Source organism: Pinus tabuliformis, chromosome 9, assembly GCF_031772625.1.
Source record: "Pinus tabuliformis cultivar Carrire ecotype Pingquan chromosome 9, CPIR1, whole genome shotgun sequence".
Lineage (NCBI taxonomy): Eukaryota > Viridiplantae > Streptophyta > Pinopsida > Pinales > Pinaceae > Pinus > Pinus tabuliformis.
This window is the reverse complement of record NC_142307.1, coordinates 1178147367-1178219455: the sequence shown is the minus strand read 5'-3', so window position 1 is coordinate 1178219455 and position 72089 is coordinate 1178147367.

Here is a 72089-nt window from a genome sequence, read left to right as displayed (position 1 = left end):
CCGCAGACAAAGCGATGCGGGTGCGCTGTTCCAAGGAATGATGACCATTAATACCACTATTCATGACAAGAGGGTTTTATTATGGCAAAAGGGAGTGGGCAGTGGGCAATGAAGAGCAACAGCATGACCCATAGATGAAATGATCAGCCACAGATTTCACATGGGAAGGTTACATGAGCAGGAATGAGTGGCTATCCGAGCAGTTGAAGTTCGCATGGCTTATAAATCACCATGGACAATCTGCTGGGTAGCCCACGCTTCAGAAATACAGATGGAGTTGTTCATCATCTTTGCACCAGGCATGCACCCAAAGGTAGTAATCTGGCCGAGGAAGGAGCAGGACTCTCTAAGGAGTCCGGTATTGACAGCTACGGGTATCCCGCAGGCTATAGCATCTTTAATAGGGGATATATCGGAAAAAAGTGAATGCGAAGTAGAATTGGTCCGGATGCCATCACTTGCCTAGGGGCAGGATGGCGCTCTACAATAGAACAGTAGAAGGATGGACAGACGGCACCCATGGGTGGAGATGTAGTCAATAAGTCACCTCTGATGGTTCCCAATGATTGGGATCATGCGGACAGCACCCAGGGTCTTGCAAAATTGCAACACAACTTGTAGTGGACGGTGCGAAGAGAAGATACGATGGTTGGAAATGGCTACGGTGGTACCAGGAGGTCTCGTATGCAGCTCCCTCACTTGCACTAAAATCCTCAGAGGGGGTGTTTTGTGTTAACCGAGCAAAGCAGAATGAGTATCATCGGTTGCGAGATGTGGTAGAAACACTAAAGCAGGAGACGAATGAAGCATTGCAGGAGACAAACCAGGAGTAGCCGGATGACAAGAACCACTCAATGGGAGGTGAACCGCGATGCCAAGGCAGAGTGTCTAGCCACGCCAGCAAGTGACTCAGGACGAGTCACGATGATTGTGTTGGGGGACTATTGGGTAGCGCAAACCCCGCAGAACGAGTATGGGGTGCAAAGCCTGGAATTATGGGTAATATTAGGGTAAAAGACTCCGCATAAATCATGGAGCATGAACTATAGTAGGTTGAGTCAAAGGGTAGTTCGTCCAAAAATAATGTAAAGAAATAGTAATAGAGTCGGCCGTTGGAGGGATCGTGGGCCAAGGGAAAGTATAAATAGAGCGGGGCTCTACGAGGGAAAGTAGTTCTTTTCAAATATGGAATGTAATGGGTCCTTAAAGGCAATAGCTTGAAAGCGTCTGTAAGTCTAAGTCGAGGGAGTAGAGTAGAAGGTAGAGGCTCTGTCATTGTGTGCATAGAGGCCTGGAAAGTTTGCAACTGTGTGCGTGAATCCCTGCAGTTGAGTGCGTAGGGTGGATCTGGATGTATTGTTGAAGATTGATAATAAAGATAATTTTCTTCTAAATTCTGTGTCGATTGCGACTTTACTCTTTTATGATAAATGAACTATTATGATTTATGCATTTGCTACGGTTGAATACATGTGAACTGGGTTAATCTTGATGTTCGAAGTAACCAAAAGTAATAAATGTTTGCTTAAAGACTATTTTAACTAGATCAAACCAATAATAAGTGATTCAATCTATAATAAGCATGATAAGAGTATTCTGATCTGCGTGGATCTAGCATAGTGCAAGGCTGCAGAACAGCGTGCGAGCCCCAAACCACATCCAAGACATCCCCGGGGTGCGGAAACCTGGTTCCAGCACCCTCCCCTACTACCTCGAGTGAGACCTTAGTCTGTGCTTCGCGCGCTGTTGCCGAAAGGGCCGGTACCTGCAGGATTTGTTTGGCTAAATAATTCTTCCGAACCTAGGTCAAGCCCATATAAGCCAACATATAGTCCATTGATTTCACCTCCGCTAGGTGGCAAGGAAGAAATATCGAAGGTTTCTTTGTAAAGTCTTATTTAGCTAATAAGACAAGGATTCCCGTGAATACCACCTCCACCCATACCACCTCCAACCTCACCACCATCGCCTCCAACTTCATCCGTCCCACCTCCACCTCCACCACAGTTCAGTATGGAAAATACAGTGAAGTTTCCCTTGTTCAAAGGCTTGGAAAATGAGGACCCAGAGCAATTATGGTTCATTGTAAGGGCTGTATGGGAAGCTCAAGGTGTTACAGATGATCATATAAAGAAGTAAACACTAGTTATCACTCTGCAAGATCGGGCGCTAACCTGGTATATTAAGTACTCTAATGATAACCCGAATGCTAGAGTGGTAGACATCCAGACAGCACTGAATAAAGAATTCAATAGGCCTAAATCTGAGGCGCAGTCGATTGTGGGATTCAAAGAAATCTTGATGCAACCAAGCGAGACGCCTTGGGAACTCAATCAAAGGTTGAAATGTACAATCCACGAAACCAACATGAACCTAACAGACGGACAACATCGTGAGTGGTTTGTTGCTTCGCTCCTGCCACACCTAAGGGCTGCATTGTCACAGTAGAATATAACCACTTAGGCGGAGGCCTTGGAGATTTTCATGAGACTACATGAAACTCTGATGCAAGATCAAAATCTAGGAGTTCAGCAGATCCATGCACAGTTGAAAAATCTGTGCCTTGAGATGCAAAGTCTGAAGCAAGACAGGATGGTTTGACCAGAGGTGCGCGAGGAGATATGGTGCTTAAAATGCAGGAGTCAGGGGCATGACAAGGACCATTGCCTGATATTTGCGAACTATATTGCAGGAGGGGGACCGATGCCTTTAAGGCCAGAAGCTCAAGTAGGACCTAGCATAGGGCCTGCCTTATTGTGCACTATCTATCAGGTAACCAGAAAACATGCCACGGATAACTGTCACTTGCTACAGAAGTTTGTACAAACACAACAATAGCTATTCTGCAACTTTTGTAGGTCAGTAGGGCATGATGAGCATACTTGCAGGAGCTATGAATTGATGATGGATAGAACTCCCACCTTTAGGGTTCAGACCAAAACGTGGCCCCCTAACTAGAGCATAGGGATGGCGCGGATAGGATTTCAGGGGTGTGGAAGAGTCTGAGGTTGAGGAGGACCTGGTAGAGGTCGAGGACAATTGATTTGCTACAATAGCGGAGGGCCAGGACATTATGCACATGATTGCACTAACACAACATGTCCATCATGCAAGTATTTCACATTGTTTGATCATGAAATGGAAGATTGTCCTACATTGATAGCTAGGATACGTGACAAAGGGGTGCTACCACCTCTGCCGACTCAGAACCTGCAGATGATGAGGTATAAGCCATGCGAAGAGGATCCAAATGTAAATATAGTGCTCAAAAGAGGAACCGTGAAAGGAGATGGCAAGGGGAAACAGATAAAAGACAGTACATGGGTTCGCAAAGCTTTGATGAAGGAGGATGAGTTCGATTTGGAGTGTGCACGTGAAACCTTCATGGAAGCTAAGAAGATCTTTGCTGAGGCCTCCACCTTAGGAAGCAAGAATAAGCCTGAGCAGGAGATGGACCCCTCTATGGTCACAACTTTCCTGGGGACCTGTATGAAGTTACTACGTGATAGTAAGGCTATGAAAGGGTTACAAGAGCTCATCAATAGATGCATTGGAACCGCGTCGGGTGAGCCGCACATAGCACGAAATATTGGCAAGCATAAAACAAGGACGGGACGAGAGATGAGATTGGTCGCGCAGATAGGAGTGTATGAAATGGATCAGGTTATTTTGGACCTGGGGTCAGACACAAATGTCCTACCAAAGCAGACTTGGGAACAGATGGGGATACCCGCGCTGCAATGGTCTCCGATTTAGCTAAGGATAGAAAATCAGCAGAAGATCATCCCCATGGGGTGGCTACAAAGGTTAACTATGGATATTGAGGGAACCAGCGCACTGGCTAATTTTGAAGTAATAGAGATAGTGGACGATAGAAATCCCTATCTTATGCTCCTAGGAATTGATTGGGCCACTGATATGAATGGGGTAATCAATCTGAAGAAGCAGAAGATTATCTTTGAGAAGAAATCGCTACGCGTAATAGAAACTCTAGATCCTGCTAAGGGATTGTGCTATACGGAACCAGTCCATGATTATGAGAGCAACAACGATTTGGACTGTATCTATAATATAACAGCACGAGATCAATATTGGGTGAATCCCACTGTAGACGCACGAATTACATGGGATCACAAGATTTCTTGCACTTCGGACTCCAATAAAGAGTTAGAGTGCTAGCAGAACCGGTTACATGAAGTGACTAAGCTGAACTGCAACATGATGACCCAATCGTTGCACTATGTGTCCTCAGAGGTAAGAAATATACCTACTTATGATGGCCTAAATGAGGTAGATATCGTTGTGGATGCATTTGAAAAGGAGGTACCAAAAAAGCAGCGCTTCCAGGCGTTAGACTGGGCCCTGAGCGCTACGCTCGCAAGATGGTGAGGTACACACAATGGAAGCTTTGATGATTGGTGTGAATGAAGGAGAATGATGAGAACTCACTTTGGGAAGCCGAAGATGCGAATGATAGACAAGTATGATGGGTAGGATGACCCACGCATGCATTTGGCCAAATGGGCCCAGGCTTATGGAGAAAAGCCCTAAACTGAATGGGTGCACTTGTTATGTCATACCTTGAATGTTGTCTCAATGAATTGGTACAGTAGAAACCAAGCTCCACCATGGGACAGGCGAATGGGATATCATGCGCAAGGGATTCATGATGACATTCAATTTTGAGGATGGGTTTGACAGTATTGATGAAGCACTACAAGAAGTGAAAGCAATAATATTTAGGATACCATAGGATCCTTTAGGCTTGATTTAGCCTGAATGGGCTACTCAGCTAAGTCACGCGCTAGAATGTTATAATGTAACTGCTAAAGAAGAGGACGAGGATCCGTGAAAGATTAACATTGCATAAACAGAAGGTCAACGTGAGGTTCAAGGACCATATATTGAGAACCATGATATAACCGCATCATTGAAAACAAAACAAGTAAACATTGGTACGGAGGCAAAACCCAAATTCACAAATATTGGAGACTACTGGGATGACACGATGGTGCATAAGGTCATTAAATTGCTCCGTGAATACCAGGATTTATTCCCTACCAGGTTAACGAATCTGAAAGGGATAACCGAGAACCTAGGGATGATGAAAATCACATTGAAACTCGACGTGAAGCCAGTTAAGAAAAGGCCTTACTGTCTCAATTCGAAATATAAGGAAAATGTATGCTTAGACCTAGACAAGATGCTCGCAGCAAGCATCATTGAGTCGGTGGAAGAATCTGACTGGGTAAGTCCAATGGTGGTATAGGAAAAGAAGCAGAAGGATGAAATAAGGATATGCATGGATCTCAGAAAGTTGAATGATGCTTGTGTACATGATCCTTTCTCGACTCTGTTCAGTGATGAAGTGTTGGACAATGTAGGTGGCTAGGAAGCATATTCCTTCATTGATGGGTTCTCTGGGTACCACCAAATCAAAATCATGTCATAAGACAGGAGTAAGACAACCTTTGCAACTGAGTGGGGTTGTTTTCAAAAAACTGTGATGCTATTTGGATTGAAGAATGCACCCGCGATCTTCTCACACATAGTTGTTGCTGCGTTCAAGGAATCTATTCATAAGTTCCTGGAGGTATATTTTGATGACTAGACTATGTTTTGGCTGGTTAAACGCCATGTAGCATGGTTGCGCCTGATGTTGGATAACTGTCAAAGATACCAGATTGAGTTCAATCTCAAGAAGTGTTTGTTTCGTGTTCCTTTTGGGAACTTGTTGGGGCATGTGGTTTGCAGACAGGGACTGATGGTAGACCCCGCAAAGATCACGGTGATACTAAACTTGGAACCGCCGAGGAGTGTGAAACAGTTGCGCGCTACCTTGGGACATACGGGATATTACAGAAAGTTTATCAAAGGCTATGCCCAAATCACGTGCCTATGGAGAAATTTTTGAAGAAGGATGTCACATTTTGTTGGAACGATGACTGTAAGAAGAGCTTGGATATATTGAAAGAAAAGATGGTCACTGCACTGATTCTAGTCTTCCCAGATTAAAAGAAAGAGTTTCATGTACATGTCAACGCATCATGTATATAATTGGGAGCAGTAATCACAGGCTAGCGGAGAAGGCTTGGATCATCCTATCGCGTTCGCAAGCCAAAGGTTATCCAAAGTGGAGAAGAACTATTCTACCACTGAGCATGAAGGGATAGCTATGGTGTATGCACTCCAGAAGTATAGGCACTACTTACTGGAAGGTCATTTTAAGATGTATACAAATCACTCTGCACTGAAGTACCTAGTCAATAAGCCTATGTTGGGGGGAGAATCTGCAGGTGGCTCTTATTGTTCTAGGAGTATGATTTTGAAGTTATTGTGAAGAATGGACAACTAAATGTGAGGCCAAACCATATGTCGTGCATCGAAATAGGGGAAGAACCCACTAACTTGGAAGAAGGATTTCCTGACACGCATCTATTTGCAGTGTGTGTCGCGGATGGTCATTTTGAGGATATAGTACATTTCCTAACGAAAGGTACTGCACCGGAAGGATACACTATCCAGCAAAAAAAGGAATTACTGGTGCACGTGGCAGATTTCTCTGTCATTGTTGGGCATCTATACAAGATGGGGACTGCTAAGATATTGCGATGGTATGTAGCTGAGTTCGAGAGAAGCAGAATCCTCCCGGACGCTCATGGGGGTGTCGTGGGAGGAAATTATGTCGGGAGAACGGCCGCGTAGAAGATTCAACACGCAGGGTTATGGTGGTCAACCCTCCATCAGGACTCAAAAGCATATTGCAAGGTGTGTGACGTGTGTCAAAGGATTGGAAAGCCATCGTGGGGGGATGAGATTCCTTTGAATCCACAAATGACATTGAAACCCTTTGAGAAGTGGGTGATAGATTTTGTAGGACCCATTCAACCATAAGGAAAAATAGGAGCAAGGTACATTATCACCGCGATGGAGTATTTGACTCGTTGGGCGGAAGAGTGGCCATGAAGGATTGCACAGGCGTGAGTGCTGCGAAGTTCCTACTTGAGCATGCACTGATGTGATTTGGTTGTCCAAAGATCTTGATGAGTGATCATGGTACGCACTTCCTGAATGAGATGATCAACGCGTTGATGGAGGAATTTCAGGTATACCACCAAAATAGCACACCTTATCACCCACAAGCTAATGAGATGGTGGAAGCATTCAACAAATTGCTCAAAAACACACTGACCAAGGTTTGTAATTCTTAGTGAAGTGATTGTGACTTGTGCATACTTGCAGTATTATGGGCTTATCGAATGACATGCAAGAAGTTGACTGGACAAACCCCCTTTAGGCTTGTCTATGGGGTTGAAGTGGTAATGCCTATGGAATACATCATTCGTATTCTGCGCATAGCAGCACTCACAGGTATGAGGGATCACGGAGCCCTGGAGGAGAGGCTCGTACAGCTGGATGAGCTCGAAGAGGAGAGATTTTTGGCTTGATTTCACTAGCAGGTCCAAAAGAAGCGCAAAAAGGCATGGCATGATCGACACATTAAGTTATGCACATTTAAGGTAAATGACCAAGTTTTGCTATATGATAGTAAGTTTGATAAATTTCCAGGGAAATTCCAGATGCACTCGTTAGGGCCTTATGTCATTAAGGAAATTATCGATGGAGGAGTGGTACAGCTGGTCAAATTAAATGGAGAACCCTTCCCAAGAAAGGTGAATGGCAACCGCTTGAAGCCATACACCGATGGTCCATCCATGTGTCTAAATGAAGGTAGCACAGTCTTAGCTCTCCAGGTATCTAAAAGGAGGCGCGAGACTATAAACTACACTGCCTTAGTTGGGGAGCTGCACTATTGGAAGATGGTGCGAAGCAAGGAAGTGTCACTAGGTCCGCAGCAGCGCGGAGGGAGTTGTGCTACCCACAGAGAAATTGCATAGGTTGGCTAGAAAGTGACTGTTACAGTCACTGTTCATGAAAAGACGGCAGAAGTGAGGCCAAATGGAGTGGGCGGCTGGCATTTAAGATGAAATTTATGGCTTAGATCCTTGAAAATCTATCGTCAATTCGGCATTAATGAACTGATTTTGGAGGGAATGGTCGGATTTGAATTCAAAATGCCCTATAAATTACAAGTGGCTGTCCAGCGAGAAACACTTGGCATTTTGAGAATTGAGTTGTTGAGCTCTGAGGCGCATATGAATCATGACCAATACGAGCTTATGATAGCTACCGGGGTATTTGAGACTTTTCCAATGGACACATAGGAATTCTTGCATAAGATCATGTATGCGCCCCCAGAGGTTTTAAATACCAAGCAAGTAGTAGAGGAGTCAGTATAGGAAATGGATATAGAAGCGGAAGTAGTTGCTCCAGAAATGGCCGAAGTATTAGCAAAGGTACCTAAATCCCTGAGAACACCGAGACTGAAGCCAACCTCAACTAAGGAGACTATGAAGGACAAGAATGACAGGCAACCTACCATACTAGTGTGTGCATTGCCAAGGATAAACCCACCAAAGCCCACTGCATAGGAGAAAGGCAAGGATATAAACCTAGAAGCCGAGGAGGAAGATATCGAAGACATCCCGCTAGACGATGAGGATGTGGGAATGGAAATAGAGTTTGAAGCCCAAGGTGCAGACCATATTATATGATTGCCAAAGTATGTCCCTCCACACAAACCTAAGTACAAGGTCCCAAAGGAAATTGATGAGAGTAAGACTCCCCTGCAAACCCCTCTACTACCGGATGAAATTGTTTTCGATGGTCCGTGTTTGGCATGGGTGTCGATACTGAAGCTAGAAGACTGGGACTTGGCATACCACGAAAATTTCCCACACCTAGCGATAGAGTAGCTAATGCATCGAATCATAGACACGAATACGGGGATGACCGCATTGGAGTTGCAAAAGTGGCTAGGGGAGTACAAAAGGTAGGGTTGCTCAACTTGCTCTAGGTGTCACACTATAACCGCACCTTAGTGACAGTTTTGGTCATCAAGAAGTTGTTGTGCTTGGTGCGTGATGGGTGTCTATGGTTGGAGGAGATAATACCCATCATAGATATGTTGATTCACCACATAACGCACCTGTCGTATACAAGTGAGAATCCGGTAATGATCTTCAGTGGCAAGGGTGGAAAGCAGGCTCTAGCAAAATCAATGAAGGAGAAATTCAAGATGGTGAAGAAGTCATGTGGGTACGCTATCTCCAACATCTACGACCCCGTTGTGAAGGTAGCAACACAGATCCTTGTAGGGAAGGTGATGTGGAAGTATCGTGTCGATGAGGTGTCGGTGTCTGTCATTGCGCTGGCACAACAGTGTGCAGAAGGAGTCAAGTTTAACTGGTTGAACTACCTTCATGGAGAGTTCCTGGTGAACTGTCGTGAAGCATAAGAGTAAAGCAAGACATTCCACTACATGTGGCTCTTGCTGTCGATTGTGTTGGTAGTGTGGGAGCTACTAGAGGACAGTCAGTTCCCTTCGGTCATGCCAAAGCTCCCTGAAGCAGCAATGTATGCTTCATTGTGGATGACCAAGGACACACAGTGAGTTTGGGATAGCAAGATCTTATGGGTCCTTATGGAAATGAATATTAGGATGGCAATCAATTGCAAGCTGCGATTGTCGCCCATGATGTATGCTAACCTGCAAAGTTATTCCGAGTTCAAAGCTGATTTCCATCGAGTATCTATCAGGGTGTGGAAGGACCCTGTGCAGAAGTGGTACAACTTGCTGGTACAGTGCTTGATCAATGGCTGGAGGAGTGGCGCACTACCATGAACTGAGCAGTGGGTGGAAGCAAGTCCACTGCAAAGAAGAAGAAGGAGGAGGCCAAGCTGAGGATGACACAGTTGGTCAAGAAGAGGAAAAAGGAGGCCACTGAAAAGGCCTAGGCAGAGTAGGCAAGAAAAGAGGCTGGAAAATAGATAGGTGGCACAGAGAAGGGCACTGACAAAGGCGTGCAGTTGCCTTCACCTAAGACTGAAGAGGAAGACATAGAATAGCACGGCGTGGACCCTCAGGAGACGTATGCCCACATTAAGCGCCCAAGAGAGCTAGAGAAGGGAGGGCCCTATTAGCTCTGTTATACAAAAGGATTAAAGCTAGATTAAAAACACTCTCAAAGTCTGCAAATACACTTAAAATCATGCCAAAGAATCCATTGTTGCTGTTGAAATCTTCAAATTTTGATTAAAAGAATTCCACCGATCGAAATGGTTGCAAAAGAAAAGCCCTTGGGAAGGCGGAAATACACTATTGGGAGGCAAATAACACTCCAAAGCAGTCAAAAAATCAAAATCACAGGCTTAACATTCAAATTCGCTACAGCCGTTGGATCTGGCCGATCAACGGTCCAGATCACATCGGCGGGTCGCAATCGCCGAAGGCAGGCAGCGGCAGCGATGTGGGACACCGCCGATCAGCGATCGCTGATGATCGGATCGTCGGATCGAAATGGAGGACTTACAAAGAGGTCGGGGCCTTTATACTTGCGATATGCGATTGCGATCGCATCGCATCGGCATATCGTTATCGGCGTTTTCAAAGGGATGGGGCCTTTCGCACACATATGTTTGCGATGCAATAACTGGACCCGATGGTTATATAATGCTCTGCTGTATATTTTTTCAGTTCCGCCAGCGACCATTTTCCCGTGTTTTCAATGTTTTCCAAGCTTAAGTCAAAATCCATTGCATCGGTGGATGTCGCATCGGCAGGTCGCAAATCGGCATTTCGCTATCGGTAAAACCAAAAGGGCACGGCCTTCGCTTAAGATATGCTTGCGACCCGATGAGTTGGACCCGATGGCACTATAAGTGATTTTTTATAAAATTTCAGGTTCGCGCTCAGGCCATTTTCAATGTATTTTTGTGTGTTTTCAATGTATAAAGGAAATACAAAGGAAACCTTGGCGAGTGCCGATAGCGATGAAGCCCAGACTCGAAAGGGCTCGGGAAGTGAAATATATATATTTTCAGGTCTGGCAGAGGCAATTCTTCGTGTTTTTCAGTGTTTTTATGTATTTCCAAGTATAAGGAAAAGCAAGGGATCGGAGGCGTCGGCCCATATCGCATCGGCCTAGATTGCGTCGGCATATCGCAATCGGGGAAACCAAGGGTGCTCAACACTTTCATATATGCGCGCTATGCGATGAAACCTGGACCCGATGGGTTTCCGAAACAAAATTATTTAATATTTGAAGTCCGGGAGGAGGCATTTTTCATGATTTTGCAGCGTTTTTGCATGTATTTGCAAATAGAAGGAAACAGAGGATCGGCTAGCTATCATGTGTGATTGCGACCCAAACGGCGGACCTGATAGATGATTGAATCAGGCCTGAGGACTTTTAAAGTCCAAATGAAGTAGTGATGGGCGGCAATGAGCAGTTTGGTAGCGTTTCACTGTTTATAACCAAAACAGTCATGATTGAGCCATTTTAATGTTCAACGACTGCAATTAACCAATAGTATGGCTGAGAAGGAAACAGGACACCGCCGATCAGTTCAGAGCATTCAATGGTTATGGGTTTCACCCATATTTCACTCCACCTACCCAAGGAGGACCGCAGAGCACCAGAGAGGGTCAAATCCATTTAAAACACAGTCAGATTTGTATCAGAGGCCCATTTCTAAGTGTAAATGTGGTTGGTGACCATTTATTGACTCCTCCACGCATGTTTAGCAGAGATATTTTGTAATGTAACACCATATATACCCAGAACAGAGATGTAATCAGGTTGATGAGTGTTTGATGAATGATAGTTTGTTGTAGCCTTTAACTTCTGGAGACTGTAAATACTATGAGACCTACAGGTTCTGGTCTTGATTTCCAACTAATACAAGCTTCTTTTGGTGTCACTTGCTCACCTCTCACTTCTTTTATGTTCCAGGCTGTGCTTGCTTTGCACTTATTTGATGTGCTGTAAATGTTTAACATCAAAGGGGTTGTCATCCCACCTCTGTGTTATAATTTAGTGGTTCATTGAAATTGTTTGCAGATTGTTGTTGTTTAAATACCAGAGAGTTGTCATCTTGTCTGTGTATTAAATAACAGTTTTACAGATTTTCTAACTGGTTGCAGCTGGCCATCACAGGATCCTGTGAATCTGCTGGTGTAATTAGTCTTCTCCATCATCACCTATACCTTAAACTTTGAGTAATTGGTAGTTAAAAGCCTTGTAGTTTGGGGGTCTTCACCCATGTCTGGGGATAATCATAGTAGGAGTGGTTATCTGGCTTGAATGTGTAGCATATCTTCCATTTATCCATCATTTTATCCAACATAATTGTTGAATTTGTAATGTTCCTGAGCATCACCGATTTACAACCTAGGTGAGTTTCTTGGGGTGATAACATTAATTGGCGTCGTTGCCGGGGAGAGGAGAATCGGAGCTCAAGCTTCCCTAGGAGAACGACATAGTTTCAAGCTTTGATGACAGACAAGGTTTGAACACAGACGTTGGTTGTAATCATCTGTCTGGCGACTCCATTGGTGGAAGACCATCCTTTGGCGACTCCACATTGAAGTTCTGGCTCAGTTTGTGAGGCATACTCAAAGAAATCCTCAGAAATCTCCAGCTGAACCATTGCATGACCCTGAGAGAATTGTTAAATCGAAGAAATCATCACAGAAAGGGGCATCAGGATCAGGTAAGCCTAAAAACTCTGATTTATCTCTGAAAGATGAATTCATAGCTGAAGAATTACAGCTTGAAGTCTTAGAGCCCAGCACTGTTAATAAAGAAATTCCTTCAGAGATTAGTTCAGCCCCTTGTGCAGTTAGTTCCCCTTTGAATCTCAGTCCAAGGAAAGCTTCCCATATTGTCCAAAACATCCCAATATCTCTGCCATCCATCGCATTATTTCCTGCTGCTTCATCTATTAGTATTCTTCCACATATTCCAAACATGGCAGGACAGCAAGCACCTACTAGGATTGAGAGGATTGTTGCTGCTAGATATGGACCTTTGGTATTGCCTGTGCCTCTAAATCCTATTCTTGTGGGAGAATATCAAAAATATATGCCTAAATTTACTGGAACAGAGGGAGTGACAGTAGAAGAACATCTTGAAGCCTTTTACAGTTATGCTGATAATTTAGATATAAATGAGAATGATGTATGGATGAGAGTTTTTGTCCAAAGCCTTGATGGAGAGGCTAGGAAGTGGTTTAGAGAATTACCCCAAAGATCTATAATAGATATTGAAGCATTAGATGATGCATTTTTGAAGCAATGGGGAGGTAAGAAGGACTTGTTGTATTATCATACAAAGTATGGAAACTTGAAAAGAGAAAAGGGTGAGTCTTTGCCTGACTTCAATAAAAGATTTAATAAAATGTATAGTAAAATACCAGCTGAGGTAAAGCCTACTCCCACCACCGCCAAACTCACATATGCCAATGCTTTTGATCCTGATTTTTGCTTATTGTTGAGAGAAATATGATGTGCTACTTTGGGTGATATGCAAAAAGCAGCCCTGGAGGTAGAATCCAATATTATAGCAGCAGAGAAGTTAAAAAGTCAAATTGATAGAAGAAAGCTGAGAGGGAGGCTTCTTCTTCCCATGCTTCAACCTCAGAGCCTAAGTTAGACAAAATGACTAAGATGATAGAGTCATTGGCTGCTGAAATTTCTAAGCTAAAGGTTGAGCAGACTTCAGGGAAAACAAGGCAGCAAAACACATTTGCTCCAAGAAATCCAAACCTATTCAAGAAAGCAAATGAGCAATTACAAATTATGCAAAGGGGTGAAGAAATAAAAGAAGATCATAAAGTTAAAGCTCCCTTTCAAAATTTATTCATGGAGGGGGAAAAATTTGAAGAAGATGAGGATGAAATTCACTGCTTGGAAGATAAAGGCAGCGCTGCATTTTTAACATTGGCCGAATATGAAGAGTCATTGTTGTAAGAGAAAAACAGTCAGAGGTGGAACAGTGGTGCTATTCTGCAATCTAGTGAGCAGCAGCAAAAATATAATCTAAGATCCAATGCAAAGAATGTCAAAGAAAATGTTTCACAAGAAGCAGTTTCTCAAACAGCGCCACAGAATAGTAGGCAGAGAAGACCAGCAGCTAATCTTCTCACCCTCAAAGCTCGAGTTCAAGAGGTAAAAACTGCTGATAAAGTATTCTCTTCTTTTAGTTTTGAGTCAAAAGTTCAGAAATTGAAAATATCCATGCCTCTGGCTGAGTTGGTGAAGAGTGAATTATTTAGAAAACCCATCCTTGAGGCCCTTGAACTAGAATCTAAACAAACCTCCATTGACTCTATCAATTTGCAAGATGACAAGCCTGCTATTGTGCTTAGCCCCATGATTGAACCTGCTGATAATAGTTCTCCATCTTTCTATGTTTCATTAACTGTCCATGATAAAATCCTCCACAATTGCCTGCTAGACACAGGGGCCAACCACAATCTAATGCCTAAAACTGTCATGGAAGAGTTAGGCCTTGATATCACTAGACCCTATCATGATTTGTTTTCTTTTGATTCAAGGAAGGTAAAATGCCTTGGATTAATTAAGGATCTGGCCATTACCTTAACCCAACTGCCCATGAAAAGTATGATGATGGATATAGTGGTGGCCGATGTCCCTCCGAAGTTTGGTATGCTGTTGTCTAGAGGGTGGATTAAGAGACTAGGTGGGACATTACAGAATGATCTATCTTATGCAATTGTCCCAGTGTTTGGAGGAGAAAGCAGGAGGTTATATAGAGAAGCACAGCTGACATATATCATTAGTGATGAGAAGAATCCTACAAATCATCCCATATATGCAGTGGACACTGATTTTGGAGCATGCATTCTCCAAATAGAAGAATCTTAGAAGGTTGCATTGCAGATCAGGAAACCAACAGCTCAGGCCGAGCATGATATAGGAAGTCAGATTTGGGAGATGTTCTTTGATGGAGCTTGTACCAAGGAGACTGCAGGAGCAGGGGTGGTGCTAGTATCTCCACAAAAAGAAAGAGTTCAATTGTCTCTAAAGCTGGTTTTTCAGGTGACAAACAACATAGCAGAATATGAAGCACTGCTGTTGGGCCTTCATGCAACCAAAGACAGAGGAATAAAAAATCTGAAGGTATTTGGAGATGCTGACCTGATAATTCAGCAAGTAAATAAAACATTCCAAGCAAAGCATCCGAGGTTGAGCGCATATAGAGATGAGGTATGGAGAGTCAAAGAGTTCTTTGAATTTTTTTGCATTTCATACATTCCTAGAGCCCAAAATCAGCTTGCTGACTCCCTTGCTGTTTCAGCTAGTTTGTTCATCCCTCCATCGCCTCCCAAACTAGTTTATGAGGTACAAATGAAGTATAGACCCTCCTTGCCTGATAATGTCCACCATTGGAAGGTTTTTGATGACGATGATGAGTTAAATAGGTTCCTTCAAGTCATTGATGAGTTCTCTGAAATGCAAATTGATCAAAATAATGATGCTTTGGTAGAAGATCCCAAGTCCCAGTTTATAAATAAGATTGGTAAGAATAGCATAGTCCAGCTTCCTAGTAACCATATTCCTAAGGGTCTAATTCCTCTTGAGAGATTGTTTGATCACAATGATGTGCCTTACAAAGCTACCCAAAAAGAAGATCAATCTGCAGTTTGTAAGCATGATATAGGAAGTCCAGGTCAGCCCAAATTTATAAATCTGTCTACTAATCTATCTGCTGATCAGAATGCCGAATACTGCAAGTTAATGAGGCAATTTGCTGATGTGTTCGCTTGGGAGTACAGTGATCTGAAAACATATGACAAGAATATAATTCAGCATAAAATTCCGCTTGAGAAAGACACTATTCCTTTCAAACAGAAGCTGAGACCAATGAATCCTATGCTCCTTCCTCTGGTTGAGAAAGAAATTAAAAAGTTGTTGGCTGCTAAGATTATAGTGCCTCTCAGATATTCTAAATGGGTGGCCAATCTGGTTGTTGTGAGGAAGAAGAATGGAGAAATCAGACTATGTGTTGATTTCAGGAATCTAAATAAATGTTCCAAAAAGGATAATTATCCTCTGCCAAAAATGGAGCATTTGTTGCAACAAGTCTCAGGTGCCAAAGTAATGTCTTTTATAGATGGATTTTCAGGCTTTAATCAAATTGTCGTGCACCTAAATGATAAAGAAAAGACTACATTTACCACTCCTTGGGGCACATTCATGTATGCAAAAATGCCTTTTGGGCTGATGAATGCTAAGCCACCTTTCAGAGAGCTATGGATATAGCTTTTGTGGGAGAGAAGGAAAATTTTATGCTAATCTACCTTGATGACATAACAGTTTATTCCAGCAGCCATCATGATCATTTACAGCATTTGAAAAGAGTGTTTTTGAAGTGCAGGAGGTTTTGAATTTCAGTCAATCCCAAAAAATCCCAATTTGCTTTGGAAGAAGGTAAGTTGTTGGGACATGTAGTGTCTACTGCAGGTGTTCAAATTGACCCAGAAAGAGTCAAAGCAATTCAAGCTTTGACTCTCCCAAGATCAAAGAAAGACATACAGTCTTTTCTGGGCAAAATTAACTTTGTAAGCAGGTTCATTCCGAATTTTGCAGAGCTAGTCAAGCACGTAACCTCCATGCTCAAAAAGGGAACAGAGGTAAAATGGACCGATGCAGCAAGAAAATCTTTTGAGTCCATTAAGAAAGCTATTATGGAAGCTCCCACGTTAATAAGTCCTAATTATAGCAAGGAGTTTCACCTGTTTTGATTTACCTCTAAGGATACCATAGCAGTTGTTCTGTTGCAGCAAGATGAAGAAGGTCCAGAGCATCCAGTGGCTTTTTTCAGCAGGAATTTGAGGGATGCTGAACTAAGGTATCATATTATTGAAAAGCAGGCATATGCTCTTATCAAATCTTTGAAATCTTTTAAAGTGTATATCTTGCATTCCAAGATAATTGCATACGTGCCTTCTTCTGCAATAAAGAATGTCTTAACGCAACGTGATGCTGATGGAAAAAGAGAAAAATGGATTGCAAAAATGATAGAATTTAACATAGAGCTGAAGCCCACCAAGCTGGTAAGAGGTTAGGGGCTTGCCAAGTTATTGGCTGAAGAAAATTGCAGGTCTTTGGACATCGATTTCTTGTTCACTATGGCAGAAAATGGTCAAACAGAAGAAGATGAAACAGCTGAATCACAGAGAAAACAGTCAGTGGCCGAGAATCTAGCTTCATGCAACTGGTATGCTGTTATAATTAATTTCCTTCTAAAGTTATAAGTCCCTTAAGAATTTTCTCAAAGTCAAGCAAGAACTTCAAAGCTCAAGGCAACAAAATATTGCATCAATAATAACTTGCTCTACTGGAGGGATCCATCTGGAGTGCTTTTAAGGTGCCTGGACAAAGAACAGTCAGTAGATGTTATGCAGCAATTCCATAACAGCATGTGTGGAGGGCATCATTATTGGAGAACTGCAGCCCATAAGATTCTCAGAGCTGGGTATTATTGGCCCTCTTTATTTTCTGATGCATTTGTTTTTGTTAAATCTTGTGACAAGTGCCAAAGATTTGAAGGTAAGGAGCAGTTAAAATCCCTGCCCCTAAAGCCAATAATTGCAAAAGGACCTTTTCAGCAGTGGGGCTTAGATTTCATTGGTGAAATCAACCCACACTCCAGTGGCCAGCACAAGTGGATATTAGTTGCCACTGATTATTTTACAAAATGGATTGAAGCAATCCCTACAAGGAAAGTTGATCATAATGTGGTCATCAAATTTTTAACAGAAAACATTTTCGGCAGATTTGGTTGCCCACATAAGCTAATAACAGATAACGCAGCAGCCTTTAGGGAAAAAGATTTGGTGGAAATGTGTGATTTAATGGGCATTAAACTTGTTCATTCTACCTCCTATTACCCTCAAAGGAATGGTCTAGCAGAATCCTCTAATAAAAGTCTGATCAGGATAATTAAGAAGTTGTTAGAGGATAATAAGAAGAATTGGGATGCCAAGCTCAAGTATGCACTTTGGGCAGACAGGGTTACCATCAAGAAATCTACAGGCAGTTCTCCTTTCAAGCTGGTGTATGGTACATATGCTATTTTTCCAATTAAACTTACCCACCCTGTGGCAAAGTTGCTCCAAATAGCGCAGGATGAAGAAGATGATATGGCAAATAGAATCACTGATTTAACAGAATTGTATCAGATTAGAGAGCAGTTGATTGAAAAAGCTACAGCACATCAGAAAAAGATCAAGGAAGTCTTTGACAAGAAGGAAAAAAGAAATAATTTGCAGGTTGGGGATTTGGTTCTGAAATGGGATGCATTTAAAGAAAAGAAGGGCAATCATGGGAAATTTGATGCACTCTGGACAGGCCCTTTCATCATTTCACAGATTCAAGGGAACAACACCTTCATACTGAAAAGTATGGGAGGAGTGACAGTTTTTGATGGCCCAGTTAATGGGCGGTTTTTGAAAAATTATGTGATTTAAGGTTTTTGGCCTTAAAAGCTGTAAATATTATGCTTTTATCAGTATTTAGTATAGTTGTAGTAGACTCCATGCCCAATGGAACACTAGGAATTTTGGCTAATTTGTTTGTTGCTGGAAAGGAATTGATCTACAGGTTCTTGAGACCTCACAGGGAGGATCTCATCCCCAAAAGGAGCCAATGTTAGCTCTGCTATACAAAAGGATTAAAGATGGATTCAAAACACTCTCAAATTCTGCAAATACACTTAAAATCATGTCAAAGGATCCATTGTTGCTGTTGAAATCTTAAAATTTTGATTAAAAGCATTCCACCGATCGAAATGGTTGCAAAAGAAAAGCCCTTGGGAAGGCGGAAATACACTATCGGGAGGCAAAGAACACTCCAAAACAGTAAAAAAATCAAAAATCATAGGCTTAACATTCAAATTCGCGACAGCTATTGGATCTGGCCGATCAACGGTCCAGATCGCGTCGGCGGGTCGCAATCGGTGAAGGCAGGCAACGGCAGCGACGTGGGACACCACCGATCAGCGATCGCCGATAATCGGATCGACGGATCGCAATGGAGGACTTACAAAGAGGTCGGGGCCTTTATATTTTACGATATGCGATTGCGATCACATCGCATCGGCATATCGCTATTGGCGTTTTCAAAGGGACGAGGCCTTTCGCACACATATGTTTGCGATGTGATAACTGGACCCGACGGTTATATAACGCTCTGCTGTATATTTTTTCAATTCCGCCAGCAGCCATTTTCCCATGTTTTCAATGTTTTCCAAGCTTAAGTCAAAATCCATCGCATCGGTGGATGTCGCATCGGCGGGTCACAAATCGGCATTTCGCTATCGGCAAAACCAAAGGGGCAGGGCCTTCGCTTAAGATATGCTTGCGACCCGATGAGTCGGACCCAATGGCGCTATAAGTGATTTTTTATAAAATTTCAGGTCCGGGCTCAGGCCATTTTCAATGTATTTTGTGTGTTTTCAATGTATAAAGGAAATACAAAGGAAACCTTGGTGAGTGCTGATAGCGATGAAGCCCAGACCCGAAAGGGTCTGGGAAGTGAAATATATATATTTTCAGGTCCGGCAGAGGCAATTCTTTGTGTTTTTCAGTGTTTTTATGTATTTCCAAGTATAAAGAAAAGCAAAGGATCAGAGGTATTGGCCCATATCGCATCGGCCCAAATCGCTTCGGCATATCGCAATCGGGGAAACCAAGGGTGCTCAACATTTTCATATATGTGCGCAATGCGATGAGACCCGGACCCGATGGGTTTCCGGAACAAAATTATTTAATATTTCAAGTCCGGGAGGAGGCATTTTTCATGATTTTGCAGCGTTTTTGCATGTATTTGCAAATATAAGGAAACAGGGGATCGGCCGGCTAAGATATGCAATTGCGACCCAAATGGCGGACCCGATAGATGATTGAACCATGCTTGAGGACTTTTAAAGTCCAAATGAAGCAGTGATGGGCGGGAATGAGCAGTTTGGCGACGTTTCACTGTTTATAACCAAAACAGTCATGCTGAGCCGTTTTAATGTTCAACGACTGCAATTAACCAACAGTATGGCCGAGAAGGAAACAGGACACCGCCGATCAGTTCAGAACATTCAATGGTTATGGGTTTCATTCATATTTCACGCCACCTGCCCAAGGAGGACTGCAGAGCACCAGAGAGGGTCAAATCCATCTCCAAACACAGTCAGATTTGTATCAGAGGCCCATTTCTAAGTGTAAATGTGGTTGGTGACCATTTATTGGCTCCTCCACGCATTGTTTAGCAAAGATATTTTGTAATGTAACACCATATATACCCAGAACAGAGATGTAATCAGGTTGATGAGTGTTTGATGAATGATAGTTTGTTGTAGCCTTTAACTTCTGGAGACTGTAAATACTATGAGACCTGCAGCTTCTGGTCTTGATTTCCAACTAATACAAGCTTCTTTTGCTGTCACTTGCTCACTTCTCACTTCTTCTATGTTCCAGGCTATGCCTGCTTTGCATTTATTTGATGTGCTGTAAATGTTTAACATCAGAGGGGTTGTCATCCCACCTCTGTGTTATAATTTAGTGGTTCATTGAAATTGCTTGCAGATTGTTGTTGTTTAAATACCAGAGAGCTGTCATCCTGTCTGTGTATTAAATAACAGTTTTACAGATCTTCTAACTGGTTGCAGCTGGCCATCACAGGATCCTGTGCATCTGCTGGTGTAATTAGTCTTCTCCATCATCACCTATACCTTAAACTGTGACTAATTGGTAGTTAAAAGCCTTGTAGTTTTGGGGTCTTCACCCATGTCTGGGGATAATCATAGTAGGAGTGGTTATCTGGCTTGAATGTGCAGCATATCTTCCATTTATCCATCATTTTATCCAACGTAATTGTTGAATTTGTAATGTTCCTGAGCATCACTGATTTACAACCTAGGTGAGTTTCTTGGGGTGATAACAGACCCAAAAAGAAATCCAAGGTGACCAAGACCTCGCTGGACCCTATCACATTGACGGAGGGTGACTTACATGATATCGGTGACACATTTAGATATGTCACCACGGAGGTCCTGTAGCAATTCGATCAACAACAGCAGAGTTGAGGGCCCGTGAGCACCACGCCCTCTAGATAATTAGTGAACAGCGGATTAACAATGAACAGATGGCCCTACATAGAAACGTTGCCATCGCTGCTAAGCTCGAGGTGACCAACCATAGAAAGAAGATTATGCAATTCATTAAGGAGGCATGTAGAATGGTCCCAGAGTTGGCCATTCTAGAGGAGGAGCCAGTCGAGGTCCGCATCTGCAAGTTGGCCATAGGGGTGTGCGACACTCAGACTGAGATGGCATGGATTTAGCTAGAGTTGAACCTGAAAATTACCGAGTTACAGTTGAGGGCCCAACCCTCCACACCACCAGAAGTAAAGGAACAACGAGCAATCGTTGTCACAGAGGAAGTAGCGGCAGTGGAAAGTGCAGTAGCAGACTGCACACAGTTGTTCGAGCAACCATTTGAAGTCCTGACAAGCTTGCAGGAGGACCCAAATGTACAAAGGCTAGGGATGGAAGCGTGTGAACTACAATAGCACTACAATGAATTTAAGGGCACCGAAGAATCGTCGCGTTGACACAAAGGCTAGCCAAGTTGTAGGAGGCCAAGTAGCTGAAGGAACAGGTGGATGCAGCGCCGCACAAGGAAGCATTGCTGAAGGCGTGACTAAAGCCCTAGCTGGAGGAAGCTTACGTAGTCATAGGAAATATTGAAGGCAAGCTTGTGACTCTGCAAGCAATGCAACAAAAGCTTCAGGCTGATAGGGCAGGAGCAGTGACCAAGAAGATAGTGGAAGATGTGAAGCATGTGGCAGCTCAGTGCACAGCTGAGGTAGCAGTCATACGGGTTGAGCTGAATGGGCTTTGTACAAATATCTCCATGCCTTCTGAGTGACTTGAGGGCGAGTCATGATGTTTGTGTTGGGGGCCTGTTGGGAGCAAGATCCCCCAAGGGCAGTTTTGGGGCTAAAAGCCCATGTTTGAGTTAAATTTTGTAATAAAATGGTAAAGTCTCTGCATTTTGTGCTCGCGAAGTGCAAAGGTGTTATGTTTCATAAAGGGTAGTCCACCCTTATTTTTTTAAAGTAAAGTCGACTGTAAGAGATCTACCCATGGTCCATGGACCATGGGATATTATAAAAAGAGCTAAGATCTAAGTAGTTTTAGAGAGATAGAATGATCAATAATGTAAGAGAGTCATAGCTTTGAAGTAAGAAGTCTATGTCTTGGGTCATAGCGTAGGTAGAGGCTCTGCAGCTGAGTGCGCAAAGGCCTAGGGTAGAAGTCCGCAGCTGAGTGCGCGGACCCCTGCAGCTATGTGCGTAGGCTGGACAAAGTTTGTAAACACTTAGAAGATATTAATAAAGAAATATATTTTGAAATTTCTGTGTCTTTGTTCTATTATTGCATCTTGATATGTTATGTATGAATTTACTTTATTATGCTTATATGATGTGCGAATGAATACAAATATATTGGATAACTGAATGCAATCAAGGATATCTGTTTACACTGTGTTAGCTGTAATTGGTTGATAGGATAAGAAAATCACTTAGACTAGTTGGGGAATTTGTACGGCACGTTGCCATAGCAACTCAAAAGTACCTGAGTAGCAAGCTAGGGTTGTGCGAAGGTCGATCATACCCTTTCGTGGAGGTATTAAAGGACAGAATAAAGGGCTTGTCTTATAAGCCCTAGAGCGAAGCGACCTACGCGAAGGCAGGGATAGATGGAATTAAATGACATCACAACCATCTCAGGGTGTGGAAACTTGGTTCCAGCATCCCCCCTACTATTTCGGGTGACACTTCGGTTCGCGCTCTGCAAGTTTATGCCAAAAGGGCCAGTAGTGTAGGGAATTATTCGGCTCATTAACGTTGAACTTGGGTCAAGCCCCCTCAAGCCAACAGTGTCTGATGAAGACAATACCACTTTAATCACATAAAAGGGGGACTGATATTTTCAAGGTTATCTTTCTATAAAAACACACCAATTTCTCCTACTGTTTTTATTCACTATGTATGCTTATGCAAGTTAGTGATAAGGTTGTTTATATTTGAACTTGTTATCATTCACACTCATATTAGCGTTAAATTTATTTATGTGTTCAATATATATATCAATTTATGATGTTTTTAAGGCATTATATTTATTTATGGTGATCATCATTAATGTTCAAATAAAATAAATTGTGAAAAGTGCATCTATAGTAGTGTATTTACAAACTATTTGGCAAAACCCTTCACTGAAAAAACTCATTAAAACTTAGAAAGTTCATTGGGTACTTTAAGGTATTCCCAAGGGGGCATCTTACAACATGTTGGTTTAGAAAAATATTAGTATGAAGTAAATACTGGGTGTGTGTATGCCTCTCTCGAGCATGTTCACATAATAGTCTAATTTCTTGTGTCGAAAACCATCTTGGAACACTTCTTACAAGATCGGTTAGTTTATAAATTTGACATAAGTAAAATATACATTTTTACCTAAGTGTCTCCTTCAATAGTGGGGATAAGTAAATATGCCCTTATTTCCCAACTATGTTATCCTCTCCCACCAATATAAGTTTTATTGAACTTGCAACCCACTAGATATTCCTCAATATCCATTTCTTCGTGGAAATTAAGCTTCTCCATATGTAAGAATATTTCCCCGTCAACTGGTTCTAAGACCTTAACCAATCATAAAAACCTAAGTTTTTGAAGTATTTGTCCACAATTATATCATGTCATAATTCGTCCTCTTTTTTTTTGTAAGTCAGAAGATTATATTAAAAAGGTAAAAATATAGTACAAAAAATCTGCCATAGCAGATCGAGGCCTGAAGATAGCAAGCCAGAAACCATAATTTCCATACAATTTAACCAAAAACTATTATCTGCACACCACGCAGGGTGGCTAATCCTTCTATCTAACTTCGCCTGAGAATAAGAGAGGGTGAGCTGAAGACAGCAACCCTTCAACAAGCAGAAACTATAGAAATGACAAAACCCCAGATCTTAGGGAGACCAAAAAACTGGTCAAGACAGATGAACAACCGGTCAAGACAGATGAGAATGAACATCAACACTGAATTACTGAGGGGGCATCCCGAACCTGCTCGCTGTGTCCAAGGCCTGTTCCAGAACATGGTTGTCCACTCTCGCTTGCAGGGATTGATAGCTACGACATTCCGCCTGATTCTCTTGCTGCGGTTCGCCAGTCTGCCGAGCTTCTGGACTTAGCGTCTGCCTGAGGAGCTTAATAAGCACCGTCATCTTCTTGGACAGAGAATCTACTACCTCATGCACCGCAGTGATCTTGAAGTCCAGAGCTTCATAAATGCCATATAAACTTTTCATCTGGGCCTCAGGGATGAACTGATCACTTTGAGGCAGCTTCTTACTGTCTTCCCTAGATTCCATAGCACGCGCCAGCAGGGTTTTTATTCGCCAGCTTTCCGCCTGAGTGCACACAAACTGAGTGGCGTGTTTGGTTACTGTTCTGGGATCCTGAAGCCAATCAACCTCCTGTGCTATATCTTCCTCAGACCGCTTTTGCTCTTCTTCCTTCACAGAAGCCTCCAGGTCAGACAATTTGCATTTGTTCTTCGACGCGGTTCTGGTCTCGTACATTTCCCTCGCTGTCTTGAGATCCATGTTTGCAGTGATGTTGTGGCAGCTGTGTCATAATTCGTCCTTAATTAGTACTCTCCAAAGAGATTTATTATAGAACCCATCAAAACCAGAAGATATTTCTCGACTCCATCCATTATCTCCAATCGACCTAGTAAGATCATCAAATTTAGCTAAATGGAATTTATGTCGATCCTTCAATCCTGGCTAGATAAAGTTTGCCATGATGGTGCTTAATTTTTTTAATATTTTAATAGGAAATTTTTCTGACATCATCTAATAAACCTGGATATTTTGTAGAGAGGCCTTTTCAAGTGTCAACATACGTCCAATAGAGAGCCACTTCAAATACCAATTGATCAATTTCTTTTCAAATTTGTTAATGAGCCAAACCCAATCCTCAATTCAATAATCAGTAGCTTTGAGAAAAAATCCAAGGTAAGTAAAGCCACTTGATAATGGTTGGCTATTCATATTAAATAACTCTAAGATAGTCCTTTTTGTATCATCTTCCACCTCTGAATCAATAAAGTGATATTTCAACTTGTTGGTCTCCAAACCAGAAGCACTACTGAAATTCTCAAATACCCTCGAGTAATTGAGCCATTCCTACCATTCCCCTTTTCAACCTAGAAAACCACCATATGCAAATAAGAGATGAGTGATACATATATGCCTTGTGAACATGACCCTAGAGATATTTCTAATTTGTTTTTTTTCAATGTCATCATGCTGAAACTTCCAACAACAACCAAGAATGGCAATGGCAAAAGAGAACAACCTTGTCTCAATCCTCTAGTAGCCTTAATTAAAGTAGATGGGATACCATTGATGGGGATAGAAAAATGTACCGATGAAACACAAGCCATGATCCACTCCACCACATTAAGTGTTAGTCCCAATCTATATAAATCCAACTTTAGGAATGCCCAGTCAATACAATCATAGGATTTCACAAGATCTCGTTTCAGCATCAAGTGTTACACTAAAATTTGTCACCATGACTATTTGCAGTCAGTATGGCTCCATCAATTTTCATACTATCCTCCTTGGCAAGTCTTATACCTCTGCTCCTCATGTCAAACTCCAAGAAAGAGAGAAAGTCTTTAAAAAGTCAATATAACTCTGGTTGCGCAGTTTCTCTTACCCTTACCTGCGTATACGCACCTCGAGTTCATAATACCTGCGTACTTGTATGCTCTGTCTGTAAAGGGGTGGTTGCGTACTCCTGTAAAGGTAAAAAGGCGCAAGTTTTACTTCAAAAAAGTTACTTGTGGTCGAATCTAGAGCATTCTAGAAGATGGTTTGACGTGGATTGAGCGCCTCCAGATGGTTCATGCATCCCAATGAAAGACGAACTTATCCCATGAAGAGGGGAGCTACCCCTTTGAAAGAGGAGCTTATCCCATTGATGGTGGACCTGATTAACTTCCTCCAAAGCATTATAAATACAGGTGTTGGGCCAGAGGGAGGGGAGGTTGAAAGCTGAAGATTCCTAAGGGTAGATGCTGCTGAAATTAGGACTCCCTTATAGAGCTTGAGAGGAGAGATTCCAATCCTTTCTTAGCTTCATTTCGAAGTGGGTGAGCTGATCAAAGTAAAGGAGAACTCTTGCTGGACCCTGGGAGGGACCTGCACAACACCAAGGCACTGGTTGTAATGGTTTCTTTTGTTTCCAATTAATACAATTAAGTTCATTTTTCTCAACAAGTTGTTATATATAATTTGTTTCATAAACTCCTTGGTCTTTATGATGAATATGTTTTATTATATGAGTTATTCAGGTGCTATGTAATCATTTGCTTGTTAGTGAATGCAGGTTTCAAAAAGAAGGAGGAGCTCATCTGGATCGGAGAGGCTTGGCTGCTACAAACAGCGTTGGACTAAAGGTAAGACTTGAACACCTGGTTGCTTTTATTTTAAATGCATATTTAGGGAAAGATAGTGCTTGATTGTCTTGTTTGTCACTAGAAAGCCTTAGCTTCTAGGGAGGTCGGTTTTGTCCGCAAAATTGACTCTTTCCGCATGACAAAATGGCGACTCCGTTGGGGAATCCATGGATTTGATTGATTTCTCTTTTGATTGATACTTTGATTTGAGAAAAGTCGATTTCTTTCTGGTTTTTTACTGATTGACTGTGAATTTGGGTGGAATAGCTTAGGGTTGAGTTAGTTTTTATTTTTCTTGGTTTTCAGAGCAGTATGCACCCTCTGTGTTAAGCACAGTGCGTACCTGTACGCACTTCTGCTTTGTACACAGAGCGTGGCCGCACCTGTGCAAACAGGCTGCCTGCGTACCCTGTCAAAAGTTTAGAAAATTTCAATTTTTTCCTTTTTACCTATTAGATTTTGTTTATAGCTTGTTTATTGCTGCCCAGATCCACTGGTTACCTGTCAGAAGTTTTCATCTAAGCTTGTTTCATTAGCATCAAGGGTTTTAGTGAAGTTCATAGAAATTCTAGCCCTAGGTTTGATTTTTGTACTGGTCTTGTAGTGACTTTGGCTTTAGAAGTTGTAAGAACCTTGGATATCCCTAGTCTTTTCAGTCTTCTTAGGAGTTGGACCTTTCGTAAAATCCACCTTTGTGAGAAACCTACCTTTGTGTTGTCTCGTTGCGGAATTTCGAGAAGGCTTGTTTGTTAAGCTGTGAATTTCATTCTTAAGAAAAAGAACAAAAGATTTTTATTTTTGTTTTTGACTAGCTTATGATTCTGCATGAATTAGTCCTTGGTTGAATTGTAACTGAGTAAAACATCCTGGAATTATATTTTGTAGGCTTTTACCTCATTAGGTTTGCTTTTAGGTAAATTTCTCTTAGATTTGCTTTTAGGTAAATTTCTCTTAGATTTTCATAGATTTTAAAGTTGATTTTTGTTAAGTAGTTTTACATGCTTTGTTAAAATAGGAAAAATACAAAAATCTCTTTTGAGGAAAGTTTGTTTTAGTAGCATTTGAAGTCTTTGAAAAGAGAAAGGAAGTTTTCATGCAAATAATTAGTGGTCATGTGTTGTGTGCTTTGGAAAAGATAAAGAGATTGTTTCTTTGATTTTCATTGCCAAGAAAGTTGTCTTTATAAATTTTGCATTTTCCAACTCTCTTACCTAGGGAATTCATTGAAAAGGAAAGATAGTTTAAATCATCTTAGGTGCATCTTTTTAGTGGATTTGAGTCGATTCTACACACCATCAGTTTCATCTCCACTACCTTTTGTCCTAAAGAAAAGCCATAAAAATTAACGCTTAAAGTAAAATTAACTTAGTAACTTTTTATTTACTAGGGCTCTGAAACACCAACATAGATCAGGCTAGTGTCTTGGAGTAGGAGAGTAATTAACTCTCCAAGACAGCAAAACCAAACAAGTAGCTCATCTTGTGGTAGGATAAATCCAATAGTTACATTTATGCTCTGGGAAATCTCTTCTTAAAGGAGAAGCACGACATCATGTCCGAACGAGTGAGGGGATCAATCCTCCTTCATTGGGAACAACACCAGATATGCACGTACTACAAACGGTAAACCTTGGATTAACCATTGTCGAGGAGCCTGGGGTCACTTGTCGGTAAACCTTGGATTATTGTCAAGGAGCCAGCAAGGGGATTGAGCTTGTTACTCTGCCCTTGCGTGCTATCGGATCGTAGACTATTCCCCCAGGTATATTTGTTGCTGTTGGTAACCTTAGTGACTATTATCTTTAGGATTCTACCCAAGGTGACGGTGGAGGGAAGATCCCACTGTACCTGGAGCAGACATCGGCTAGACTCACTTGGATTTTCTGGGGGATTCACTTCACTCGAGACGGTTAAAGTGGAGGAACTTGTGCCAGTCTATTCATTAAGCAGGTTGCCGGGGTAACTGTTCCACCCGCCACTTCTGTACTGAATTCTGCGATGTTGGATTTCATCACCAACTAGTGTTTTCGGTCCGGAAGGTTACTGTTTGTGTGTGGTTTGACGCCCTAGATACTTTAGGTGTGTGATTCGAATTTGTTTGGTTCTTTAGAGACTTTAGGTGGTTTGCTTTGAGATTTTACTTTGTTTGCGTGTGTAGTAGTTAAAAGTTTTAACTGTGGCTGAATTACCGAGACAGTCCCGTAGACTTCGAGGCCAGTCTCCTGAGGTTGTAACCGTGGCCGATTTGTTGAGGAAGTCCCGTAGACTTCGGGGCCAACCTCCTGAAGACGTCCCGGGTCATTACGAAGGTTTGAAAGTCCTCGTAACTCCTAGTGGCAGTAAAGTAGGTTCACCTGAAGAAGGAAAGTCTTCGTTGGTAGTTCATCCTGATTACCAAACTCTAGAAACAGGTTATAATCCTGAAGCTGTTTCGGTTTCCGAACTTGCTGGTAGTTTTTCATCTACTAGTGATATAGGCGAAGAACCTGAGATATCTGAACCTGTTACTCCAACATCGGGGTTAGTCTCTCCAACTTCTAGTGCTCCTGATTCACCTAGGGTAGAAAGACTCATCACCGAAAATCTTCCTTCTGGTTTGATAGCTATTGAAGAGCTTGCTCCGGAAGAAGAAATAGGCATCCCTATCCCTGAAAATCAACCTACTATTGATCTAAGGGAGCGTGAATCCATTTTTTACAGTCCACCTAGAAGTACTACTTGGTATCTTTCTTTAACTAATTATTTGAACAACTCAGGGTTAAGTTTTTCACCACCTCGTGCTCCTTATCCACCTAGGGGTATTTATACTCCCGTAAATATGTCAAGTCAGTCGTCCATGTTTACTCAATCGCCTGAATCCTTTTTGTATGGCGGTCCTTCTGTTCCCTCTGGGTATCAGTCACTTTCTGGTACTTTTGCGGGAGCATCTCCTCAACCCATTGAACATGGGTTATTAATTGGAAACAATGGTAATAAACCATTGAGCGTAGGAGACATTTTCATGATGTCAGGTTCTATTCCCAGTTCTCAACCTCAAGGTGGCCAATTACCACCTGGGGGGCAGCCTCAATTAACGCCTGGGGGGCAACCTCAAGGTACACAAATTGTGTCTGGGGGGCAACCTCAAGGACAGTATGTGCCTACGGTACAATACATTCCTCAAGGTCAACCTCAGACTCAATATGTACCCCAAGGTCAACCTCAGTATCAATTTATACCTCAAGGTCAACCCCAGTATCAGTACATGCCTCAAGGGTATCTACCCCAAGGTCAGTACTCGAATCAAGGTTTCCGACCACCCCAAGGTCAATCTTATGTTCAAGGTATGGGAAACATACCTTTCAATTATCAATCCTACCCTCAATCCGGTTATGGATCTCAATATCCTCAAGCTGTTATGGGTCAATACCCCGGAATGAACATAGTGTGGGATCCATCGCAAATTCAACAGGTATTGCAGCCAAGTGTACAGTTGTCATCTCAAACTGGACAACCCTTAGTTTCTGGTTCACCCCCGCAACCAGTCCAGTCTAATATTCAAACTTTTGTACCTTCAGTAGTTTCTCAGTCTGGGCCTATTTCACCTCGTACTCCATCTCAAACGACTGCTGCAACTACCGCAACATCTGTTCAATCTACCCCACTTACTTCTAGAGTATCGACAGCTCCGGTTTCTACTATTTCTGTATCTACTCCTCAAACATCTTTACCATCATCTGGATCCATGATTCAAACTACGGTTCAGATGCCTGTAGGACAGCCTAGTTTAAGTACGGTTGTCACAAGTCAACCACAATTCACTTATCAACCGTACCAGGGACAGTACCAATTCGGTCCTTCTATCCAGTAGCCAATTTACCAGTATCAACCATATCTTGGGTACACTTATCAACAACCACAACAACCACAGTACGGTCCGGTTAATCCTGGTTTTCCAGGAGGATACAATATCCCGAACACGATTCCCTTTCCTAGTTATCCTGGATATCCTCCTCTTGGGACTGGTCTCGTGACCCAAAGTTTTAGGGATCCTAATCAGCAGTTACCGTTTATCGCAACTTTGGACTTACCAGACTTGTCGTGCCTAACGAACGATCCAATTAATTATCTTCCGTTTTGGCCGCCAATTCCGAACAAGTTGCCCAGTGACATTCCCAAGTTCGAAGGTAAGTCTGGATAGGACCCGTCGAATCATGTGATGACTTACCACCTCTGGTGTGCCTCTAATTCCATCTCGGATGATTCGATCCGCTTACGTCTTTTCCAGCTGTTGTCGTCACCAAAAACCCCCCCTTTTTGTTTGATATTAGCAATAACACCAAGCAAAGGGGGGACCCTGAATAAAAAATCCAAAAAATATTTTTGTTAAAGTTTTTGTGTTTTAGACTCCCTAAGGCTTGATCGCATCGCAAAGAGAGAGTGAAGCGTTTCCAAAGCACAAAAAACAAGCTACGAAGAAGCGACGCGAAGTTCATCGCGTCACATACATTCAAAGCGCTCTTAAAAAAGAAAATCTTAAGGAATCGCCGATCGCCGATATGCGACGTCGCATATCGCAACGTCGCTTGAAACAACATAAGTAACTGAATGAAAATCTGCGATCTGCGATATCAACGATCTGCGATCTGCGATATTGGCAATTTGCGATAACACTTAATGACGTCACAGTCCTCGATACTGTGATTCCAATCACAGAAAGGACTCATCACAAGAATTCTCCGACATAAACGGTAAACCCAAAATTGAGTGCGCACCTTAAGGGAAATTAATGATCACATGCTTGAGTATCCAAGAATGATTGTATCGCGTTTTTCGAAGAGTCAAATCATGATGAGTGTCAGAATTACGCATTCATTAGAACTTAATGCTTTCATGTCAATCTTTTCGTCATTTCTCTTCTTCTTTGCGTAAACTACAAGACATGTAACTGATATAAATCTATATGCAGGAAACATCTAAGGAAAAGAGGAAAGCGCCAATGGGGTAACAGAGAGAATATGCCTCCGCAAATGGATGCCGCATGCAGCAGGACCGCGGATTCCAGAGTATCACCCAACAGGCGCTGATGAAAATAGACTATCTAAGACTCAGAGTCAAAGGCGCACAAAAGCAGCGTGTTTGCAAAAGATCTTGAAGCTCAGACTGGGTAAAGCAAAAAAGAGAAACGCAAAAGAAGGAGGATGCTCCAGAAAAGCCTGGAACAAAGAACGGAAGCAATTCTCGATACAGGGGATTGTCCAGACAATGCGACTCCTAATGCATTGAGTCATTCGCACGACCGGAAACCGAAATAGCAACAGCAAAATCAGTTCGAAAGGAACCTAGGTTGTACTAAGTATACGCACAGCGAATACACCCAGCTAGAGAAAGGTTTTTGAAAATATCTTCTGGTCTGTCAGAAAGAGGTGCCAGCTCTTGTTGTTTCCACTTTTATCACTCAAACGAAAGAAGAAGACAGCCAGCCGACTCTTCCCAGGCAAACGTTGCATTGCTTACAGCACTAAGGAGCAGATACAGAAACGGTTAGAAATTAGATTTGATTTTTAGAAATAAATTTGCTTTTAGTAAAAGGGCGGTCATTTGAAGTTGTTCCCTAAATTTGTGTAATTAAGATTAATTAGTTAGTAGTATTTAACCCTTCTCATGGCATTTGGAGAAGGGTCCGGAAATCTGTCAAAAAACTTGTCCTCAGAACATGCACTTTTGCACCCTCGGAGGGGGTTTTTGATGAATGGATGGATCGAGATTTATTTATGTTTGCATTTTAATGTCTGTTACTGATGTTGCACTTCTGTACTCTTAGCAGATATTAGAACAAGTAGAAATAAATTGTTATTGCTTTAAGTTTATTAGTGAAATCAGTCATAAATGGTACTTTTATCTCTTGATTAATTTCTGCTTATATTCCTAAAGTGATATGCAGCTGAGTTCTTTATATGTTAATGTATGAATGTGTGTATTACCATTTGGCACTTCTGTACGGTGGAGTCATTTATTTGTGCTTGACATATGAATAACTAATTATGCGATATGCTGTTCACAACTGTTTTTCCTAACTTTTTATGCAGAATGGTTTATCTTAATGGATTTCTATTCTTATGATAGCTGAATGATCTTTATTACCAGCTATTGTTTGAAATCTTTCTAGATCGCATAATAGAAGAAAAATACCCCGGGTTAGCGTAGATTAGATGTATTGTTTTTCATTAGATTACAATAGCATAGAGTTAGTTTAGAAGTTAGAATTAAATTAGCTTAAAATACCCCTAGATCAATACCATCAAACTCTACACACACACACACACCCCTCACATTGGGAAACTGGTCCCATTACCCCCAGTCGGACCCGCTACTCTAAACGGGCAAGGAGCCGCCAACCAGGTTCCAGACCGGGTGGGTATCCCCCTTGTTGTTGACCCGATTTCGGGGCCCTCAACATATTTGGCGCTAGAAGGAGGGCACGAGCTATGAATGGCGCATAAATCAAAATCTAAATACCATTCTGAGAGCAAATCACCCTCACCAACTCCCTCAACTTCTCCGGTACGATTAAACTCGGAGCTAGAAGTCGCTCGGGCATCCACCGCTGCTACACACCCTAATATATCAGACCAACTTATCATTGATCCCCTTGAACTTCAAAATTTGATTCGTAAACTCCAAGGATTCTCTATTTTTACTCAGAGGTCTGATAAATCTAAAGGCAGCGTGACTTCGCAGTACAATCCTGCTCATCCCCTGACCAGATTGAAGAGTGAAAAGTTTGGCATCCAGCCAACTAAAATCCCTCTCCCCACTAGGAAAAGAGCAAGGAAAGCACTTCCAGAGTCTGACAGAGAGACTCTTTCATCTACCTCATCCATTTCAACTCCGTCACCGCGAAGTCAGCCACCCACATCTTCACCCCAGATCACTCATCCATCTTCCGCAACCCTTCCTCCGCGATCATCGAAGATCATAATATCTCCATCTTCTCAGCATCAGAGATCATATTCTGCACTTCTATTAACTAGTAGCTCAACGATGGCCCAGTCTCCATGGAAAAACCCTGGAGCGGTTTTAATGCCTCCACCCCTGAGTCCAATACCGGCCCATCCTGAGAAATGGCTACCTAAATTCAATCCAGAAACAGGCATGCTAGCTGAAGAGCATATCAATAATTTCATGCTTTCTGTTAATCTCAACGGAGTTACCAACGAAGATGCTGTTGTCCGGCTTTTTCCCTATACAATGCAAGGAACAGTCGGGTCATGGTACTTTTCGTTACCTTCCGGATCTATCACGAGCTAGGACATTTTTCAAAGTCAATTTATAACCAAGTTCGGTGATGATAGATCAACAGCGACATTGATCAATGACTTATCCAATCTTAAAGCTGAGGCTAGAGAACCCATTAAAGATTTCAATTTACGGTTCAATAAGATCCTCAACAAAATCCCCGCTGCTTCTCAACCTAGCGAGGAAGTAAGATGTGAATGGTATATTACGGCCTTACCATCAAACTTGGCCATCTTCGTAGATAGGGAAAGCAAGACAACCTTAGTTCAAAACTTAACAGAGGCGTTAGCAGTTGAAAAACGCGTAGTAGCCCTTGAAAAGAGATCTGCAATTGAAGAACGTAAATCTAAGAAAATCTCTTTCAAAGAAGACACCAAGAAGAAACAAACAAAAGATCCTTTCGATATGGAAGGATTACAAAAAGTATTAAAGGCCATGTCCAATGAGATGATTGATATAAGAAAACAAGAAGCAGAAACGTCTTCAAAAAAGCCTTTCAGGACTTTTAAAAGAAACCCTCCCATGGAGACGAAGCCACCCAACGCTGTCTCAAACGTTGAATCTGAAGAAGAAGAAGAAGAAGAGAATACCATCGAAGCACAGACCGACGATGAAGAAGTGGTGGAACTACAAGGAATGTGGGATTTCATCCTCCCACAAGAAGAGGATCAAGAAGCATTTCCGGTTAGCACACGAAGAAAAAATCAACTTGATCCTCCCCAAACTACCCCTAAACAGAAGGGCGCAAGCCCTGCAGCAAAAGATAAGGTCGCAACAAAGAAAACAATCGCTAGAGCGACCCAATTTAGCCCAGTCCAATCAGACCAATCGCCTCCATCAAGAACACTGATAGTGTCAGATGAAATGGAGTATAACATCATCGATGACATGAAAAAGACTAGGGCTAATATCACCCTTTACGATTTGAGCAAATTGAAACATCAACAGAAAATAATGATTAAAGAATTACATGTCGTGCCTACTACACCTTTACCTACGGCTGTAGCTTCCCACAATGTGGGAAGACCTCCAATCAACACGATCAATAAGATTGATCCAAACGACGTCGCCTTAATTGGAGGAAGATCTAGATCTCATACTCCTCCTTTTCTCCTCACTTATGAAATTTTCAATAAAAACGTGCACAATTGCTTGGTTGATTCTGGTGCTTCAACCAATATTTTACCCAGGTCAATATGTGCCAAATTGAATGTTCAACCGCAAAAATCCGCAGTGCGCATAGTTCAACTTGATCGATCGCAAGTCGAAGTGATAGGTGAACTTAATCAAGTGACCATAAGACTGTCGTCTAACCCCAAGGTATGGCAGGTTATCGACATTCTAGTAGTTGATATCCCTAAATTCTATGGTTTGATTCTTAGCAGGGACTGGTCCGAAAAACTCCACGGATACTTTTCAACCGACTGGTCGCACATGTGGTTACCCTACAACGGTAAACCAAATCAAATAAAGGTTGAACGAGAGTTGCACCAAAAATACATAGTGACGGAATTGGAAGGAGAGAATGAAGCAATAGCATACAGCAGCAGCATCATAGGCAACTACTCGGTGGATTCTTTCCTCGGAAATTTCAATTCTCATATATCACCTTATTTGGAAAATTCAGTTTTGTCCCAAGTAGAAAACTTTTCCCAAACTGATGATTCAAAATGTGTTAGTTTTTTAGATAACCCTGTAAATACATCTTTATTTTGGAAATTATATTTTGATGGCTCTAAGTCCAACGAGGGAGAAGGAGCAGGATGCGTTCTGATTAGCCCAGACGGAAATAAGACCATGCTTACATGCAGACTTGAGTTCGATTGTACAAACAATACAGCGGAATACGAGGCCTTGGTGCAAGGCCTATACAAAGCAATCGGATTGAACGTTAAGTATCTTCAAGTCTTTGGAGATTCTGAGATTGTCATCAAACAGGTACGTAACATCATACACTGCCTGTCAAGTCATTTGAAGCACTATCAATCTTTAGTACAAGATCTGACTGCACATTTCATAGCATTCAATATTTCGTCAATCCCGAGACTCCAAAATGCAAGCGCAGACCTGTTAGCTAACGTAGCCTCTAGACTTATTCCCTCCGAAGATTTCAGTCCAGATAGATTCTCAATAGAATTAATCTTTAGACCGTCCATCCCTGACAACATCACCAACTGGAGAGTATTCAACGACGATCCGGACATCGTAAGTTTCCTCACCTCTGAAGGATCCTACTCAAACCAGATAATCGACGAAGACTGTCATGATCACCAAATACAACAAAGTAGCACTGATAATGCTATACCCAAATCGGTGGTCAAGTTAGAAGACCTATATGATTTGAAAAGTCGGTTCAAAAGGTCAGCTAATGCCAAACTCTACAGTTCAACTCTGAACTATGAATCGGTGAACCTAGGAACCGATGAGAAGCCACAAAACGTTAATCTAGGCCAGGGCCTAGCCCCTGAAGAAAAATCAGCATATATCCGTCTTCTGAGATAGTAAAAAAACGTTTTCACCTAGAATTACGATGAGATGAAGACTTACAACACTTCTATCATTCAACACACTATCCCTATGATTGACAATGAAAAACCTGTCCAACAAAAGCTCAGGAAAATCCACCCCAACTTGGAAAATCAGATAAAGACTGAGCTAAACAAGTTGTTGAGAGCCAAAATAATTTTCCCGGTCAGACATTCCAAATGGGTATCCAATATGGTACTCATTAGAAAGAAAAACGGAGATATTAGGATCTGTATCGACTTCCGGAATCTCAACAAAGCCTGCCAGAAAGACAATTTTCCCCTCCCACCTATGGAGCAAATATTACAGGCAGTAGCAGGCTCAGAGTTAATGTCTTTTCTGGATGGATTTTCAGGATACAATCAAGTGCTGGTACATCCCGATGATCAGTTAAAAACCACCTTCCGAACCAAATGGGGTACCTACGTGTATCGGAAGATGCCATTTGGTCTGATCAATGTCGGCGCCACCTTTCAAAGAGCCATGGAAATTGCATTTAAAGGTTTAGTCAATAAATCCGTAGTGATTTACCTAGACGATATAACAGTGTACTCCAAGAACCGAAGCGAACACCTCAAAGATTTGAAACAAATCTTTCAAAGATGTTTAAGGTATGGGATCTCACTTAACCCAAAGAAATCTTTTTTCGCATTAAGTGAAGGGAAATTGCTAGGATTCATAGTGTCAAAATCTGGTATTCACATTGAACCTGACAGAATCAAAGAAATTTCCGAGATATCCATGCCCCATAACAAAAAGACCATGCAATCTTTCCTGGGACAGATCAATTTTGTAAAAAGGTTTGTCCCGGATTTTTCACGTATTATTTCTCCTTTACAAAAAATGATAAAAAAGAATTCAAACTTTAAATGGGGTCTAGACGAGCATGAAGCATTCAACTTGATCAAACAAGCCATCATCAACGCTCCATCTTTAGAAACCCCAAATTTTTCAGAACCTTTTATCTTATACACGTTTGCCTCAGAGAAATCTTATGCTGCGATTTTAACTCAAGCGAATCAAGAAAAGGCAGAAGCTCCAATCGCATTTTTTAGCTCGAACTTACAAGGTGCTGAACTCAATTATTCAGACGTGGAGAAACAGGCATATGCTATTTTCAAAGCAATCAAATATTTCAGACCTTTCTTGCTAAAAGCCCATACCAAAGTCATAGTACCATTCCCAGCGGTAAGAAACCTCCTGATACAGAAGGATGTGGGTGAAAAGAGAGCGAATTGGATCACTTCCTTACAAGAATACGATCTTGAGATCAAGCCAGCACACATCGTGAGAAGTCAAGGCTTCTGCAAGATGTTAGCTGGAGCATCGCAAATTCCTGAGAACTCGTCTGAAGAGGTACACACGTGTGAGGTAAGCCTAAACGACGCAGAATCATTATATGCTGACACCATTTATTTTCTTAAGAACGGGTATACTCCATTTCACCTGGATCACACCAAGAAGAGAGCCCTGAGATTGAAAGCTAAACAATACCAGCTCATAAATGATGTTCTGTTTAAAAGAAATTACGATTCTGTGCTTCTTAGATGTCTTGAGAAAACTGAAGCCGAAAAGGTTTTGCAGGAACTTCACGATGGACCAGCAGGTGGACACTATGCTGGAGAAGCCACTGCACATAAAATCTTGCGTGTAGGATATTACTGGCCCACGCTGTTCAAAGACTCATACAATTATGTAAGGAAATGCCAAGTCTGCCAGACTGCTGCAGGGAAACAAAAGAAGTCATCCATGCCACTGCAGCCGGTTAACATTGAGCAACCGTTCAGTCAATGGGGCCTGGACATAATAGGTGAGATCGTTCCTCACTCTTCTAAACAGCATAGGTATATCCTCACGGCAACTGACTATTTTACCAAATGGGTAGAAGCAGTTCCTCTCAAGACAGCTAATTCTGAAAACATTATTGAATTCATAGATCAGTTTATCATCACTAGGTTTGGATTGCCAACGGCCTTAATGTTTGATAATGCATCATATTTTTCTGGAAATGCAATGACTGAGTTTGCGCTCAAAAGAGGGTTCAAACTGAAGTATTCTGCCAACTACTATCCACAAGGTAACGGGTTGGCCGAATCAACAAACAAGAACCTAATCAGGATTATTAAAAAGACAGTCGACCAAAACCAAAAGAATTGGCACAAAGCGCTGGTAAATGCCTTATGGGCAGATAGAATTACAAAGAAAGCTTCTATCGGCACTTCTCCCTTTAATTTAGTTTATGGGAGAGAAGCGGTTCTTCCTACTCACTTAGTCATCCCCTCTTTGTCCTTAGTTCAATACATCGATGAAGTACCTACTTCCTCCTTACAATTAAGACAAATGGAAATAACCAAACTAGAAGAACGACGAGAACAAGCTAAGAAAACCCATGCTCACCACCAAGCGCTAATAAAATCCTCTTTTGACTCAAACATAATGACCAAAAAAAAATTTCAGATGGGAGATTTAGTTTTAAAATGGGATAAGGCTCATGAAGAAAAGGGCAAACATACGAAATTCCAGAAGCTGTGGCTTGGTCCTTTTCAGATTGTAGAGGTCATAGGCCCATCGACTTTTGTGTTGTAGGATTTAACAGGCAGGAGATATTCTCTGCCTGTGAATGGACAAATTCTCAAAATGTATTTTCCATAGAAGATCATTCTTCTATTTTTTGTAGGATAGTTTTAGTTTTATATTTGTTTTTTTTTCTTATAAATAAGACTGGTTGTGAATGATCATAAATAGTATTCATGAAAGAGCACACCATTTCTCTATCAGATTTTATTTTCACTTGTATAAATAGCAAAACTTTTCGAAAAATCTGACTCTTATTATTGACAAATAAAGTTAACTTTAACCTGAATATGATGTTAGTTTCAACTTCGAAAATCTTGGATGAAAGCAACTTTTGGTAAAATATTGTTTTATGCCAACACAATGGAAGGTATCATCAATAATAAAATAAATATTCTCTGTAAAAATGTTGTTTTCAAACTCTATTATTGTCGTCCAGAGCTTTCTTAAGGAAAAACAATGACTTTCTCCCTGCTGAGGGAAATCGCAGCATCCAAAGAAACAATCCGAGAAAACACTATATCTCAAAGAATAAGAGGTCTCATCATGAGCCGACTTATCATGATCACAGATATTATAACTTGCTGACTTTGCCAATATTGTCTATCAAAACAGGGCAACGACTCAAGATTGTTGCAATCAAAAGACAAGGGGTCTCATCATGAGCTAGCTTGTTCAGCAGAAGTGTAAATCAAGTGAATGACTGTGTCATAATTTGGCCACCAAACCAAGACATTGTTCTTTAGAGAAAAAAAAAAGAAAAAGTGTCAAAAGGATTTTTCTCTGAAATGTTGTAAATAACCTCAAGCAGGAAAAAGGATCATTGTTGGATAACATGGTAACCCTGTCGAGGCTATGGACGCTTGCGGGCAGCAGAGGCTCTACCTACGACAAATGAGCATATTTTAGAAATCCAGTACGCAGAGAAGACCTTATTTTATCTTTAAAAAGGACCGAGTAATGTCTGGTATGAATGCAAGAACTAACCCAGAGGAAGCAGACAATCGGAATAAAAAGGTTGTTACGAAATATCATTGACAGGATAAGGGGTAATATACTCTATCTGTCCATAACAAAATTTAGACATACGAAAATTTTTCTGTTTTGGAAGTGAAAATGCAATAGAAAAGCAGAAATAACTGGTTCTTCACAGTGAATCACCATTGTTGTGGTCACCAACAACCCCCCCTTTTTGTTTGATATTAGCAATAACACCAAGCAAAGGGGGGACCCTGAACAAAAAATCCAAAAAATATTTTTGTTAAAGTTTTTGTGTTTTAGACTCCCTAAGGCTTGATCGCATCGCAAAGAGAGAGTGAAGTGTTTCCTAAGCGCAAAAAACAAGCTACGAAGAAGCAACGCGAAGTTCATCGCGTCGCATACATTCAAAGCGCTCTTAAAAAAGAAAATCTTAAGGAATCGCCGATCGCCGATATGCGACGTCGCATATCGCAACGTCACTTGAAACAGCATAAGTAACTGAATGAAAATCTGCGATCTGCGATATCAACGATCTGCGATATTGGCAATTTGCGATAACACTTAATGACGTTGCAGTCCTCGATACTGCGATTCCAATCGCAGAAAGGACTCATCACAAGAATTCTCCGACATAAACGGTAAACCCAAAATTGAGCGCGCACCTTAAGGGAAATTAATGATCGCATGCTTGAGTATCCAAGAATGATTGTATCGCGTTTTTCAAAGAGTCAAATCATGATGAGTGTCAGAATTACACATTCATTAGAACTTAATGCTTTCATGTCAATCTTTTCGTCATTTCTCTTCTTCTTTGCGTAAACTGCAAGACATGTAACTGATATAAATCTATATGCAGGAAACATCTAAGGAAAAGAGGAAAGCGCCAATGGGGTAACAAAGAGAAGATACCTCCGCAAATGGATGCCGCATGCAGCAGGACTGCGGATTCCAGAGTATCACCCAATAGGCGCTGATGAAAATAGACTATCTAAGACTCAGAGTCAAAGGCGCACAAAAGCAGCGTGTTTGCAAAAGATCTTGAAGCTCAGACTCGGTAAAGCAAAAAAGAGAAACGCAAAAGAAGGAGGACACTCCAGAAAAGCCTGGAACAAAGAACGGAAGCAATTCTCGATACAGGGGATTGTCCAGACAACGCAACTCCTAACTCATTGAGTCATTCGCACGACCGGAAACTGAAATAGCAACAGCAAAATCAGTTCGAAAGGAACCTGGGTTGTACTAAGTATACGCACAGCGAATACACCCAGCTAGAGAAAGGTTTTCGAAAATATCTTCTAGTCTGTCAGAAAGAGGTGCCAGCTCTTGTTGTTTCCACTTTTATCACTCAAACAAAAGAAGAAGACAGCCAGCCGACTCTTCCCAGGCAAACGTTGCATTTCTTACAGCACTAAGGAGCAGATACAGAAACGGTTAGAAATTAGATTTGATTTTTAGAAATAAATTTGCTTTTAGTAAAAGGGTGGTCATTTGAAGCCGTTCCCTAAATTTGTGTAATTAAGATTAATTAGTTAGTAGTATTTAACCCTTCTCATGGCATTTGGAGAAGGGCCCGGAAATCTGTCAAAAAACTTGTCCTCAGAACATGCACTTTTGCACCCTCGGAGGGGGTTTTTGATGAATGGATGGATCGAGATTTATTTATGTTTGCATTTTAATGTCTGTTACTGATGTTGCACTTCTGTACTCTTAGCAGATATTAGAACAAGTAGAAATAAATCGTTATTGCTTGAAGTTTATTAGTGAAATCAGTCATAAATGGTACTTTTATCTCTTGATTAATTTCTGCTTATATTCCTAAAGTGATATGCAGCTGAGTTCTTTATATGTTAATGTATGAATGTGTGTATTACCATTTGGCACTTCTGTACGGTGGAGTCATTTATTTGTGCTTGACATATGAATAACTAATTATGCGATATGCTGTTCACAACTGTTTTTCCTAACTTTTTATGCAGAATGGTTTATCTTAATGGATTTCTATTCTTATGATAGCTGAATGATCTTTATTACCATCTATTGTTTGAAATCTTTCTAGATCGCATAATAGAAGAAAAATACCCCGGGTTAGCGTAGATTAGATGTATTGTTTTTCATTAGATTACAATAGCATAGAGTTAGTTTAGAAGTTAGAATTAAATTAGCTTAAAATACCCCTAGATCAATACCATCAAACTCTACACACACACACACCCCTCACATTGGGAAACTGGTCCCATTACCCCCAGTCGGACCCGCTACTCCAAACGGGCAAGGAGCCGCCAACCAGGTTTCGGACCGGGTGGGTATCCCCCTTGTTGTTGACCCGATTTCAGGGCCCTCAACACCAGCTTACTCTCATTGGTCTTGCGGCCAAGTGGTACATTGAGTTACCACGGGCCTCTTTTTATAATTTTAGTCAGTTAGCTACCTCGTTTTTAACTCATTTTCAGTTGTCAGTCAGATATGATAATGGCACGGAGTTACTAACTTCATTAAAACAATCGACATCCACTTACATTTCCGATCATATTCATGAATGGAGACGTCGAAGTCGGTTAGTGAAAGTTTTTATCCCAGACCAGATCTTAGCTGAATGGTTTGTTAAATCATTGTTACCAAAGATTACTGAAGACGTAGCTAAGGCCGGAGTAGTTACTGAAGAGCAAGTGATTGCTCAAGTGCAGTACCTTGACTTAGTTTATACTCAGTCAGGTACGTTACACGAAAAGATCCCTGATCTTCCCAAGTTAAATCAAATCGCTGCTGCTCCTTCGGGATCTCATGCCGCTGATGGTATGATTGGTACGGTGAACACTAAAAGCAAGAAGAAATCCTCCAAGAATTCTTCTCCTATCATAACCTTGCCTGACTCCCCGACAGGAGATTCTTCTGCTGAGGTTTCCACCGATATTCACGCTGTAGAGTCATCTACGGCTAAATCAAAATCCGGTGGAAAGAAGAAAGGGAAGAAGAAGAATAAAGCAGACAAAACTCCAAAGGAGAAAACTGAAAAATCGGAAACCAATGACGAAAAGCGCAAACCTCGATATCCTTGTCTTATTTGTGAAGAGGATCATTTTACAAGAGACTGCCCTCATCGAGCAGAGGTTGCGAAGATTGTCAAAGGTTCCCAAACTCCTTCTATTTTGAAGGATCCATTTCCAAAGAAGGATAGTAAGATGATAGGTTCTTCCTCGAGTGCCAGTGAAGAACCCATATTGATGATGTCTCATTGTTATAGACATTTTTGTGCCTTACAGCTCTAAGCATGAAATGTCCATAAACCAAGGGATCCTAAGTCCCTAAAAGTGTTGTTCCGACCCCTAAAGGAACAAGGTCAACAAATTACAGCTTCTCCCAGAAGTTCTCCACCAGAAATTGCTCAGAATCAGTCAAATCAGGATCATTTCAGCTGCTCCACTAGCTAGCTGCGTTGCATAGCACCCAAGTACACTAGCTAGGTGCGTTACAACGCACCTAAATGCACTATCAGGGTGCGGTGAGTGGGAAATGACAAATGGAAGTGCCATTCCGCGAGGTGGAAAGACAATGGAAGCTTCCAGAATCTTCTCCAATGACACTTGCCTCACTGAGTTCGACCAAGGATGAGTAAGAGGCTCTCAGTCTCCAAGTGGAAGCAAGAACTGACAGAGAGAAGACACTAGTCAAAACATAAGCTGACTCATATTCCTTGCATACATCTATATATGGATCCCTCATCCCAGAGATCCAGAGGCTGGAATTTTAGACATTGCAGAGAATTGTTGTTGGTTTAGAGATAGATATCAGAGTATTGGGTGATTTATGCTTTGTTGGAGGTGAAGAGGGGATTCTATGCTGGGAGGTTGATGCTGGATCAGGAATCATCGGTTGTAACTCCTCCTGGATCTTCTTGTTATATCAATAAAACTATTTGAGTTTCTCCTACATGCTTGTGTATCATTGATGTTTGTTACATTTGTATGTTTAGCTTAAATCTGATCCTAAGCTATTTATGAATATAAATCCATGTCTTTGTGTAGTTTTCTTCTTCTGTGATCTTATATGAACTTGGTGAAGCTGGGCAAGTAAGGGAGCAGGTAGCTGGAAGCTGTCAAAGAGGAGAGAGATTGGATCAAACGACTAGCGCAAGACACAGGTTGGTTCATCCTATTCCTCTTCGTTTATAGTTCATAAAGAAGAATACGAAAGTAGTTTTCTCTGTTTGTTTCTAAGGTCACTGTCACACCTTAGTGGGGTAGGGTCGTTCTGAGTAGACACTTTTCCCGTTAACAAAATGACGACTCCACTGGGGATCGTGTCTAGTTAGTTTGTTTGTGTTTCTCTTGTTTTTTGTTTCATAAACATAGAAGTAGCAATCGAACTGCATTTGCCATTAACAAATGCAAAGTAGACATCTGCTACTTCAATCCATTCACTGGATCTGTTTATGATTTGAACAGCTGATTCACAAATGATCTTATTGCCCTTTGTGATATCTCTTAGACCTCCTTTAAATCTACCCTCTGATTGTGCATTACTGATTGCTTTTACTCGGCCAAAAACCATAGATTAAACTGCAAACCGTGACCCAGAACCCAGATAGAATTCTCATTTCTGCCCCAGCGTAGGCTCTGTGAAGAGATTCTGCATTTCAACGCAGTTCCCGAGAGGGCTACCTGCGCTGCAATCCAGTTTCTTTGTGTAACAGGTGCGCTGATCAGCCTAGCCTTGTGCAGCTGAGGTTCTTTGCTTCATTTTTTCAGTTTCATCTCTGATTTTTGCAGCCTGTGATCAGTGTGTGTGTCTGTTTAAAAACCCCTTTTCTTTGCCTTAATTCTGCCTCCTTTGTACAAAAAGATTGTTGATGTTTTTGTGTGTTTGTTACATCATTTACAGTTTTCCATTGAAAAAGTAGAATAGTCATATTGTCGTCCATTGATTTAGATCTGTCGTAAGTGTCGATTTTGATCATAGGAGAAAGTTTATTTGCTGTTGACAGTCGATTATGCTTTTACTTTTGCCTTTGGTTTGAATTTGTGACTTTCTGGTGTCGAAACGAGTATTTATTTCAAAATCATAAAGTGTCGTAATCATCTCTACCTTTTGATTTCGAAAAGAAGCTTGTTTGTGTTTGTCACTTGAAAGCAAATTCAGATTTATACATCAACTTTCTTTTTAGGCATCAATATTAAGAAAGTGAAAAACAAATACATGCACATGTGCATTTGCATATTGATAGTCTTTTTGGCTTGATTTAGGAAAAGTGAATTTACAGTGTGCTCTTTGCTCTTTGAGAAAATATTGTGTCTTTCTTTTCCCCTTGTAGCTAGGATTTTCATTGCTGAAAAGAGATAAAAGTTTTCTTATCATCTTTAGATTGCATTTTAGGAATTACATCTACATCTCGTGGTGAACCCAAAAGGAAAACTTCATAAGAAAGATCAACTTAAAATAAATTGAATGAATCTAACAACGCTTTGGAACTTAACGCACAACATTTAGAGGTCTAGGCTAGAGACGTATTCCGGCGTCGTAAAGCCTGGTAACTGTTGTCCTCACTGATGGTTGGGTGATTCCTCCACTTTGAGACGATAAGTGCCAATACGGACTTGTGCTCCCACGTACCGTCGAGTATATATTAGGAGACCCCTATAGGCTTAAAACCTTTTATCCATAGGAAGCCGTGTCGGCCGCCCTACTGATTGCAATGCACCGAACACAGCATTCGGGAAGATTGACTGCCATACCATAAAAAGTATTCTGCAGTTTTGCGATTGGTTTGGTACTCCCTCTACCTAGATCTCCAGAGCAGTCCCTTTCGTTCCTTTTCAGACTCCTTAACGGAAAAGGTCCATCTGAGCACTTGTCACTTCAGGCTCATTAAAAATCGAAGGAGACTAGAGTCATCTTTTGTTTTTTCTCGACTCTTAAAAATTGAAAAAACAAGTTGTGTCAAAGCGTCTAAAAATTTATTTTAAACGGAATATTCATACCCTTTTCCTACGTTGATCTTAGGTTGAGAAAATGGAGTCTACCAACCAAGGAATTCCCCTTGGTGGAAATCCTAGTCCCTTCTCCTCTTCAGGAGATGTTGGTGCACCCCATATGGCCACATTGTCGCTTCCAGGACTGACAATTGGCTTGCCAGTATGGCTCTTCTCAACCAATGTCGCTAAGAACACCACCATTCCTGAACAATCGAATCAGCAATTAGATGAGTCCAGAGTTGCCCACCAACCTTCTACTTCCTCTAATTCTTCCTCTCCTCCTTCCTCTTCGCTTGATGGGGCTGGCAAAGCCAAAAGTCAAGTTCCTAAGGAGAAGAAGGAGAAGAAGAAGAAAGAGAAGAAGAAGAAGGAGCCAAAGGCGAATGGGGGAAAACGAGTGTCGTCTAATGAAAATCCACACACTGCACCGACCAGACCTAAATCGCCATGTGTCATTTGCAAAGGAGACCACTTTCACAGAGATTGTCCTTGCATTCCTTGGATACTAAGGGACTGGTCTCCTCGTTTGCACAATCCAGTGTCATCAACCTCTGATGATCATGTTGAAAGCACACCGTCAACTAGCAAAAGTGAATCCCCAAGACAAAAAGGGAAAGATAGATTTCCTTGTAAACTGTGTGAAGGCAATCATGTCGTCCACCGTTGTCCCTTCTTAGACGAAGCAAAAAGAGTTTTGGATGATTGTCCGGTTTCACAGTTACGACTTCCTCCTGGATATAAAAAACTCTTGCCGAGTCCGTCGCTTGTTGAGAATCCAGCTGGCCCGCTCAAGTGGTCGGCTGAAGCGCCTATCATTGAAGATAAACCATCTGAATCCATACCAGACGAAAGTCAAAAGGTCGAGGCGGTAGTTGACCCGGTCTTGCCTTCATAGGTTTTATCTTCGGATGATACAATCACTGAAGAGAACAAGGATGACACCGTCCAAATTCTCTTCATCAACACAGACTCCGACGAACATGGGGGCAATCTACCCATTCCCTTACCGCAGGAGGGAAGTTTGTCAGAGCCATACCCGGCCGTCTACTCGGTCCCACCTCCAAGCAACCTAGTTGTCTCCTTCGACTGGAATCAACTAGGCAGACCCCGTTTACCAGCAAGCATACCATTCTGAATTATCGTTCAAATATATAGAATGGTCATGGTTGGTACCATCATAGATGAGGCGGCTTCTGTGAGTATCCTTTCCTCTATTGCTTGGAAAGCGCTTGGTTCGCCATCGCTGTCGCCTGAGATGAGAAATCTGACAGCCTTTGATAAAGGAACCAGTCGACCTTTAGGGATCCTTCCTGATGTGCCCATAACATTGAGAAGGAAGACAGTTCGCATGAACGTAATGGTAGTTCAAGGACCCTTGGATTATAATCTACTCCTTGGACGAGACTATATTTATTGCATGGGAGCCATCGTCTCCTCACTCTTTAGAGTAATGTGTTTTCCGCACGAAGGAAGAGTGGTCAAGCTCGTGGACCAGCTTTCATTTCCCGGATCACGCATAGCAAATAGTCATATACCATCCCTAAATGGTCTCTTCACGCAAGAAATGTCTCAATCCCCAGTCCGTCCTCCCGATGAGCGTGAGTAATTCGGAGGGATATGACTGAAACGCAGGGGGCATGCGTCCTAGTCTGCTTCGGCAGGAAAACTTCGGGTATAGGGTAGGTTTCTGCGAGAGAATATGACTAGTTTGTACCCCGTTCGTCGATGGAAGAGGGGTTATTCTAGAATAAGATTCTCTTGTCAAAGTTATGTGAGTTGGCGGACGTCGTCACTCACCTTTGTTTATCTTGGTAGACATCACCAAAGAAGTGTTTTGTTTGCACCGCGAATAGAACAATCTTTGGGTAACCTGTAAGAGGTAGGCCTTTCCTGATAGAACAAATATTTTGTCTGCAAATTGAGGGGTAACTTTGAAACCATATTTTATACCTAGGGGCATGCAAACCTTTTGGAGTGCAAGCGAGGGGCGGCTATTTATTTTTTAAATTTTTAGGACCTCTAACCCTTTAAACTTGTAGGATTAGTCGTCACCTAACTTGCATAAAGAAAGGATGTGGGGTGAAAATCTAAAAATTGCCAATTTTATATGAGACATTCTTATCATATGACTGGATTAATCGAGCAGTTTTAGCACATAGTTCAAGCTCGTTAAAAAATAAACATAAGACATGAGCAAATGTTTCCACCCGCGTTTAAGCTCGTTAAAAAATGAACTATTCCCCGGTAAATAACCACCGTGAATGTAACATTTCAGCCATTAAAGACTTGGTCGTGTTTGCACCGTCACCTCCACTTTTCCATTGGCCGATCATTCACCTCCATTTGATTGTTTACCCATTTTGAGGAACAGCTGCGAAGAGTGATTTCACTAGCCATCCTTGTGACACTGCCGTGATTGGAAAATTCCAAACCTTACCTGGAATCAGCTGCTACCCATTTTATCACTCGTTCCTCAAAAGACGAGTCTTCTTTAAGCTCTTTTCAACTGACTCGTAAAATATGAAAAGATTGCCGAGTTTTGGCCTTCCAGCTCGTTAAAGCGACCGGAAGTGCTATCCCTCCTCTAGATTTTAATCTTTTTGGACCTGAGGGATTATTGCACAAAAAGATCGAGCGCTTGTTTTGTTCGGCTCGTTAAAACTATCGAAAATTCATCCCTTCTGTATTGTTTTATACTTTTTCGGACTTAAGGGATTAGATGACGAAAAAGGAATTTTGGAGTTACCTTTACGTACCTTTTCAGACTCTCTAAAAATGAAAAGGACCGAGTTATCTTTGTCGTTAAACTCGTTAAAAAGATTAATAGCGACAAACTTGTCTTTAGACGAGAACGAGTTTCACTATCACTAGGCTCGTTAAAACATAGCGATGGGTTTGCCCGAAGGGAAAATTATAGAACAAGCATATGTTATCCTCCTCAAGCTTGACAAAAATAAAGAGGTACTGGTCAGCAATGACTGGGGAAAAATTGGGAAGAAAACTCAAAGAATCTTTATTGGTAGCAAGTCGCTCTTGAACATGACACTTCTATTCCGTGCCTGAGTCGGGTTGGGTTGTTTCATTCACCGGTCACATCACCATGGTCACGCCATACCATCCACATTTGGGGTAAATGCTACCAATCCATCACATAAGTGTTGCCGACGTATTCAAGAGAAGTCATCCAGAGAAGTCACCCGTGTCCCATCCACTACCATACATTATACTTCATTCTTTCATGACCGCCATCCTGAACCATATATCATCAGATCGTTTTCACCTCCATCAAAATCATTTTCTCTGTTCTGTGTCATTGATGTGGGATTCATTAAGGCCCTCCTTTGACGGATCGCTTCTTGTCGACATCAGCTCATTATCCAAGAAGTTGATCTAGGAATACCCCATTCAGTACTTTGAAGCTTGCATGCCTCAATGGCAAGTTTCTCACTTCCGGCGACAGGTATACATCAACGACCTTCGACCGAAATATTTTGCGTGGTGTTCGATGCCAAGTCCTTTATTCACACCACGTGAATTGTACTGCAATACCTTGAGGATCATCATCATTATCGGTGATTCCTCTCGCGCTTGTTAACAGTTTACATCATTGACTGGTAATCAAGCGATGTCTTTCCATGTTCGACTTCAAAACATTTCTCACATGGATCGACTTGTACTTCGAGTGAAGATCGGACGAGATTGAAGACCCCGGATCTAGTTTCATCCATCCAGGCTGCGATATATATTTAGGAAAATAAAGACATTGAAATGTACAGCATTGCGGCACAGATAATCATCCTACCAAAAGGATGATGGCTCTATCAGAATCATCAGTCTACCATCAGACGATTTTCTGTCCTATGTACATGAAAATGAATTTATAAAGATGAGCATGGGAATGCCCGCCTCAGCTAGATCATGAAAACAGTATGAAGATAATGTATTGTATTGTATCTTATTACAGGTCTCCTCCCAGCATTGAAAGAACTTCGGATCCTCCTAATAAAGCATTTCACCCGATAAACGGCCTCATACTTTAGGGGGCAACTGTTATAGACATTTTTGTGCCTTACAGCTCTAAGAATAAAATGTCCATAAACCAAGGGATCCTAAGTCCCTAAAAGTGTTGTTCCGACCCCTAAAGGAACAAGGTCAACAAATTACAGCTTCTCCTAGAAGTTCTCCACCAGAAATTGCTCAGAATCAGTCAAATCAGGATCATTTCAGCTGCTCCACTAGCTAGCTGCGTTGCATAGCACCCAAGTACACTAGCTAGGTGCGTTGCAACGCACCTAAATGCACTATCAGGGTGCGTTGAGTGGGAAATGACAAATGGCAGTGCCATTCCGCGAGGTGGAAAGACAATGGAAGCTTCCAGAATCTTCTCCAATGACACTTGCCTCACTGAGTTCGACCAAGGATGAGTAAGAGGCTCTCAGTCTCCAAGTGGAAGCAAGAACTGACAGAGAGAAGCCACTAGTCAAAACATAAGCTGACTCATATTCCTTGCATACATCTATATATGGATCCCTCATCCCAGAGATCCAGAGGCTGGAATTTTGGACATTGCAGAGAATTGTTGTTGGTTTAGAGATAGATATCAGAGTATTGGGTGATTTATGCTTTGTTGGAGGTGAAGAGGGGATTCTATGCTGGGAGGTTGATGCTGGATCAGGAATCATCGGTTGTAACTCCTCCTGGATCTTCTTGTTATATCAATAAAACTATTTGAGTTTCTCCTACATGCTTGTGTATCATTGATGTTTGTTACATTTGTATGTTTAGCTTAAATCTGATCCTAAGCTATTTATGAATATAAATCCATGTCTTTGTGTAGTTTTCTTCTTCTGTGATCTTACAGGAACTTGATGAAGCTGGGCAAGTAAGGGAGCAGGTAGCTGGAAGGTGTCAAAGAGGAGAGAGATTGGATCAAAGGACTAGCGCAAGACATAGGTTGGTTCATCCTATTCCTCTTCGTTTATAGTTCATAAAGAAGAATACGAAAGTAGTTTTCTCTGTTTGTTTCTAAGGTCACTGCCACACCTTAGTGGGATAGGGTCGTTCTGAGTAGACACTTTTCCTGTTAACACTCATGTAAGGATTGCGACTCGATCGCATGATTATGGTAGTAAAAGTCCTGTTGATGGCAAAGAAGCAGAATCTTCTCATTCTAATCCATCAACCTCAGCTCCCGGCTCTGATCCGCTACAGATCGAGAAGCCTAACCCAGACTTAGTAATCAAACCACCTGCCAAGGGTGTACTTCGAAGGTCTGCTTTCAATCCACATGCGAGAGCGGCCCAGAATTATAACATTGTTGAGGACTTAGTTGTTTCACCCTCAGCAATGTCGGCTTTGGAAGTGCTGCAATCATGCCCAGCACAACGCAAATTACTTTTGTCGGCTATAGGAGCTGTTGATGTTCAGGACCCGAACCTAATAATATTTGATCTAGAAAATAGTACACCGCGTTTACCTCATCAAATGGCTTTCCAGATCCCAGTGATAGTAAAAAACAGGTCTATTCATCGGACTGTAATTGATGAGGGAGCTTCCACGTGTATTATGTCGATATAGTGTTAGAGATCGCTTGGTTCTCCTTCACTAAATCAATCCCCGACAATTCTTAAGGCCTTTGATGGCTGTGGGTTTCATCCTTTTGGCATTCTACAGGATTTGCCTATAGGGTTTGAAGAAAAAACTGTTAGTCTAGATGTGGAGGTGGTTGATGCCCCTCTAGACTACAACCTTCTCTTGGGTCGAAGTTGGTCTTATGCTATGACAGCGGTCATTTCATCGGTCTTCCGAGTAATAAAGTTTCCACATAATGGCAAGATCGTAACAATAGACCAACTGGCTTACTTTTCATCCGACCCATCCTCTTCAGAGAGTATTCAACATGTCGGTAAAACGACTATCCCTTATAAGGATGTTGGAGTAGGATTAGTCAAAGATGTCGGTTTACTGGGAACTTTTCCTTTTCCTCCTATCAACGCATTGTCTTCAATTGCATCCATTCATATGATTACATCAGACACCATTGTTTATGACGATCCTTGGATCGTTCCTTCTGAATCTGAGATAGACTCATTTGGTGATGCTATGCCTTTGAGTCCATTTGAAATTGCCTATGAAGCCGTGCAGTCTTTTACCGATCCGCGTTCAACCAAAATCGACCAAATGAATGTGGTCCGTGAGGAATCACTTTTCACATCAACCTCGGAGTTAATAGCGTTTCCCGAAGTTGTTTCATCTGACGAGCAACTTCATGAAGTCCTGTGTGTAGATGATTTACCATGGGAAGATCTCCATCACAGATCTTCATTTTTACCTGAGGATGATCGTTTTGAAAATGATTTCTCATCAATTTTTACAGCTGAATATGTCAAAGAAGCTCAGAATCCAATGAAACATCCTGATTCAGAGCTGAATTTGGGAAACATCTCTCGAAATATTCCCATTGACATTTCAGTCAAGCCTGGAATTGTTGAAAACATTCATATAGGTGCCTCGTGTACAGATGACGAAATTCAGACATACAAGGCCCTATTTCAAGAATTATGCGACGTGTTTGCCTGGTCCTATGAGGAAATGCCAAGAATTGATCCCGCGATTGTTGTCCATGAGATCAAGACTTACCCGGACGCTAAACTCGTCCGGCAACGTTTGCGTCAGATTCACCCACGAAAAGCGGCTGCAATTAAAGCAGAAGTTGAAAAATTGTTGAAAGCAGGTTTCATTTATCCGATCCCGTTAACAGATTGGGTATCGAATATTGTTCCGGTTAACAAAAAACAAGGAAAAATAAGAATATGCATCGATTATAGGGACATTAATCGAGCTTGTCCAAAGGACAACTACCCAACACCCTATATCGATCAAATAATTGATCATTATGCCGGCAGTGCAATATTTTCCTTTATGGACGGTTTTTCCAGTTACAATCAAATCAATATTCTACCTGCCGATCAACCAAAAACCGCTTTCATTTGTCCATGGGGGACATTTGCTTACTGCAAATTACCTTTTGGGCTTAAGAATGCCGGAGCAACTTTTCAAAGGGCGATGTCTTATGCGTTTCATGACATCAAACACATTGTGCAACCGTATCTCGATGATTTGCCTGCTCATTCGTTACATCGAGCTGATCACCTTGTCCATTTACGAGAAATCTTCATGAGGTGTAGGCATTATTGTATTCGGTTGAACCCACACAAATGTGTCTTCTGTATAGAAGTGGGACGATTGCTAGGATTTGTAATTTCGAAAGCCGGCATTCGCGTCGATCCCTCAAAGGTAGAAGCTATCATCAAATTGCCTCCTCCTTCGAGTCTTCGCCAACTCCAAAGTTTGCAGGGGAAAGCAAACTTTTTACACCGATTCATTCCTAACTACACCGAGGTTACAAAGGGTTTTACAAGGTTGTTGAAACAGAATGCTCAATTCTCTTGGGATGAAATAGCTCAGAAATCTTTTGATGCACTCAAGCACGCATTGACCCATGCACCGTTGCTGCATCCTCCCAATTACAACCAGGATTACTTTTTGTATCTCACCGCCTCCCTTTCCACCATTGGGATGGTCTTAGTTCAGGAAGACGAATTCGGAACGGAACATGTGATATATTACCTTAGTCGGACGTTAAATCCAACTGAGCTAAAATATTCACATGTGGAGAAATTGGCATTGGCAGCCGTTCAAGCTGTCCAATGTTTTCGTCACTACATTTTACTTCGTAAAACTACAGTCATTTCGGATTGCAACCTTATGATCTACAGTTTGACTAAAAAATTGCTAGGGGGAAAGTACTCTAAATGGATTTTTATCCTGCAGGAGTTCGACTTGGAGTTTGAGAAATCTAAGTCTAAGAAATCTCTAGTTTTCGCAGAGTTAATGTGTGACTTCCCGCGTGCTGACACGAAAACTGTGGCAGAGGAGCCCATTGCAGACGAATCTTTGTTTCTAATCAGCACTTTAGATCCGTGGTATGGTGATATCATCGTCTATCTCCAGACCCAATCCTTTCAGCCCGAAGTTTCAAAGTCGGAACGTCGGAAAATTCGATTCCAGTCCCAACAGTACAAAATTATTGGAGATACTCTTTATCGCCGTGGGGCGGACTTGGTTTTTCGACATTGCTTAACACATGAGGAAGCTGAAAGGGTTTTGAATGACTATCACTCTGGAGCGTGTGGTGGTCATACGTCTGGATATGCCACAGCCCAAAAGATATTGTGCGCTGGCTACTTCTGGCTGTCCTTGTTTAAAGATTGTATTACTGCGGTCCGAAAATGCCACAACTATCAAGTGTTTGATCGAAAGATGCGCGCCCCACCTGCTCCTCTCCACCCTATAATTTTCGTTGGTCCTTTTGCCAAATGGGGTATCGATTTTATTACATGTAACCCTCACTCGGCCGGGGGGCATGCGTATATCATCCTTGCGGTAGATTATTTTACTAAGTGGGCCGAGGCGATGCCTACATTCGAGGAAGACGGCAAGACAGTTGCAATTTTCGTGTTCAATCACATAATTTCTAGGTTTGGTGTCCCACAAGTGATAATCACTGACCATGGGCGCCATTTTCGAAACGTTATGATGACAGAACTTACAGGCCAGCTTGTTTTGCGTCACGATAGTTCAACTCCTTATTATCCACAAGCGAATGGTCTGGTTGAGTCCATCAACAAAGTTTTAGTTATCATGATCCGATGAATCATTGGTATTCATCGGTCGAATTGGCACAACATGTTATTTTCAGCGCTTTGGGCGTACCGAACCTCAGTGAAAACATCAACAGGGTTCACTCCTTTCCAACTAGTTTATGGTTTGGAAGCTGTGCTACCCATTGAATGCGAAATCTCGTCACTGCACATGGCCATCGAGTTACTTCCAGCTACTTCCGAAGAGGAAAAGCATTTATTATACTTAGCTCAATTAGATGAGAATCGACGTGATGTTGCATTGGCGATCGAGACTCACGCAAAACGTATGAAAGCTCAGTATGATCGAAATGTGACCCCTCGAAATTTTTCGGAAGGAGACCTAGTGTTATTATATGATCAAGCTAATGATAAATTAGGTGCTGGAAAATTTGTTCCTATGTGGCATGGGCCCTATATTGTCAAGCGAAAGCTAGCAAAAGGGGCCTATGAGTTGGTAGACTTTGACGGGGACTCTTTAGGTAAACCCAGAAATGGTCTTTAGTTGAAGAGGTATTATGCTTAAAAGATGGGTATGGAGAATTTTTTAGTTAGGTTAGCTTTCTTTCTAGCTGGTGTGTTTGTTAGTTTAGACAGTGTGCTTAGCTTAGAGAGTGTGTTTTTCGTCGTTATTCTGCTTATCTTGGTTTTACTCTTGATGTTGCAGATGTCGATGCCTCTCCAAACATACATTGGATTTGTTGATGGTGCTTGTCGTAGTACACGGAATATCTCTTCCGCAGCTTGGGTTATCTATTCGCCCTCTGACGAGTTAGTATCTATGCATGGGGTGAGCCTCGGTCAAACAACAAACAACATTGCCGAATACAGTGCAGTGATTGAATTATTGTCTGAATCTATTTCATTTGGGATTTGGAGTTTGATAGTGAGGTTAGATTCTGAACTCGTTGTATTACAGCTTAATAGAGTGTATGCCATTAGAAATCCAGTGTTATTAAGGTTATTTTTGAGAGTGCGTCTCTTGGAACGTGAGTTTGATTACATTGAATATCAGCATATTCCAAGGTATTTAAATACATTAGCAGATGCAATTGCTTCTCGAATGTTAAATAGACATTTGCAATAATCACACATGTAAATTTAAAAACATTTCATCACACATGTTTAACAAGATAAGCCGGTAATAATGATATATATATATAGATAGGAGTGTCAAAAAATACATCGTCTTCGATCATAGGTTGAAAAACACCTTATGATCGACAAAATGATAAGTACAAAAAACCAAAATGTCACATGTGTCTACAAAACGACCATCCAATCACTAGTGATGATCTCTATATGACACCACTGCACAGGCCACCCTACACAAGAACCTCCTAAAAGGTCCTGGGACCCCGACTACATAGCGCTAAAGCCTGATAGGAATATCATCTATGGTAGTCTCCGGTATATCTGTTGTAAGACGCTCTAGGTCATGTTCCAACTCGGTCACAGTCTCTGTGGCCTCATCCTGTGGGGCCGGTGCCGCTGCAACTGGTAGTCTCCTCTCGAAAGGCCGGAGATTGGCTGGACGTCGTGGGCCTACATCTGCATTTTGAAAATTATTACTATCAGTTTTGAGACGATATAAAAACAAAAAAAATAGATAGTTTAAAAATTTGTGGAAAATGAATTACCTATATCATCCCATTGTTCTCCCGGTGGAAGAACCATGTCCGGATCTCCACGAAAATCAACTCTGGCATAAGGAAAATCCTGTATAGAAAAGACCTGGTCCTCTAACCAGTGAAAGTACTCTGGAGTAAATCGGACAACCTCCGTTCCCTCATCAAGATGACGGGCCATAACCACAACCCATCGCATCAATTTAGGCTCTTGGGGAAACCCAGCCTCAACAGTGAGCTGTTGTGGGATCAGCATCGAAACCCTCTCTAAACCAAAACTCACAACTAAAGACCCATAACCAAAAGTCTTTAGCTGTCCGTTTTTGGGTCTAGTCAGTTGGCCTTTTACATTGGCCAACACAGCATCACACCAGTTGAAAATGGTACCTCGATAGCAATCAATCGCCATCCACATCTGGGATCCAGTGGGAATGTGTAAAGCGGCAGCCCCACAAAGTATGGTAACTGTAAAAGCAATCACCATAAGTTCAAGGCGGGATATAGTTTTGATCTCTATCCCCTTCTCCTGAGTCTGAGTGTTACACCACTCTAGTCGGAGACTAGCGATGGACTGGCCACCCGGCCTAGTCCCGAACAGAGTCAAGTGTTTGCCTCTCTTGGGAAAACCAGTGAGAAAGTAGATATCTACGGGCTCCATCTCGAGCTGGTGCCCTCCAATATAAAAAAATTGGTCCTGAACATTCCATCTTTCTACCAGCCACTCTAGAAATCTCACTTGGGCCCTCATGCCAGGTATGGCCCAGTATTTATAAAGGTCGCATGCCTTCAAAGCATCAATTGATGGTTGATGATTAATGGCGGCCAAATCAACATCTTCGTGCTCTCTCTCGTGCCAATCAAGCATGGTGAACAATATACACACCAGAAAACATCCATTAGAATCCATGAAATAAAAAAAAATTGGTCCAATTTAGAGAATTTGGGGTTTGAAAACTCTTTGCGTGGAGTACGCACCCCGCCTTTAGGAACAGAGCGTGGGTACACAGGTTCCCTGAAGGCAAGGTTCATACACCCGACATTTTCCCAACTGAGAAAATGTCGGGGTACGCGGGTCCCTAGTGTGGCACCTGCGTACCCCGAAAGGCGGTTCTTGAAACCCCAAAGCCTCCAAAAAATGAAATCTAGGGCCTAAAAAAGAATTCTAAACGGATGAAAATGAAGAGGAGGATGTTCAAAATTACCTGAAAGAGACGGCGTTCAATTTCGACGGTCGGATTCTCCGCAATGTCCACGGGAAGTTTCTTGCCAAAAGCCCTTTTTCTCTCCTCAACAGTAAAATGGTAAAAATGAATTGGTAAAAGCCCTTTTTATAGGTTTTTTGGGTAAATAAATGGTAAATTTGTTTATTTTTCACCATGAAAAGGTATTTTTAAATGTATTGTTATCTATCTTCAACAGGTGTGAGTAATGTGTTGGTTTTTGTGCAGGATAAAGGATTTTCAGGGAAAATTGTCATTTTTTACAAACAAAAACATTAGAGTCATCTTTAAGCCCTTTTCTGACTCCTAAAACATGAAAAGATTGCCGAGCATTTCTTTTACACTCGTTAAAACAGAATTAAAATACGGTCCTCTTACAGCCCTTTTCTGACCGTAAAAACATGAAAAGATTGCCGAATTTTTGTCGTTTCAAATCCGATATTGGAAATAAAACGACGTGTCCTTGATCGCTTTTTACTTTTCATATCAGAGACACTAATCATGAAAGTACTCCTTGGTCGTAAAGATCAAGCGGTTCTCTCAAGTATTATTTTATACTTTTTTGGGCTTGGGAGACACAAATTTATGAAAAAGGTCAACCCTGGAGTCTTCTTAAGTTTTTTTAGACTCTAAAATTGAAAAACGCCGAGTTTCTCCTATACTGGACTCGTTAAAATTTCACAGTAAAGGACCTGTTCGATTACAAACAGGAACGGACCACTCCTTCTTAGGGTTCGAATCTAAACTAAGTTGGACTCATCCGAAGGATGAGCTTATAATCAAGTAAATGTTATCCTCCTCAAGCTTGTAAAAAATAAAGAGGTACTTGCCAGAAATGGTGGGGGAAAAGAGAGAAAAATGAGCCTATTTGTTATCCTTTGTCTCAGAGAAACCTTATCACCACTCTTGAACACGACACTTTTCATTCACCTGGGTTGGGAAATCCTTTGCCTAATAGTTGATCAGACCACATTGAAAGTCTTCAGCCGGTTTCCGAGTATTAACTTTGGGTCAATCGTCACCAAGCCATCTGTTGTGTCGTTATGTGTTCAAGAGGTCACTGCAAATAAACCATTCATCTGCAAAATACCTGTCATCCATCTTGACCATCCCTGAGTCAGTCCTTACAGCTACATTTCTTCAACTTGATTTATGATTTCGTGTTGTGGGCTTGCCTGCAACGGATCGCTTTCTATCGACATCAGCACATTATCTAGAAAAATGATCTAGAAATCGTCAGTACCTTGAAATCTGCATGCATCAATGGCAGGTTTCTCGCCTTTGACGACAGTTTACATCATTGGCTTTCGATCGAAGGACTCCGTGACATGTTCGACATCAACACATTCATTCACATCTCATGGATTGTACTGGGTACTTTGAGAACCATTGACATCACTGGTGGTCTCTCTCACACTTGTTAATAGTTTACATCATTGACTGGTAATCAAGTGGTTTCTACCATGTTTGACTTCAACTCATTTATTCGCATGGATAGAATCGTACTATTTCAAGAAGTAGAAATGAAGACCCTGGATCTAGTTTCCGCCATCCGGGCTGCGAGGAGTTTTGTATTCATTATATAGTAGACTAATTATAAATAGATGGCTACGTCCATACTGTGTCTACATGAGTCTATGAGTATGATGTACTACGAAATCATTCGTAAATCAGAGCAGTAGTTAGTTTGTTAGTTAAAGTTTTTGATCTGAGTATGGGAATGCCTACCTCAGCGATGATATGATCTCATATATGTATTTTGTGTTGAATATTTGCAGGTTCCTACTGGGCTCTCCACAAGATAATCCTTGAAATGATAAAGTGCTTCACCCTTCCTAGATGATATAAAACCCTAATCTACTACAGGCTTCGCACTTTAGGGGGCAATCTGTTACACTAAAATTTGTCACCATGACTATTTGCAGTCAGTATGGCTCCATCAATTGTCATATTGTCCTCCTTGGCAAGTCTTATACCTCTACTCCTCATTTCAAACTCCAAGAAAGAGAGAAAGTCTTTAAAAAGTCAATATAACTCTGGTTACGCAGTTTCTCTTACCCTTACCTGCGTGTACGCACCTCAAGTTCATAATAACTGCGTACTTGTACACTCTGTCTGTAAAGGGGTGGGTGCATACTCCTGTAAAGGTCAAAAGGTGCAAGTTTTACTTCAAAAAAGTTACTTGTGGTCGAATCTAGAGCATTCTAGAAGATGGTTTGACGTGGATTGAGCGCCTCCAGATGGTTCATGCATCCCATTGAAAGACGAACTTATCCCATGAAGAGGGGAGCTACCCCTTTGAAAGAGGAGCTTATCCCATTGATGGTGGACCTGATTAACTTCCTCCAAAGCATTATAAATACAGGCATTGGGCCAGAGGGAGGGGAGGTTAAAAGCTGAACATTCCTAAGGGTAGATGCTGCTGAAATTAGGACTCCCTTATAGAGCTTGAGAGGAGATATTCCAATCCTTTCTTAGTGTTGTTGGGAAAAGTATCTATTCAGAATGCCCCTATCCCACTCTAAGGTGTGATAGTGCCTTAGCAACAAACAAGGAAAACTACTTGAGTATTCTTCTTTATGAGATGTAAATGAGGAGAAAGGATGTAACTAACTTGTGTCTTTCGCTAGTTTGTTGATCCAATCGCTCCTCTCTTCAATAGCTCCTAGCTCCCTGCTCCCTTACCGGCCCAGCTTCACCGAATTCCTGCAAGATCACAAGAGAGAGAAACTACACGAAGATATAGATATACATTCATAAAAAGCTCAAGATCAGATTAAGCTAAACATGCAAATATAACAAAACATCATTGATACACAGCATGTAGGAGAAACTCAAATAATTTTATTGATATGATAAGAAAGTCCAAGAGGAGATACAACCAAGTGAGTCCCGATCCAGCATCTACCTCCCAGCAAAGGAATCCCTTCCTCTCCTCCAACAAAGCATAAATCACCCAATGTACTAATCTCAATCTCAAACCAACGGCAATTCTCTACAAAGTACAAAATTCCAGCCTCTGGATCTCTGGGATGAGGGATCCATATATAGATGTAAGCAGAGAGGATGAGTCAGCTTATGTTTTGACTTGTGGCTTCTCTCTGTCAGTTCTTGCTTCCACTTGGAGACTGAGAGCCTCTTACTCATCACTTGGTCGAATTCAGTGAGGCAAGTGTCATTGGAGAAGAATCTGGAAGCTTCCATGGTCTTTCCACCTCGTTGAATGACTCTGCCACTTGTCATTTCCCGCTCAACGCACCTGGGTAGTGCATTCAAGTGCGTTGCAACGCACCTAGCCAGTGTATTTGGGTGCTTTGCAACGCAGGCAGCTAGTGGAGCTTCTGAATTGATCCTGATTTGACTAGTTCTGAGTGGTTTTTGGTGGAGAACTTCTGGGATAAGCTGTCATTGGTTGACCTTGTTCCTTTAGGAGTTGTAACAACATCTTTAGGGACTTTGGATCCCTTGGATTATGGACATTTCATGCTCAAAGCTGTAAGGCACAAAAATGTCTATAACACTTAGCTTCATTTCGAAGTGGGTGAGCTGATCAAAGTAAAGGAGAACTCTTGCTGGACCCTGGGAGGGACCTGCACAACACCAAGGCACTGGTTGTAATGGTTTCTTTTTTTTCCAATTAATACAATTAAGTTCATTTTTCTCAACAAGTTGTTATATATAATTTGTTTCATAAACTCCTTGGTCTTTATGATGAATATTTTTTATTATATGAGTTATTCAGGTGCTATGTAATCGTTTGCTTGTTAGTGAATGCAGGTTTCAAAGAGAAGGAGGAGCTCATCTGGATCGGAGAGGCTTGGCTGCTACAAACAGCGTTGGACTAAAGGTAAGACTTGAACAACTGGTTGCTTTTATTTTAAATGCATATTTAGGGAAAGATAGTGCTTGATTGTCTTGTTTGTCACTAGAAAGCCTTAGCTTCTAGGGAGGTCGGTTTTGTTCACAAAATTGACTCTTTCCGCATGACATCAAGGCTTTAACATGTTTTGTTTTAATCGTATGCAAACATTCCTACGCTATAGCAATAGTGTCATGTATTTGATGATGTTTTAAGAATCCAAATTGTTCTAGAGATAAATGTATAGATAGTTTATTTCTTATCCTTGGTGCAATGATTTTAGAAATCAATTTATTAAAATATTGCAAAGAGAAATCAGATGAAAATCATCAAAAAAAATGGTTTAGATTTCTTCTAAATTAAATCCACAAAGTTATAACTTAAGGCACATGTAATCTTCATAGAAAATTTGGACTCCTCCACTATATAAATAATCTCTTTGCCCATCAAGTCAAAAAAGAAGATAAAGATTTCAACCGTCCAACCATCTGGATCTAGACTCTTATCTTTTGTAAATGTTCTAAGAGTCCTTTGCACCTCTTCTAATGTCTTAGGCTATCCAACTTATTCATTGTCTTCATTTGAGAAAATCTTCGGGATATATTGCACCACCCTAATCTGATGTTCAATATCCAAATCACTCTTAGTTATATATTTTGCTTTAAAATGTCAAAAATATTCCTTATGTATGTCCTCTAAGTTGTATACCACCTCTCTATTCTCTCTATAACATACCTCCTTACCATCCCTATCCCCTACTAAGGAAGGAAGAGGGAAGTTACTATACTAACCCAACCCCCAAGGTCCTAGTTAAGGAGATGGGGTCTAAAAAATTTGAACTTCCTCAACTTCCTTAAAACTTCATATGAATGACATCATTGTGTTCATCTCATCAAGATTATTCTAGTGATATAAATTTTGTCCCAATATCACCTCTGGATCAAAAATTGTGGCCACTTAAAGTTTCGTTCCACATCATCAATCCACCACATGGCTCAGTCAGCATCTCACCACCACTTGGCATTTGTTTATTAGTTTCTGACTCCTTCACATCTTGAGGTTATAACACATCACTACCTATAAGTTGTTGACCCATTCATGGTATGCATGCCCACACTATTGCATATACTAAGCATGAGGGCTAGCGAATGTGGGCCCATTGCAGGCTGCATCACCTCAGAAATTATGATCTCGGGAGAAACCATGGCCGCAAGAACCATTTCCTCCAAGGATTTTCTTTCGAGGACAATTTTTGCCAAGAATCCCTTCTTGACTACGTCTTTTCCTTCTAAGGGCCATTTTTCGTTGAGAATCTCTTTATCATTGCAATCATTTATTCTGAGGTTTTTCTTCCACAAATTTTCCTCTGAGAAGGGTTCTTGCCAAGAACTAATGTTTCCAAGAATCCCCCCTAGCTTAGGTCATTTCCTCTAAGGGATTTTCTTTTAGTTTTTTATTTCTTTCAAGAAGTATTGAGAATTAATACCAATGAGGTGCACTAGAAAGTCAATCACAGTGACAGACTTTATAGCACGGTAGCTAATGGGAACTTTACTGATTAGATAGAAAATCTCAAATATTATATCTCGATCAAAACCAAAGGGAGGCACAAGTGACTTGTGTTCCAAAATGTCAAGGTCTAAGATTATGAGATTCTGATATCTCTGTCACGAGCGAAAGATCATATGAGATGGAATTAGAAAACGTCAAGGCTAATAGCAATGGGACTGCATTGATATGATTTATTCATCATTATTGTGGATTCTTAAACTATGCCTTAGCTACAATGGTCCTAAGAACATTTGGGTCTACTCTAGGACTCAATCCCTCTTGAGCTTTTGGCAGCCTCAACCCTCCTTGGCTTGTGACCTACAATTTTATTTTATTAAAATAGATTGGTAAAAGAATTAAGGGTTTTCTTCTAAGTATTTAGGTTATAAAATTAGGCCCAGGTGACACATTTTTTATAAATTTATTTTATTAGAGGCCCTCTTTCCCTTCATACATAGGCATTTAGGCTCATTGTATGCTCAGAAACATCTCAGGAATAACCCACTCCTTAGGTAAAGAATCCTGAGACTAAGATCTCTTTTTCATACCAAAAAGAGGCATTATACACAATAATATGGGACCATTAAACACATAATGCACTTCTAAATAGTAATAGAGCATTCTAGGCCTTGAAATCATAGATGCATAACAATATTTCATAACAATAATCACTGAAAATATAGAAACACATAAATGTACCATCATTCTATAGTAATGCAATAACATTTAAATCCATGCAACAATTTTCACAAGAACCCTACTAAATTCCATAGCTCTCAACATAGAGCATTTTATTTACAATTTAGTAAAGAAAGGAAATGGAAGGTGGGACTTCAATTTTCCACCCAACCATAGATCTATTATAGCAATAATTACTTACAATAGTCACCCTCGAGCCAGATCTACGATCTAAAGGGAATTCCTTTTCAGTAGCATTAGTAGGAAGCCTTTTATTGGAAATACTAATCAGGGGTGAATCAACATTTCTTATCAATTAGTATATTTTTAACTTCATGGAGCATTAATTGTTATTAGCATTGGATAAATAAAAACATCATCAACAAAATTCAACAAATAGTAAAGACAATTGACATAGGTATTTTTAGGTGGAAACCCCTCCAGGACAAAAACCATTGGATGCTTCTTAATATTTGTCTTCAATAGATTTACATAAATTTTTAAGCTCCAACTGAAGGAGGCTCTAACCTGTAGGATGCTCCTACACCACATTTACTAGTTGCAACGAGAAGGACACTCTGATGCCATAGTTTTCAATCTCCAACTTGATGGATGCTCTAGCACCATGTTTACCAACTCCTACTGGACAAATTCTCCAATGCCCTATGCAGGCTACAGCATACCCTAGCACCACCCTACCACCCTGAAGTATTCTCAATCTCCAACCTAAAGGATACTCCACTCTCCTTCCTTGAACCACCTTTCCACCCTTATCAGGCGACAGACCACATTTCACAATTTTCAGACTCGATCCACCTCTGCTCAAAATCAATTATAAATAGTATCAAACATTCTACAACACAATCTCTACTCAATCTTAATTTGCTCAAACTGTACCTCAACCTTCACCTCTCATGAACATTTTTCCTCTGTCGATTTTTCACTTCAAACCCCAGCATTAGTCAACTCTATCAATTTATTGTTCATGATCAAGAAGTCATGCACTCTGTAACTATCAATGTCACTGCACCCTGCACCATCTCTGTTTATCAATGTGAAAACCCCCAAGAATGAACTCTGTCAAATCCATGCTCAAACCCAGGCCAAAGATGTTGTATGCATTATACTCTTGCATGAAAAAACTTTAGCTCTGCTTAATGCATCTCAATATTAGCATACCAAATTACACTAGAAATGGTCATGCATTTACATCAACATTCTTACAACGTGATTACTATGAATAATATATTAAACCTGAACCCTATCAGCAATATATAAATAGCCTTTTCCAACAATAATACATTGATCCTATGATGAGAATTCCATGGTTTTCCTTCTATTATTGTCCTTTAATTCTTGTCAAGTCACAACTTATCATATATTCTGGTGATCATTGATCTTGCAATATATATTGTTCATGCACTGTCACAAGAGATATTGTCACTATCTTTCCTCAAGGTTGGGCTTTATTGCTATGTCAAAATTCAATACCACATTATTGTCAAATACAACAAGGCCACTGTCTTTCTATATCAATGGTTATTATTAAGTCAGTATGTTGTCATAAAAATTAAACCCACTATCACATAGAAGAAAGGCACATAAGAGCAAGGTAATTGTTATATGTCTCATATTTCTACCATAATGTCATAAGTTTCATCATTGTTAATTATACAACTATGATTATCTAAGTGATACCATCGAAGAGATAAACAATTGTACTAAAGCTTGATAAATTCATAAGGGGATTGAAGCAGGGGACACAAATCATTGGTTATTCCATGTCAACCAATATGCTTAATGACTAGTGAAAATGTGACCATAATTATGTCAATGTTTCTTTCTAATAGAGCTATTTCTCTTCTTTCACAGTCAAAAACTGCTAGGGAAACTTATACAAAGTTTATTTTGTTACCTATACGCTCGAGTTCTACCATCTCAACAACATTCAACATTAGTCAACACTTCAAGATTATTGTAGACACACAATTGTTCTAATTTCACAATAGAATTTTAATCACACATTTCTCACAGGAATGATGATTTACGGTCTAGTCAAGTCGCGCCCAAATCCATACAATGATCACACCATAATTCATAGGTGATTTTATGACTTGCTTCTCTTGTTTAATACGATCAAGGGCTAAACTTGGGTCAAACACCAAACAGTGTACTCCACAATTTCTCTTAGTAGTTTTAGTATTCTTGGGTGACAGAATTAATTTAGCACTAGTGTGCAGATAGCGTTGCACCCTCTCCATGATATCTAGTCCACCATAGATGTTATTGGAGGTGTAAGGGCCATTCTACTATAAATTGATCCTTGCTTTAATAGAACCCTGACAGATAAATGGGTGAACCACATCCACAGATACAAAGATTCAAGCTTGATTCACTTGGGAGCTTAAGGGTATTTGATACTCTCTAAATGCACTTTCCAGATGTCCTACAACAATGATAACGATGCCCGAGCGGAGGCAAGAGAAACTTATACCCAACACAGCCCATCTTGAAACAAGAAATTAAACCATAAACCTGAAAAAAATAAATAAATAAATAAATAAAAATAAAAAAATAAAATAAAAAATAAAAAATAAAATAAATAAATAAAAATAAATAAATAAATAAATAATAAAAAATAAAAAAATGGCTTGAAACAAGATGTTTGTTATTGCTCTTGGTTGTGGAGAAATTTCAAATTCACTTCTCATGAATAGTCATCAAAAACACACATTGAAAGGGAGTGAGGGACTTTATTTATAATGGTGTGATGAGGTCCAAGCGATCTTAAACAAGAATAAAAAAATGTATTCAAACCCTAGTCATCCACAAAAGGAGTCAATCATAACTTGGAGTAGGTAGATCTTAAACAAAACCATTTCATAGTGATTTGGACCAATAGATATAATTTTGGACCAAATTTGACGAACTATCCACCATGATCTTGGTCTTTCAAATAATAAATTTTGTTTTCCCATTAAGATTTTGACCAAGAAAATATTGGTCCAATTATAATTTTACCTCTATGATTTTTCCTTGGGCCATTGTGCCATAAAAAATTATTTTTAATTACTGCCACATCACCATAGTTGGGAATTTGGTCCACTAGATGGGTTCCCCAACTTTAATGAATCATATCTCTCAAACTGTGAAGGCTCTCATGGTGTGCCACATATCAATAGAATCAGTGTGATGAGGAGAATCCGATGGAGAGAATCTACATGGAAATTTCAATGATTTCTTCTTAAAAAACATCCAACAAGTGTGGGGCATGTCCATCATCTAGAGAATCCAAACCCTAGAGCTAAGGTTTCCATCCATCCTTTCATTTGAGCTTCCAACTAATGCAATCCAGAAAAATGTTAAGAATGTTCATTAACGAACATTTCCATCAATGAAAACACCATTCAACACCTTATTCAGGACACAAATGATAGGAAATACATATGACAATGGATGGTTTATTAGCTAGTCAATCACAGTGGAATCTATCGTAAGGGTATTTTATCAACTGGGTCAATCACTTTAAGAGTGGTTGATCATCCCATAGTAATAACCCAAGGTGGTTTATTAGTTGTGTCAAGCACTCAATGAGTGGCTTATCAACCCATAGAAAGCACCCTGAGTGGTTTATTAGTTGTGTTGAGCACTCCATTAGTGGTTTATCATCTCACAGAAAGCACGCATTCCTTTTTTCCTCTACTCTTCTGGTCACAATTATTTTTTTAGATAAATCGCATTCTCTTAGGTCATAGCTCTTCCCAGTTTTACTCATGAGCTCCACCAAGAAGAGGTACAACCCCCATATTGTTCTGCATTTGTCTTTTTATTATTACCTCAGGGGTCTCTTCATGTTCCTATTGGACTCTTCCTCTTCTTTTCTTTTTCATGATTTACACCATAAATTTAATTTAAGGTGCCAACTAATCCCAGTGGGGTTCATCTTTCTTCTTCCCTCTTCGATCATGGATCTGTGGTCCCACACTTCAAGCCATTGCATTATTACTCTACAAAAAAATTAAGGGAACAAGTACTAGGGGTGTCACAAACCCCACCCCCTTAAAGGGAACACCATCCTCGATGTTCTTATTAGCATAAACAAAACAAATTTGATCTTGATACAAAGCTCTTAAATATCTTTATTCGAAAGAAAAAAGAAAAACAAAAAACAAAAACAAAAACAAAAATAAACAAAAATAAATAAATAAATAATAATAATAATAATAAATAAATAAATGGGTATTGTGCCCTTTCTTGGTCAATGTAGACTTGCAACTTCTAATGAAGTTTTAATCAAAATCACAAGACACATACCTACTCTACTGCTCTTCGGACATTAATTCACAATTTCGAACAAAAAATTTAGACATTAAATAAGAAATATCACTCATGCAACAAGTATTTTTCCCGAGGAAAGAAAAATTCTAAAGACCCCAAGGCCTTCTTTCATTAAATAAGAAGAATAGAGATGTATTACAATTTCTTTTCTCAACTAAGCACACCCTGCAAGTGCATAACCTATCTCTCTGCTCACTGAAAGACTCTAACCCAGACTTAGTCAAATTTTTCCTCTGCTTGAGCTCCTATTTCCTTGCATTGTTCCTTGAGAAATCAGGCCACCATTATTTAGGAAATTCCTCAAATTGATTGCGCAATTCCTTCAGGTTGATCCTCTAATTGCATGCAACACTTATACACTCAAGACTAGTCTACAATTGATGTCACGCTACCTTATAATATCCACCTCATATGGGTAACTGGAATTCTCTTCATGCACTAGATATATTGGGTTGATTGATCAGTTAACTAGATGATCATTAAGTTTTACGAAAGTCCCACTGCTTAACTGACCTTCCACTAGTTCCTCCAAAAGCTGGAACTAGTTTAACTAAAGAAAAAAAACTTGAGATAACTAACCTTGATTGCTACAAATTAGAAATCACACATGCTGAACTAGAATCTAATTCCTCCAACTCGAATTTACTAAGTAAATTGGGTGACACAAGCCATGTCACACAAGTTAATATAATCCAAGTTGTTTGTTGATGTGGAAATTTGAATTTTCTCAATTTAATCAAGGCAAAATCAAATTGATAATTTCTTGCTACATTTTTCAACACTCCCTCTCAACAAGAAAGGGATTATCAACCACCCCTATCCTATGCCTATGGAACTCGAACTTCCCTCTTGACAAGGCCTTTGTCAAAATGTCAGCATCTTGTTCCTCTGTCAGAATGTACTACAACAACATTATCTACCTCTGCACACAGTCTCATAAATGGTGATACTAGATATCTATATGCTTGGATCGATCATGATAAAGAGGATTCTCATAGATCTTTATGCAACCCTGATTATCACAGTAGATCACAGTTGGATCCATCATCTGACCAAACAATCCAACTAGTATCTTTCTCATCCAGATCACCTAACATGTTGCTTGACGATGTATTCTTCTTATGTCAAGCTTAAGGCCATTGATCTTTCCTTCATATTGTACCAGGAAACTATTGCAGACCCAACGCTGAAAATTCCACCTGATGTACTCTTTTGGTGTAATGGACTTCCCACCCAATATGCATCTATGAAGCCACACAAATTCACTCCCTGAGTTCGTCTGTACCATAGACTAAACTAGGTAGTGCCTCTAAGGTATCGTAGAACATGCTTATCTTCCCTCCAAAATAATTTGGTTGGCCTAACCATTTCTTGGCTCAGCTAGTTGACTACATAGCACAAATCTGGTCATTTTTTCACAAGATACATTAGTGAACCCACTAGTTACCGATAAATGGTAGCATCCACTTCTTCACCTGAAGTGGCATCCTCCTTCCTCTAGTTGGTCACTAGAGGTGTCTCCATGGGTTTGCAACTATCCATGCAAAACCTCTATAGTATCTCATTTGCATACTTTCCTTGAGAGACAAATAGTTCCCCATCACCTTGCCATACTTCCAACCCAAGGAAGTAGTGCATGAGACCCATGTCCTTTATTTCAAATTCCCTTGCAAGTTCCTCCTTGCAAGATCTAATAAGATGCTCATCACCAGTTAAAATAAAATCATCAACATATAAGACAATAATGATAAATTTACCTTCTACCAAGATACGATAGAGGTTTGCATTTTCCTCACTTTTGGTGAAGCCCAAACCAATGAGATAGTTATTGATCCTAGTGTACCAAGCATGAGGTGCTTGATTGATACTGTGAAATGCTCATTTGAGTCTGCACACATGAGACTCCTAATCAAAAGTCTCAAAGCCTTTTGGTTGCTCGATGTACACCTCCTCCTCAATAACTCCTTTGAGGAATGTTATTTTTACATATATATGGTGGATCTTCCACCCCATCTAATGGGTGTTATAGGATGAAACGTCTCATCATATTCAATCCCTTCAACTTGAGAGTACCCCTTGGCCACAAATCTAGCCTTTTACTTCGTTATGCTTCCGTATGTTACCTCCTTCACCTTGAAGATCCATATTGAACCCACAACTGATTTATTTGTTGAACTTGGGACCACTTCCCAAACATTGTTCTTTACAATGGATTCTTATTCCTCCACCATTGCATCAACCCATATAGGTTCCTCTACTACTTCCTCGAGATAGGATGGCTCAGTCTTTACAAGATTCGTCATTATAGCCATGTATCCATTGTACTAATCTGGTAACCTTCTCTACCTATGTTGATTTGAAGGAGCACCCACATTCTCCCTCGCATCCTACCCAAGTCTCTTAGCTTCCTTGGTAATTTTTATACCTTCTCTATATGGCTGTACTTGAGTGGTTTTCTCCACTCTATGCTCCTCAATTTGTGGTTTCTCCACAACTTCTTGAGGTTCCTTCTTTGGAGCTAAAACCTCCTCTTCTAGTGGGATTTGAAGCTCCCTCTCAAGAGAGTACTGCATGGATTTCTCCTCATCAAATTTTACATCCCTTCCAACAACTGTCATTCTAAGGGATGGAAAGTACACATGGTAGTTTTGGGAAGTCTCTTCATAACCCACAGATACCCCCAATTCTGTTGTCATCTCTAGCTTTTTCCTTGATTCTTTGGAGAGATGGCAGTAAATAGAGGCTCCAGAAATCTTAAAGTGTGACTCATCTGGCTTCCCCCCCAAGCAAGCCTCCTTTGTTGTAATCATACCAAGAATTTGATGAGGAATTTGGTTCTGAAAATATAATGTTGTGTTGCATGCCTCAACCCACAATTGCATAGGTAGGCCTTGTTTATGCAACATCGTCCTCACTGCTCTCACAATGCTACAGTTATTTCTCTCAGCCACCCCATTTTGTTATGGGTTGTGGGGTGTTGTCAACTATCATTCAATGCCTTCTTTTGAACATAAATTTTTGTATTCATTTGACATGTACCCATCTCCATTATTTCTCCTGAGAGCCTTCACCTTCTTTTTGGTTTCTTTCTCAACCAATGCCTTGAATTCTACGAAATTGGAGAATGTCTCATCTTTCTTTCACATGAATAATATCCAACACTTCCATGAGAATTCATCAATAAAAATGACAAAATATTCATCTATGGAAGTGGAGGTTGTTGAGAAAGGTCCATAGACATCAGAGTAGATCCTTTCAAGGACTACTTGTGCTTTGTTGTCCCAATCATGGAATGTGGATTTTGTGTACTTCCCCAAAGTACATCCTTTCCATACATCATGCTTCTCAAGTGCTCTTTTGGGAAGGCCTGTGGTTATCTGTTGCATGATCTTCAGGGTGCCATGAAACAAATGGATAGGTCTTTTGTTCCAAATTTCACAGGCGTCATGGCTCTGCATCTTCTCTTCCTTTATGCTTAATGAATCACAGTCTTCCACATCTATCTTATACAGATTCTTCACACAAACCCTGACCTTCTTCACCTATCCAGTGGCTATGTGTCTCAGGAGTTCTTTTCCTTTTTTGAAGGTCACATCATAACCATGGTCTTCCAAAAATACAACAGAGACAAGATTTTTCTAGGCCCGAAACGAACATGACATCCTTGACCCTGAGGGGGGAACTTGACTCCCTCTAAAATGTGATTATACCAATCCCAATCGCGCTATACATTCTATCGTCCCTCATCTCAATGTGAATTTGTAAATATTTTTCTTCTAGGGCACTAAAAAAATATCTACACCCTATCATGTGGAACGATGCACCTAAGTCCAAGTACCACACCATCCCCATCACTTTGTTGGTCATGCATGCGATAACGGTAAAGTCAAGCTCGAACTTTGAATCCAAGGCTTCACTGATTGCTCCACTTGAGGTCTTCTTGCTTGCCTTTTTATGTGGAAACTTCCTGGCATATTACCTAATTTCATGACAATGGAAGCCTTTAATTTTGGACAAATCTTTCTTCTTGCCCCCTTGACTAGATTCTGGTTTGGATGAGATTTCTTCCCTTTTCCCTTATTTTCCTTTCCATCTAATGCAAATTTTTCTTCATCGTTTTCCTTGGATGAAGTCTCATCTCTAGTATTCCTCCTTATTTCCTCTTGCACCAAATTGGACCATAAGTGTTCTCAATTAGGTAGTTTCTCCCTCCCATTCACTGAATCTTGATAGCTATGCCAGCTTTTGGGAAGGTCGATAAGGGCTAGGCTTACCATGTTTTATTTAGGGACAGTAACACTGACCCCACCAAGTTCATCACGATATTGTG